We start from the raw sequence: 60,948 nt of genomic DNA on the forward strand, positions 1-60,948 counted from the left end.
GGGACGATAGCAAGTTAGGTCCCCCGAGGAACAAAACAGAGCAGCTTGAACCTTCCAAGTCAGGAGTCAGGTGCTTGCCTCCACAGTACCATGAATAAAGCTTTGCTAAGCAAATTTAAAGTAAATATGGGCTCCCTAGTCTTTCTATAATAATAAAAAAGACAGTAACAGAAGTTGGTAAGGATGTGGAGAAATTGGAACCTTCATACATTGCTGCTGGGAACGTAAAATGGTGGAACTGCTTTGGAAAACCATTTGGCAGCTCCTTAGCTCTGAACAGAGATACCATATGACCCAGTATATGGTATATATCCAAGAGAGTTGAAAATAATTGTTTATATAAATGTTTATATAAAAACTTACACATGAACGTTCATAGTAGCATTATTCATAACAGTCAAAAAGTGGAAACAAGTATCCATCAACTGATAAATAAACAAATTAAATGTGGCACTTCCATGCAATGGAATTTTATTCAGCATTAAAAAAAAAAAACCCACCGAAGTACTGACCCTTGTCACTGTGGTGACCCTTGAAAACATTATCCTCAGCGGAAGAAAGCAGATGCAAAAGACCACATATTGTATGGTTCCATTTATAGGAAAAGTCCAACACAGGCAAATCCAGAATGTAGAAAGTAGATTAGTCATTAGCAGGGCTGGGGAAGGAAGGGTGGAGAGTGACTACCTTTGGGTGGAGAGGGACCAAGGGTGACTACTAAGGAGTACAGTTTTCTTTTGGAGGTAATGAACATCTTGGGATTAAAGCCATGGTACAACTTTAAGAATGTACAACTTTAAGAATATACGAAAACCACTGAGTTGTACACTTTGAAAGAGTGAATTTTATTATATGTGAATTGTATCTCAATAAAAAGAAAGAATATCTGTGATAGGAGCGGTTACCCTATTTGGTAGATGTATTTTCTCATCATCTTAAATATAAATAATGCAGCAAATACAAATAAGAGATCTATTTAATAAAGCAAGTCCAATTTAGCCCAATTTAGCAACACCTTGAGGTGGATAGTTTAAAGTTAACTAAATGGACTTGAAAGTGATAAAGGTGAATTGCTTTTGAAGATTTTCAAGTACCAACCTTTTTTTACATTCTATATGGCTTCTAATCACTGTCCACATTAGGAAGAGTATGGGCTGAACTGTATCTCCCCCAAATTCTTCTGTTGGAGTCCTAATCCCTGTACCTGAGAATGTGACTGCATTTGAAGATAGGGTCTTTAATGAAGAGATAATGAAGGTAAAATGATGTCATATGAGAGGGCCCTAATCCAATATGACCAATGTCCTTACAAGAAGAGACTAGGGAACAGACAAGCAGAGAAGACCATATGAAGATACACAGAGAAGAAAATCATCTGTAAGTCAAAGAGAGAGAGGCCTCAGAAGAAATCAACCTTGTCAACATTTTGATCTTGGACTTCCAGCCTCCAGAAATGTGAAAAAATAAATATCTGCTGTTTAAGCCACCCATTCTGTGGTACTTTACGGCAGCCATAGTTAGCAAATATAGGAAGTATTAATGTATTAAATTCAGTATCTGACTCCCTTTAAATTATAATTATCATATGCTGAAGCATATAATAGTGTACTAGCAAAGAGTGAACCAACCACTACCAGGGTTTTTAATCCTATTTCCCTAAATCCTTAATGTAACATTGAACTCTACGGAGGCTTTTTTCTCCACAGAGGTAAAACTGAAATTCTTTCTAAAGCAATGGAATATTTTTTTAAAGCAGCTTGCAAATTCCAGTGATGCACAGAAGGTAAACATTGGAAGATTACTGCCCAGAATTCTACAAACATGATGTCCGCAGGCTATTCTGCCTGGCGCCTTTGAGGAAATGAATTTTGTGAAACTTCAGTCATTGGGCTAATTCATGGGAGGATCATTTACCTCATGACAGATGTTTAAGGCCAAGAGGTACAAAAGCAATAGCCTAATAACAAATCAAACTCAGAATTCTTGTCCCCCATGCAACTCCAGAGAATAAACTCCTTGAGGGTAAGGGCAGTGGGTGAGTAAAGTAATAAACAACTCTATGCTTCTTTTGAAAATCCCACCATTCCCAACACTTAACACAGGACCAGACCAAAAATAAATAAATAAATAAAATCTCAGCACATATTTTCACATTCACTTATTGATGACAAACATCAAAATAGCTGCCATTGTCCACACCAAGGAATCTGAATATTCTTAAACATATTTACTGGCCACTTATAACAAAGGCATTTAAAATATCTCAATGTTGTTTTTAACCTCTGTCAATCTGATAGGTTGAAAATGTTTAAATGTATGCACCTTGTAGCAGTATAATTCACAATAGCCAAAAAAATGTAAACAAACCAAATGACCATCAATGATGAATGGATAAACAAATTGTGATATATACATACAATGGAATATTATTCAGTCATAAAAAGAAGTAAAGTATGATACATGCTACAACTTAGAAGAACCTCAAAAATACTATGCTAAGTGAAAAAAGCCAGACACAAAAATCACATGTTGTGTGATTTATTTATTTGGCAAAATAAATATTTGACAGAATTGGCAAATCCAGAGACAGAAAGTAGATAGGGCAAGGGAGAAACCTGGAGTGACTATTTAATGGGTATTTTTCTTGGAGTAATGAAAATATTTGAAACTAGAGAGAACTGATAGTTGCACAGCATTGTGAATGCACTAAATCTCATTGAACTGTACACTTTAAAATGGTAACTGTATGTTATGTAAACTTCAACTCAAATTAAAAAAAAAACTATATCCCAGGTGCCTGGGTGGCTCAGTCAGTTGAACGTCCAACTTCGGCTCAGGTCATGATCTCACGGTTCGGTTCAGGAGTTCAAGCCCCACATTGGGCTCTGTGCTGACAGCTCAGAGCCTGGAGCCTGCCTTGGATGCTGTGTCTCCCTCTCTCTCTGACCCTTCCCTGCTCACACTCTATCTCTGTCTCTCAAAAATAAATAAACATTAAAAAAAATCCTTAAAAAAATTATACCCCCACCAGTGCAGGAGGATACCTGCTCCCCCACACCTTCATCAACAACAAGGTATAATCTCCCACAGCCTTTAATTTGGAGCACATAAACAAAACCTTGGAGTTGTACATCCCCTTTGATGCAATTTCTAGTTATTGGAATTTATTCTAAGGCAATGGCTCCCAATTGAAGGCAACTTTTTCTCCCAGGGAACATTTGGCAATGTCTAGAGACATTTTTGGTTGTCACAACTGGAGAACTGCTACTGGCATCTAGTAGAAAGAGACCAGAAATGCTGCTAAACATCCTACCTTGCACAGGACAGCTCCCCTCAAGAGACTGTCCAGGCCAAAGTGGCAATAGTGCCAGGGTTAAAAACCCTGTTCTAAGAAAATAATCAGACAAGCACACAGTGATACATGGGTACAAGTGTTCACTTTAGCATGTTCACTATTATCTTCATATAATAGTGAAAATGTATAAATAACTTAAATGTCTAGCAAGAGTAGCTAAATAGGCGCGCCTGAGTGGCTCAGTGCGTTAAGTGTATGACTCTTGATTTCAGCTCAGGTCGTGATCTCATGGTTCATGGGATTGAGCCCCACATTGGGCTCTGTGCTGACAGTGCAGAGCCTGCTGAGGATTCTTTCTCTCCCTCTCTCTCTTCCCCTCTCCTGTTCATTTGCGCACACTCATGCTCTCTCTCTCAAAATAAATAAATAAACCTTTATAAATAATAAATAATAAGAATAATTGCTTGGGTACCTGGATGGCTCAGTCAGTTAAGCCTCAGACTCCTGATTTCTGCTGAGGTCATGATCTCATGGTTCATGGGATTGAGCCCCACATCTGGTTCTGAGCTGACAGCACAAAGCCTGCTTGGGATTTTCTCTCCCTCTCTCTCTGCCCCTCCCATCCTGGCACACTTTCTCTGTCTCTCTCAAATAAAAAAAAAAACAAAACATTTTTTTAAATAAATAAATATAATTGTTGACCAGTCAAAATGACACTACACATTTGACCACTCATTTCACATGTCAGTTGTGGGCAAAGTTGACTTGCTTTCTGTCTCAGCTGTATTCACAAATCTGTAGCTCCTAGAGCTCCTAGAGTCAGGCACATACCATGTGCTCAATGAATCTTGGATAGATGAATATATCTATGAACATCCATTAAATTTCAAAATTTCAAGAGGAAGTTTAGTACGATGAAACTACTTCCATTTCTAACAATTTTTCATAATGTTGCTTACAATATAATTTTGAAGACTGCTAACTGGACATGTTAGATGCTTTTATTGAACTGCTTTAGTTGTTCTGAAGGTCTAAATCCACTTAGCTCTTTGACATAAAGGACTTACCCAAATATATCCAAACCTACTTGTGAAATTCAAATGATAATGTTCAAGCACAGCCACAGGTGTTGGTGGGCCACTCCTGACCCAGTTATCGAGGATCTGTCTGCATTCAGGTATAATAAACAACAGGCTCTTTGATATCTATCCAGTAATTCTCCAGCGGCTGACATTGACTGGCTAAAGCCCCCACGTGTGTGTCAGTAGGGGGAAGAAACAACCCAGTGTGTCAATGATTAATGGAAAAACAATCCACTACGTTGCTATTTCCAAGCTACTGGAAAGCTACTTCTCTCTTAAAGGGTCTTAATAACAACAAACATCATTTTCTTTGACTCTCAGATTGGGAACAACAGAAGAGCAAACCCAGGAACAATTTTTCATTTGATACAACAGTTTCTTGTATATTGTTTTAGTTTCTCTATGTCACTTCTGTTCTCCATGACTCCTGCTTTGGAGCAGTTAAATAAGGAATGTCTACCAGAGTGCAGTCCTGTCTAGCCATACATAACATCGGCCTGGCAGGACTTGGATGAGAGGAAGACTGTGAAGGGAGAGGCTCCTCTCCCACCTGGCTGCCTCACCCATCTCAGAGGCACTGTGGGTGGGAGATCCTGTGCCAGACAGAGGGACCTGCAGCCTCTCAGCTCCGGGCATGCCAGACTTGGGGTCCCAGGGCCAGGTCTTCTAGGTTTTTACAAAAAAAAAAAAATGGAAATTCTGATTTTTATGTAAACTCCCATTCTTTTTTTCTCTTAGTTGCTAATTAGATTTTTTAAACACTGTGTAGGCAAAAAACAAACAAAAAAAACCATCTGTAGGCCACCAGTTTTCAGTCTCAGCGTTTTACCTTAAGTTTGATGTTGACTTCAGATCTTTCTACTCCTAACAAGTCACCTGAATAAATTGCTATCCTAGGACCTTTTGGGCTTGAATTCATTTTCATTTTTATCTCCTGAGTTTCTCAACACACTCCAGGGCAGGAAGTGGGCCAGGGGTTTCTTAAGACCAAGTCATCGTCTTCTCTGGATCACTTCTGGTTTTGAAAGTCACATTAATTACACTCCTGAAAACAATTTTCCCCTCTAGTCAACTGGATAATAGAATTCCAGGCCCTATTCCTAGAAGAGGTGCTTAAGAAACCATTAGTAGATTATCATGATGTGGATTCCCTTACCTCACGTTACCCCAGATTCCAACAAAGATGGGGCAGCCAGTGTAGATCTAAAACAGCTTGGCAGAGCAGGAAATAAATGACTTCTCCTCTGAGCTTGGCACAGAGGAATGATGTGTTGGTCTAATAGCCACTGCAGATGCTGGCTATTGCCCAGACTGTTGTCCCTCCCCCAAATGCCTGAGGCCCCTGCTGTCCCTTGAATTCCTCCCCACCCCAAAGTTTCTTATACCAAGCACACGGAGAATGCTTCAGACTCCCTCTCCATTCAGGAGAGGCTTCCAGGGCACTAAGTAACAAAATGAACCTCCCTTTAAGCTGGAGGAATTTGATATGATCGTTATACACGGTACACAGGAGCCAGTTCCATTCCCTGGAACAAGGTGGAATAAAGACCCATGACATCTGTCTTAAGCCATTTCTACTTTCTAACTTGAAGCATCCAACAATGAAGCAGAATGCTTTACAAGTGGTGAGTTCCCCATCACCAAAGGTATTCAAACATTAACTGTCTGCGCAGAAGTCTTTTTGACAGCACAGCCAAGTGAGAGGCTGGACCTATGGCCACTTAACCATTACTTTCAACAACAAAGCCTTACACTTGTACCATGTTTGTTGGAAATAAGTCTGTGTGCACATGCCATCTTTCTTTTAATCCTTACAAAAATTCTGAGAAGTTTTATAGCCTTTTTTACAGAGGAGTCTGAGCCTCCTACCGTGTATCTTTCCAGGAGATTCCTTTATGTTCATTGCTTAAGGCAAAGCTGTCTGAAAGGACAGAAATAGAGTCATCCTGGAGACCCAAGAGCAGAAACCTGGATTCAGCATGACCCTTGGAATGAGCAAAATCCCATTTTCATTCTTCAGTCATCCTGCTCAAGAACCAAATTCTTGGGAGTTTGACTGAGTATCTGTAGCAATTCACAGATATATCTCTGGGAAGACCCTCCCAAGATCACAGGAAAGGAGCCAATGATATCCTGATTTTACAGAGGAAGATTAAGTGGTTGGGCCCACAACTTGGCAAGACCAGGAATAACATGGTCCCCAAGCTGTCCTAACTCAGAAAAGGAGAATTGCTACCTTACTGGCCTGGACCCTCAGGACAGTCCCACAGGCTCATGTAGAGCTGAACCTCCACAGTGGAAGTACTATGACTTCTTTCTGCATAAAACAGGATGAGCCTTTATACACAGTAAAACACTTATTATTTTGCATCTTCCTTTTACCTTGTTGCAATTTCATTTTTTGTTTCCAATGCCAATCTAGGACCACTTTTGGTCCTACAAGTCAGACACTTTAATTTATGCCCACCATCCACAATTTCATCCAAAGTAACAAATTAACAACCTTGAAATGATATGAAATGTAACTATAGCTTTATCTTTAAAATAATAATAATAATAATAATAATAATAATAATGTTAGAACTATGGAAAAAAAATATATATCCAAGTTGTGTGTGATAGCCTGAGCTTACATCACTGGTCCACATCTGGGCCAGGAGAGAACAAGAAACCAGCAATGACCATCCCTCCAAAACTGCATCCAAGGAGAGAAGGAGCAACAGTTTGTCTTAGCAAAATCAGATGTTTCTCCAGTGACCTTAACCATCCATCCACAGATAGCCACATTGATTCTGGGGGAGGATATTTCATGGGAATACATGTATGACTCCTCATTTAAGAAAGCATATTATGATATGGAACCCAGACTGTGTTCCCTTCCCACCTTCTTCTCAAATCCCCACCTGCAGTGGGGAGACCAGATGCAGAGCAGACACTTAGAGATGAGTTTGGGGTCATGCTCAAAGTTCAGTGCAATGCTCAAGTAACTCATTAGTGATTGCCAAGTGAACAAGGAAACAACAAACCTTGAACTCAAAAATCCTCTTGGAGAATTTGAAAATATATCCCTTGAAAATGAGAGATTTCAAAAAGTCTTCAGAGTTGGGAACCCTGCTGACACACCCGCCCAGCACAGCTGTGGCCCAGGGTAATAAGGGGTGATCATCACCTAGGATCTAGGCTGCTTAATGGGGCTTGAGAGAGTGGCTTCCCAGTCAACGAGAGTGGGAGGCTTAATGAGTTAATGTTTTCAGAAGCTTTCCTGGTGCTCTAATGGGAGCAGCTTCACCACCTCCAAACAGCCTTTTATCTCCCAAAATAGTCTCTCTCTTCCTACCCCCTCCATCAGCTGGTCCTTCCAACCTCACCAAGACCACTGTCTCCAAGAGAAGAGGACCAGAGGCAGAGAGCTCACAGAACATGATGTATGAGCCTCCCAAGATCTCTGATCTTTTCTTCTTTTGCCTAATGTACCTTGGCTAATCTTGCCAAAAAGAATCATCAGTGGCACATGTGGCCCTGCTCTGATGCTATGCCATCTGAGGAGGCAGAGAAACCCTTCTGCTGGAAAATGAATGCAAATAAATTCTAATCATCACGAAGAGCTCAATTAGAGCCAAGTTCAGCACACTTCAGAGGTGTTGCTATTTTCTCCCTGGCTAACCCCACACAGCCTTTTCAAAGGGGTCTCTGACCTTGGGAGAAGCTTGGCAACAAGAGCTCCTCCAGGCAACTTTGTAACCAGACCGGCAAACTTCCACCCATCTTTGATGTCTCCTACAAGCCAGAAAAGGGGAAAGGCTCCCTGCTACTAAAGGTGTTTGAGTTTAGAACCACGTTTCTTCTCTTACATGCCCACAGCAACTCCATCGGGGTTAGGGAAGAACAGGGCTTGGTGAAGATGTGAGCATGGCACTGGTCTGAGGGGACCTGGGACCTAACAGCCCAGGAACATGTGACCACCTACAGAATGTCAGCTGCTCTGCCAAGCTGCTAGGAACTGACTACTGTTTAAGTGACCCCAAGTAATGAGGGGTTGGAGCCTGGGAACTGGGGAAGTGAGGCAGGACAGGAAAACAGCCCAAATGCCAGGCAACATTTTGGGGGTTCAGATATGGACACCCACTACTCATCAACTGTGTGATCTTGGGGAAATTTAACAATCCTGCAGGTAGCTGCTATTGCTATCTCCAGTTTGTAAAGGAAACAATCCTCACATTGAGAGGAAAGGGCTTAGCACAGTACCAGGTACAAAGTGCAGAGTAAATGTTGACTAGCAATACCATGGTTTCTACTACTCTCAGTGACAGATATGCTAGAAAATGTGTGTAAAAGAGCTGGTGACCAGAAATTTTAGGAAAAACTGCATACATCTTCCTCTGGGAGTCTGACAAGGGACTTTTTCTGTAGGACTTCTCAGAGTCTTTTACATGTTAAAGGCCTGACTTTGAGAAACACTGAGTTAAATAAATTAACTTACATATTTGTTGCTACAAAGAATGCCTGTAAACATCAAGATACAAAAATATCATGAAGATCAAATTGAGAAATGCTGAACTTGCACATCTCAGCTCATCGTCCTCTCCCTTCAGTAAAATCCTACCATACATACTTCCCCAGGCACATGGAGACCTCACATAGCAAGCAGTGTACAGGAAGTGGGCAGACAGTGGGCAGAAGGGTCTGTCCAGTTCACTGTTCAGATATTGGCTTCCTGTGTAGTTCATTTCCCTTCTTCTAGATGAAATCATTCCAGGCTGGAGGCCATTATTCATTTATCTTGCATTTTGCTTTTAGACTTAATAAGTTTTTAGTTTTGTTTTTAAATATTTAACCACATCTCCTCTTTTTTAATAAAAAACAAAAACTTGGAAATTGGACTGAGATGATTGGGTGGTTCATTCCGTGAATTCCGTTTCTATAAACTTTAAAAAAAAAAAAATTAGGTCAGTCAGTTCACTCTCCCAATATCTGCAGCTTCAGTGGAGAGCCTGCCTTTTTATTACAAAATCTAAATTAGGAAGTGCTTCTCTCCAGGAAGGAATTTTTCAAGATATGGGAGCAGGGCAGAGTCACCCTAGTGCAAGGAAAGTCCTAACTAGCAAAGTGAGCTACAGCCCCCCCACCCCCCCCCCAGAATGTCACTTGCACTGTTTCTTGTGCAAGAAGAGGCCTTTGAGCTTGCCAGCTGGACTCAATCACTTCTAATTCATCATTCCAGTCCTGTCTTTCTAAACTTCCATGCTGGCCCAAAGTCCTGCTCCACCTCACTCACCAAGGATTTGGGGGTTTTCCAGTGGTTTCAAAAAAGACCCTTGAAACTTGGGACCATACCCTAAAGATGAAAAGTGGCAAAGCAGCATTTCCAGCCCCAATCCCTTGGCCTTTTAAACTGTCGCTCCTAGCAGAAAATCAGATTTATGCCCACATATGACTTTCCTGAGGATAATCTAGTGACAGTGGTATGGTAAAGGAGTACCCGGGCGCTTGGGTGGCTCAGTCAGTTAAGTGCCAGAGTCCTGATCTCAGCTCAGGTAAGGATCACACAGTTGTGAAATTCAGTCCCACATTCTGGCTCCACACTGAGCATAGAGCCTGCTTGAGATTCTTCCTCCCCCTCCCTCTCTCTCTCTGCCCCTCCCTTGCTCTCTCTCTCTCTCAAATAAATTAACATTAAAAAAAAAAAGAAGAAGAACAAGGAGCCAGTGACAGTGGTGTGGTAAAGAAGGAGTCTCTGGGCGCCTGGGTGGCTCAGTTGGTTAAGTGTCCAACTTTGGCTCAGGTCATGATCTCATAGTCCATGAGTTTGAGCCTCACATCAAGCTCTGTGCTGACAGCTCAGAGCCTGGAGCCTGCTTCAGATTCTGTCTGTCTCTCTCTCTCTCTCTCAAAAATAAATAAAACATTTAAAAAATTAAAAAAAAAAAAGAGTCCCAATTGGCTTGTCCACTTTGTCCCAAGGTGGATAATATAGGGTCATTGTTTTATTTCCCTTATAGACCCCAGGATGCCTTCTTATAGTCAGGTCTGACCTAAGTGCAAGCCAATAAAAGGGTTAATAGTTCAGGCTTGAGAGTCTGTTTGAGAGTCTGGGCTTAATTTCCAGTTGTGTGACCCAAGGCAGGTGGCCTAACCTCACTGAGGCTCACTGGCCCAGGTTCTCAGACAAAGAAGCTAACAACTGCCTCACAAGCCAACATGACAGTTCTTAGCTCAGTTCCTGAAACATAATTATTTAGCCAACATTCATTGAGGACTGAGTATCATCATCATTAGTAACTAAGGGGCATTTAACTGCCCAAAAGAAGATGAGGAGAAATAAAAGGTTTAGAATCAATCAAGAGAGAAACTAACATAAAAAGCATGTTGCTTTCAGGCTGGAGAGCCCCCTCAGAGACATTGCCTACCTTTATTCCGGCAAATGTGTGAAAAGAGGCAGGACAGGCAGGATTATTCCCATATTCCCCCACCACAGGCAGGAAAACCTGCTAGGGAAATGTGAAAGGATTTGCCCAAGCCACATGGTCAGACAGCAGAAAATCCAGGACTGGGGGTCCAGATCTTCCACCCAAATAGACTAAGTTATTTCCCACTAAAAACACTGAGCTCCATTCTTCAGAACCTTCTGAGAGGGCCAACTTTGTGACCAAGCAGCTCTGAAGGCAAGTTGACTAATGAAGAAAGACGTTGGGAAAGGCCAAAGGAATCTTGCACAAGTGGCCTTCAACCTAGCCCCATGTCCTGGCCCCCAAAACTCTGCTGCTCATCAGTGTTAGAAGATTGGGGCACCTGGGTGGCTTGGTCGGTTAAGCGTCCGACTTCAGCTCAGGTCATGATCTCACGGTCCGTGAGTTCGAGCCCTGCATCGGGCTCTGTGCTGACAGCTCAGAGCCTGGAGCCTGTTTCAGATTCTGTGTCTCCCTCTCTCTCTGCCCCTCCCCTGTTCATGCTCTGTCTCTTTCTGTCTCAAAAATAAATAAACGTTAAAAAAAATTTTTTTTAAAGAAAATGAAATAAGATTTGCCCCCAAAACTTCCTGGTACCCTTTCCATCCGCTACCCAGAGGATAGGAGACTGGAGCCAGTTCAGAAGCCCATTTTGTAAGAAAACTGATGATTTTTGAGAATGGGTTAAAAGGTAATTAAAAAAAAAAACTTCAAAAGACAAAACAAAAATCAATGGTAGTAACTTAATATATAACAAGGCCCGTGTGAGTTTTGAGATTAAAAATAAAACATTTCTTAGAAATTTACTTGATATCTGAGGTTCTCCAGTGCAATTGCTATGGATTGCACCCTCATTACAGCTACACTCTCCAGCATATCAGAATCTCCTGGAATGTTTTTAAAAATTACCTATGCCTAAACAAACTCTAGACCAATTAATTCAGAATCTCAGGAGGAGTGTGGGGGCCTAAGTATAGGGTCATTTTTTTTGTTTTTTTAAGTACATGAAGTGATTCTAATGTTCAGCCAAGTGCTGAGAAACATCACCTAATGCTCTAGCTTGGTATCATTTTATTAAGCTGGCATGGAAATGGAACATAAAGGGGCTGAAACAATGCCCCTACATGTGTGGTCTCTAAAAATAGCTAGAGCAATGATGAGAGATTCAAACTCACATGCATTCATAACCAACATAAGTGACAAACCTGAAAAAATTCTGCCTTCATGTTCTAAGGAAATTATCCCTAGACTCTCTAGAAGCAAAAGTGCTGGATAGACATGAGATATTCAGACATTTCCACCATCTCCAAAATAGGATCTTCTGAGAGGCTCCTATATTCCCTGCCATTTCCATGCCCTTAAATCTTCAAAAATTGGATATGGAAGAAGATCCAATCTCTTTCCTTAAGCTAGTAGGTGCCCTAACACATGCTACAGAAAAATACATGTAGACCAACATTTTTATTTTGGGGAAATGACTTAGCTTTACTACTGTCAATGTTTGCTTTAATATTCTCAGATCTTTCCTTATGAATTATGCAGTTAATTTCATAGTGTGGGCATATGTCTAACATTACTAGTTCCTATCAGTCTCCCCTTCAGAAAAGCTTTTCTGTATTGTGTTCTACAGGGCAGATTTCCACACTTCCCCTATGGCAGAATAACACCATCAGCAAATTAGTCATTACATTCCACAGAGTCAAGCAGAACCCTCCCCTGTCAACTGCTGAATAGTCAATTACAGTCTGGACATACACATTTTACACTGATTAAAAAAAGAATTACAGCCGTTGATTCTGCTTTTGAAATTAGGAGACAACACCTATTTAATATGGAATTACACAGACTTGGCTAAACAAAATGATTATTTAAAAGAGGAGAATATTGGATTTAGAGGAAAACTCTGTGACCAAAACAATGTGACTTCCCAAAAACAAAGAGTATGAAATCCCTTAGCCTTTCTAAACCCATATGATTGAAAGACACCAGGGAACCATAAACTCTAACCTAATATCAATACTATGTTGAAAAGCCAAAATGTTAACTTCCTCCAGCACTGGAGATTTGTCTCACTAGCAAATTTTAGATCTAAACACGAAGTCAAAAATAATTCTCCAATGACTGTGAGCATTTTACCAATGACAACAGATTTAAATGCATTTTAGATGCAATGACAGGGAATTAAATAGATTTCTAGTGCTATTAAGCTTAATATTACTTTAGAAAGTGTTACACTGTCTGCTCATCTTCCTTGGCAGCTCATTTGGTACCTTGTAAGCACTGAAGAAAAGTTAAGTGCTGGAGCACTTTATTAACGTACCAAAAGCCACACCACTGTTAGCATGCCTAACACATTCAGAAAGTTTTTTAAGAGATCTAAAATAAAACAGCATGTGAGTTCCTAAAAGCCTTGATGAAAAATATCACCAGCTATCACTAGAGAGCTGCATCTAGCTCAAGGGCCAACTATAAATTAGGGATACTTGATTTTGCAAGAACATTCACAAGAAATTGCAATGTATTATGCTTCCCATGAAAATAATGCAAAGATTCTAATCTTTTTTCGTTTTTAATTGCTTGCTAAATTGGTCCAATTTCATTCAAAATGGATTTTAAAGAGCTACACACCAAGATTATTTCCAATATTTCAGTAAGAAAGCTGTCAGCCCACCTGGCCTGAAAGTAGTAAAAGCTAAACTCCCAAAGTATGTACACATGGTGAGCTCACACAGCCTCTTTAGTAAGGTAGGATATTATTTGCCAACCAGCCTTGACCTTACCCACACAAATAAGCCTAAATGCAGAATAAGTAAAGTTTGGCAATAAGTAAACCAAATTAGGCAATAAGTAAGTCTGGCAATAAGTAAACCAAATTAGGGTTGGCTGAGATTCTGGAATTTGTATGTTTTCAGTTGAAAGAGTTAATGCCCTGTGATATCACCCACCCATATTTCCCTTTAGTTAAATATTCCAAAAATATTTTTATGGTCAAATACCAACCATTCTAGTAAAGATTTCAACAGAAATGAGCTAAAGAAACTTGGAAATTTGAGCTGGTTACCAATTGGTTGCTAACAGAGTCCCTTACTTCCTTTAGAAATGGTTCCAACCGGTAAGATCCAAAAAGACTTCCAGTTTTAGTGAAGCTTGAATAACATGTATCAGATTTACCCTCCTGCCTTAACTGGGCAAAATAAATGAAACAATGGTTTTCTAGACATCAGACAACAGTCAAATCAGGACTGTGATACTTGAGAATGAAAACAAAAAAGGGGAGCTCTATAATTATATCAGCTTTCTGCCTAGAGGCAGTTTTCAGGCCTCAGTACATGGAGGAGAAACAGACCCCAGGTGATTCAGGAAGGTAAAGAAACAGAAATCAAAGTTAGGAGACTAAGCAACCAGAATTTTCCAAGGCAGAATACCAGAAGAAGGAGAGGCACAGAGAGCTCCAGAAACCTGCAGTGGATCCCCTTGAATATTGGTTGAGTACCAACCTGTGTATGTGTGAGAACTACCCAAGGCTGGGGAAAAGCTGCCAGAAAAGAATAAGAGAAAAAAAATTAACTCTTAGCAGCTAGAATGAAAAGATCTCATAATACACAGGGCACCAGATAGAATTCTAAAAATGGGGAGAAGTGGGGATAATTTAGCTCTAGAATGAAAGTTGCTCTTGTCCTGCCCAAAGCTTAAAAGCAAACACTGAAAGAATCCAACTGATTCCAAATAACTGTATTCCAGAAAAACATCCAACACTACTTAAAGGAACAAAACAAATTACTGCAATAACATAAAATTCATAATGTCTAGCATCTAATCAGAAATAATGAGACAGAGAAGAAGCTGGAAACTATGATCCATAACCAAGAGAGAAACCAATCAATAGAAACAGAGATTATAGCAGGATTCATGCACAGAATCATGACACCAAGACTTTTTAATTTCTAGGAAGCAACTTTATTCGTGCTGGCACTGCTCAGTTGGGTTCGTACGCAAAGAACTGAGCACTGAATGTCCCATGGCATAGATTTTTACACATTTTCTATTTCTTTGTCTCCCACGTATGGTAACACACACAAACATGTACTCTGATTAAGTAGTTTCAGTTTACAAGGTCATGAGGGATGTTGTCACAAAGGTGCATAGCCAGGTTCCCTTGAAGTTTTCTCTCCGTTTTTTTTTTTTTTTTTCTCTCCTTAGGCAAGGGACCTTACCACAAGATGATAAAGCTAATAAATAAGGATCCTAAAATAGCTATTATAAATATGCTCTACATATTCAAGAAAGTAGAATATGATCATGATGAAAAGAGAAAGAAAAGATATTAAAAAGAGTCCTCCCAAAACACCCTCTTGGGATAAAAAATATAATATCTGAAATGAAAATTCACTGGATGGGATGAATAGCAGTTAAAACAGTGTAGAAGAAAAGATAAGTAAACTTAAAGACACAGCAATAAAAATTATCCAAAATGAAACACATTATTTTACCCATTGGACAAAACAAAACAGAGTAGCATGCATGTGTTAAGAGTCAAGAAAAGAACTGAGACAAAATAATATCTGGAAAAAAAATTCTCACACAATGAAGAAGTACAATGAACTCCATGCAGAATAAACATAAAGAAGTCCACACAAAATACAGGATAATGAATTGCTGACAACCAATGATAAAAACTTTAAAACAGCCAGGAGAAAAAGACACATAACAGCAGTCTACTTGTCAGAAACTATGTAAGCCAACTGACAGTGGAACAACATCCTTAGATACTGAAATAAACTGTCAGTTTAGAATTCTCCAAGCAGCAAAACTCATCTTTCAAAATTGAAGACAAAATAACGGGATTTTCAGACAAGTGCTAGAAGAATTCCGTCAGCAGATCTGTACCAAAAGAAATGATAAGGGAAGTTATTCAAGTACAATATGACACCAAATAGAATTTTGGATCAACACAAAATAATGAAAAACACTAGAAATGGTATATATGTTAATAAATATAAGACATATTTTAAAAATCTTGTTGAATAATAGTTTAAGGCAAAAATAACAGCAAAATATTGAGGGGCTTATAACACACATATGAGTACAATATTTGATAGCAATAGCACAAAGGATAGAAGGGGGAAATTGACCTTACATATAAGGTGATAAAATATTATTTGAAGGTAGTACATGTATATTGTAAACAAACTCAAGCAAACTCAAGCCACAGGCCAAATCCAGCCTGCTACCTATTTTTGTACAGTTCAGAATGAAGAATGGTTTTTACAGTACCATTACAGTACCATTTCACAGAGTGGAGAGTGGAAAGGAGATATAAGACCATATATGTCAGGGCTCCTCAGTGGCTCAATCGGTTAAGCATCAGACTCTTGGTTTCGGCTCAGGTCATGATCTCCCAGTTTGTGGGTTCAAGCCCCACATTGGGCTCCATGCTGACAGCACAGAGCCTGCTTGGAATTCTCTCTCTCCCTCTCTCTCTGCCCCTCTCCTACTCACTGTCTCTCTCTCAAAATAAATAAATAAACTTAAAAAAAAAAAAAAAAAGACCATATATGTCATACAAAGCCTAAAGTATTCACTATCTGATTCTTTAGAGAATAAGTTGCTAATAAGCCTGGTCCTTAAGTAGGATTTCTCAACCTTGGTACATTTGACATTTTAGGCCAAAATGTCATTCCATGATGTGAGGATAGTCTTGTGCGTTATGAGATATTTGGTAGCATCCCTGGCTTCTACCTAACAAATGCTATTAGCACCCCACTCCCAGCTGTGAAAACCAAAAATGTCCCTGGACTCTGGCAAATGTCCTTTTGGCAAACTTGCTTGTGGTTGATAACTATTGCCCTAGAGCACAACTTAAAAAAAAAAAAAAAAAAAAAAAAAAAGTATAGCTAATAAGCCAATAGTAAGGGTAGAATGGATCCATTAAAAAACTCTTTTTTAAACCCTTAATCCAAAAGAAGGCAACAAAAACAAAGATTGGTCAGATAAGACATAAAAAACACAAACCATGAAAGAAAATATTAATAAACTGACGTCATCAAAATTTAAATTTCTGCTACTCAAATTATACTCTTAAGAAAATGGAAACTCAAGCCACAGATAGAAAGAAAATATTTGCAAAATGTAATATTTGATAAAAACTTGTATCCAGAATAAAAAACAAACAAAACTTACAACTCAATAATACAAACAACCTGATTGGGGACAGCAGGGGGAGATGGGGGAGAATAGGCAAAAGATTTCAATACACACTTCACTGAAGATAAAGAAATGGCACATATGCACATTAAAAAGATGCTAAACATCATTAATCATAAGGGAAATGCAAACTGAAAGCACAATGAGCTATCACAGCATACCCATTAGAAAACTTAAAATTTAAAGGATATATCAAATATCAAGTATTGGGCAAGGATGTAAAGCAACTAGAACTCTCATATACTGATGGTAGGGAAGCAAAATGGGATAGCCACTTCGGAAAACAATTTGGGATTTTCCAACAAAGTAATATGTGCACTAGCAATCCCACTCATAGGTATTTGTCCCCACAAAAATGAAAACATATGTTCAAAGACTTTTACCCAAATAGTCTTAGCAACTTTATCCATAATAACCAAACACTGCAAACAACCCATGTGGCCCATCAACTGGTGAATGAATAGACAATACTCAATATCCACACAATGGAAAACTACTCAACAATAAAAAGAAACAAACTACTGACACATGAAACAATGCAGATGTATTATAAGCACATTATGCTAAACTGAAGAAGATGAGCACAAAAGATTACCTACTGAGTCATTCTTTTTATATGTAACTTTAGAAAAGGCAAAACTATAGTGACAGAAAGCAGACAGATAATCTCCAGTGTCCAAGGGTTGGGGGAGAGGATTGACTGCAAAGGAAAATGAGGGGAATTTTAGAGATGATAGAAACATTCAATACTGTGATTGTGGTGGTGGTTATACAACTAAGGACATTTGTCAAGACCCAGAGAATTGTATACCTAAAACTGATAATGTTTCATATCAAAAAAGCTGATAAAAGCTGATTTAAAAAAAAAAAAGTTCAATACCCAAGAAGGTTTTGAAAAATAAGAACAGAGTGGTAGTGAGACTACATTTTCCCTAAGTCATCTCACTAGGAAAACGCCTTGATATATGGAGGGTAGTGTCAGAGAAAAGAGTTTTTCCAGTCACATTTGATTGAGTGCTAGTGATTTGGATCCTGGTAACAGAATATACATTTAGCTGGAGATTATTAGCCAGTAGTATTTAAGCAGAGTGTCAGAAGTAGACAAACAGGGGAACTTGGTATGCTTCCAAGTAAGTGGGAAAAGAATGAACCATTCAGTAGATGGTATAGATAGAACTCACTAACCATTTAGAGAAAAAGAGTTCAATGTCATACCACACACATAACCAAATGGATTAGAAATATAAATTTAAACAAGATGAATTAACAAGATTAATTAAACAAGGTTATAAAACTACTAAAATACAAAATATTTTTTTTTAATCTGGTAAGATCTATGTAAACAGGACACAAGACCCAGAAGAGCAGATCTGACTGCAATTAAAACTTAAAAATTCAGTAAAACAAAATACCATAAATAAAGCTCAGATGGCTCAAGAGATTTATATATATATATACTTATATATAACCATAAGTATGCTTATATGTAATATGTATACTATATATATGTATGTGTGTATATACATATACTTGCAATATAAAGGATTAAAACATACAGTATCTGGGGCACCTGGGGGGCTCAGTTGGTTAAGCATCTGCCTTCGGCTCAGGTCATGATCTCACAGTTCGTGAGTTAGAGCCCCGCATTGGGCTGTGTGCTGAGAGCTTGGAGCCTGAAGCCTGCTTCAGATTCTGTGTCTCTCTCCCTCTCTGCTCCTTCCTCCCTCCCTCCCTCCCTCCCTCCCTCTCTCTCTCTCTAAAATAAATAAATACTAAAAAAAAAATGCAGTATCTAAAACTCCTATTAATCAATAACAAAGTCAAACCACCCAACAGAACAATAGGCAAAGGATATGAACAGGCAATTTTCAGAAAAATAGATACATGAAAACATAGTTAATGATAAAATGTCAAACCAATAATAGTAATCAAATAAACACAAGTCCAAATATTTTTTTCACTCATGAATAAGCATTTTTTTTAACTGACAATATTTGCTATTATCAGAATATGGCAAAGTGTCACTCCCATACACTGTGGGCAGGAGTATATACCAGTGCTCAATTTCTTGGAGAAGTCTGGCAATAGCGATCAAAATTTAAATCTATAACCTTCAACTGGAAGTCTTCTTTATCCAATAACTTAACCACAGAAAATCTTAGAGAAGTCCCAAGTGTTACACTGAGCATTCTTTTATATGTGTCTATTTGTAATAATGACTGAAAGCCTGACTCCCCATCAATACAGGGAAATAGGTTAAGTTATACCTCATCCATCTCTAGCCAGACGTCTATGTTTTTGCCTAAAAAGCAGTCATTTCATCTGCTTCTAGTAACAGAACCCCTTTTCCTCTAGAAACTTCTCTTTCACCACCTGGAGAATGAGTTGATCACAAAGCTCCATCCCTCTTCATTAGGGTAGAAATGTGACTCAGTGAGAATAGAAGACACCATTTATAGTGACTGGTCAAAGGACAAGCAAATGCTGGCAGAACCAACCAGATGCTAAAAAGTCTCTCTGCCTTCTGGGACCATAAAAACTGGGGATACTGAAGGCCATCTTTGCCACCACATGGAAAAAGCCAACCTGAAGATGAAGCCAAGACCAGAAAAGGCAAAATTAAAAGGATAGAACAACCCAACTATGCCCCAAATCAGCTCTCGTTTTCAGACCTCCTGGCTCCAGGACCCAACCCTCTAAGCCTGTCTGAATTAGGTTTTTAATCACTTTAAATGAAAGAATTCTGACAATGGAGTATAACACAATCAATAAAAAGACTAAGATAGATCTGCATATACAGACATAGATTTCTATAATATGTTAAGAGAAAACAGCAAAAGTAATTTTCAGAACATTATATACTAGGTCTTTTGTATTGTTTTCAAAGGATATATACTTTTAACAGTGAGAACTGGGAAAAGAGAGTGTTCTCTTTAACACATATAAGACTGTAGAAATTTTGTACATATCATTTTTTTTAACGTTTATTTATTTTTGAGACAGAGAGAGACAGAGCATGAACAGGGGAGGGGTAGAGAGAGAGGGAGACACAGAATCTGAGAGCTGTCAGCACAGAGTCCGATGCGGGGCTCGAACTCACGGACCATGAGATCATGACCTGAGCCGAAGTCGGATGCTTAACCGACCGAGCCACCCAGGCGCCCCTGTACATATGATTTTTTAAATCACAGAATAAAATGTTATAAAATTAAATGCTATATATAAATTTACATCAAGGTCGAATCATCAATTTCCATAGAAGTCTATGGAATTTTTTGCCTAGAAAGTAATAGAACTAAAAAACAGCAAATTGAATTACAAAGCAACGTAAGTGGGATTACTCCTTAGGTGCTCATCAAAGTTTTATAGGTAAGTCTCTTCAACCTCCCTCTGAAGAGCTAAATCTGGAAAGTGGGTATTTCTTCAACCTCCTACAACCAGAAGTTGCAGAAGTTCTAAAAAAGTGGGGTAGACACACTTGAGAACAAATTACCTATGGCTGAATAAATGAAAATACATTCATGTATATATTTGTGGCATAATTACAGAATAAGAAACCAAAGGAGATACTTCTAGGGAATCTCCAAGAAAATACTCAAATCAAGGTACAGAACTTTGCTACCTGCCATGAATTCAAGGTTACACTAAGAGTAGACCAAAAAGGACATATAATTCATTCAACACTGAAGATAGTCCCTTTTCCATGTCAGTGTTTTCACCTCAAATGTTAAATCCACATCCTTCCAGAGCTCGCTCTCTTGACTCCCTGTACTAAGTCATCTAAGGTGTTCAACTCTTCACGACTGAGGCAAAATGTGGTCTACATAACTTAAATAAGAATGCATTAGGCCTACTCACTAATAACTTATCATGTGAATTAAAATGAATGTAAGTTTAGATTTAAACTGAGATAGAAATGAAATCTAAAAACCATCATGCTATAAAAAGGAACGAAGAAGGTATTAACTTTACTTACCCTGCTACTTGTCATTCTCTTGGCACTCTACCAAGTTACAAGAGAATATATGAAATCTAAACTCCAAGATAAAGAAATTTTATTGGAAAACCAATTTGATTTTTTTAAACATTGAATAAATGGTTTTTAAATCAGTATTTGGGTCAAGTTTATGCAGAATTAATTAGCATTACCACTGCAATAGGATTTAAAATGAGGAAAAGAAAAATGCCTTTCAATGGTCATTCCATTGTGTGCATTCCAAAAGGACCACAGATGCTACACAGCACTATGGCCCATAATGCATCTGGAAAAACAGAACAAGATTCAACTTATTATTTCATAATTTTAATTTTAATCAGTAAGCATATTAATGTCACATATACTTTTTAAAAATATAAATATCTTTAAAAGCTGTGTCTTACAATATGATATTCAAGAACACAGATCTGATACAGGTTGTAAAAGAAACCACTATGTGTAAGATATTTGAAATCTGATCAGAATACTGTTATGGTCAAAGAAAAACACCTTCTTTTTAATCATTCATATTCAGCAACAGTGAAAATGTTCTACATACGCATTGGCTCTGAATAACACATCTCATATCTGTTTCAAACCTGCCATGCTATCTATTACTGTTTTGATGATTACATTGTTCAACACAAAAATGCATCCCACTCAAATTCTCAATAGTAAGTCTGATTATGCAGATAACTTCCTAATAATAAAAACTTATTTTAAGACAAGTATTATGCAAATATATCATGGAATTCAGACTTGCTGTAATTGGGAGAAAAATACAAGTGTAAAGAACACTGCACATTTGACATTTGATACCTACTGCATTTCTGTGCACTCATCTTGCATTCCCTTTCTTCTTTGAAGTGCTAGGTTAAAAGTGTATTTACACTAGAAAGTTACTGATAGGCTTAATAATATGAGAGAACTATGTGTTTGAGAAAGCAAGACTTTCTGGATAAGAAATCTTCAAATATTTTCTATTTTATGTTTTTATGACCTTCCTTATAAAAGGGAATGTTTCATGTGCAACACCTGCAGATAGAAATAGATGTACATTTCACTCAAACCCAATCAAATATATCAAATATAAAATACAGACATGAAGCAAACTATGATAGCAGCAGTGATTCTCAGGGCAGCATGTGCAAAATCCAATATTTTGCTATCTATTTATATCACGGTGGTCAGAAAAGAAATGTGCCAAAACTCCCTTTCCCATTCCACTTGAACTGGTTCCCCACAATTGAAACAAACATCTCCTGTGACATTAAGTTGTCATCAGCTTGCGTGATCCCCAGTTCACTCAACCTTTTCTTCTTCATCTGACCCTTCTGTGTGGAGGCAGCAACTAGTTCATTTACAATTTCATAGTTGCCTTCCACTTGCTCAGAAAGACTAGATCTTGCATAAAGCTCCATTTTGCCAGTTGTACATTGAATCAGCTCTTCTAGATCCACCCTTTCCGCTGTGTCTGCCTCCTCACTTGTCGGAATTTTAAGTGCTCTATTTTCTGAAGAAACAAACAAATTATAACAAATACAGTAAAATGTAAAAATAATGCAACAAAAAATATATATCTTTCTATATTCTAAAAAAAAATTGTTTTAATGTTTACTTATTATTGAGAGAGAGAGACAGAGAGACAGAGAGAGAGACAGAGAGAGAGACAGAGCATGAGCAGGGAAGGGGCAGAGAGAGGAGACGCAGGATCCAAAGCAGACTCCCGGCTCCGAGCTGTCAGCACAGAGCCTGACGCAGGACTCGAACTCACAAACCACGAGATCATGACCTGAGCCGAAGTCGGATGCTTAACCGACTGAGCCACCCAGGTGCCCCTATATTTCTATATTCTAATTAAAGCTTTTAAGTTTTTACTGCCAAGGATTCCTGCTGTCATCTGACTGGATTCCATGAACCCTTTGCCATAAGTATTTCAATAAGCAGTTGTCTTAGTCTTTGTACCAAGACTTTCTGACCCTCATACAGGATTACCAATTTTGAATTATTTTCTATTTTTATCCTAGAATCTCATTCACTCAACGGACCCTTTCTGGATATTGACTACCTACTATAAGCACAGTGTTAGGAGATAGACACAAAGATTAGTAAGAGTGCCACTATTCCCAAAGGAACACTCCTTCTAGCAGCTAATGCCAGCATTAGAAGTGAGTGCTTACTGAGAGGCAGAATTCTAGATGGCCCCTATGATGCCCACCCCCCTGGTGTTACTTTCGGGATTGTTAAGTGGCAAAAGGATTTTGCACATGTAATTAAGGTTACTAATCAGCTGACTCTAAGGAAATAATTCAGGTGTCCCTAATCTAATCACTTGGACCTTTTAAAAGTTGGGGTTCTGTTCTGGCTAGATGAAGAAGAGGAAAGTATGAAGAAATTCAAAACATGAGAGATTTGAAGCATGAACAAAATTTGCCTTAAGGAAGTTTCTCTTGAGGACAGTTGCTGAGATAGAGGAGGTTATGGGGGCAAGGACTGGACAGTGGCCTCTAGAAGCTGAAGCAATCCTCAGGCAATTGCAAAAAAAAAAAAAAAAAAAAAAAAAAAAAAATGGAGACCTCAGTCCTACAACCTAAAGGAAATGGATTTTGCCAACAATATGAATGAGCTCAGAAGCAGATTTCCCCCTCAGAGCTCTCAGATCAAAGCCCACTCCCCTTAACTTCACCCTTCTGAGACCCTAAGCACATAATGCAGCCAAGCCCACCTGGACTTCTGACCTACATAACTGTGAGAAGAAAAAGAACTCACAGATAACTAGACTGTATCCTGATGGATGACGAGGACTACTTTCCTCATCCATGCCAATGCATAATCCCTAAGATTTCACAGTAATCTGGGTCATGGCTTAAAAGTCACAAATTTCCTACTGAGCTCAGTTTTCCTGCCAAGAAAGATAGTTAACAGGGAGGCATTTACTTCTGCCAATAAAAAATAGAGACAAACTCCACAATCCCCTCCAGTAAATGCAGCCTTCAATCTGGCACATGCATTTCTCTGCCTCCATCCTTAACAAACGTCAGCAGGAGCTACCATTTCTATCATATGCTCAGCTTTATTCTATAAATGCACAGAAAGCCAAGCATGATAAGAGAACTGCAGGACCACAGAAACCACACACCAGGGTTTTGAATGAATAGGTGAACTAGTTGACCTTGAAAGTTTCTTTCACCCTGAGAGTCTACAATGTTACAGCCTTCCCAAGTTTCTCTATCTCAGAGTCCAAGCATATGCCAGTTATCTTTGTTAAGGAGAGGAAGACTCAGATCCTTAATAAGAGCTTTATGCTGAAATAAAGTAAACTAGGATCACATTTTTATTTTTAAAAATCACTAAATAAAACATACCTTCAGTTTCATCTTGGACATTTTCTTGCAGGTCAGAGAAGATTGTAGGTTTCACCAAGACAACACCATAACCTTCATTATTATGTATGACATTATTCACCATGGATATTTTGGGAATGTCATAATGCTCATCTAAGAAGTCCTGTGACATTGAAAACACATGTTTTAAGGAACTGTCACATTCAACACTGCCTGCTTTAAAAATCTTCTCACTGTTTTCAGGCTATTCTAAAAATAAAGTAGAAAGCTATGCTTATTAATATGTTGTAGCACAGTCTGAGCTCTGAATGACACAGCATTCCTCTGTCATTTCTGCAGATCTATAGATAGCAAAGTATTCTCACAAAAGACCCTCAGTCACCAACTACTGATATCAAGATGATTATTAAGATGTATGTACTGTTTGTGCTTTTCAAAACCAAACAATAGAACTCAACTTGGGAATTTAACAAAACACAATTATTTCTTAGATGAAACCATTCTAACCTTTGGAAAGAGGGTGTTTTAGCAGGTACACTCACCTTGATGAGTATCCCTTCCTTGCAGTGATGGATCCCATTGTCACTCAAGGTGCACTTACTCCCGGGATATATTTCTATACCAGCACCCTACAAGTTACATTTCAAGGTATCACAATCAGTATTTTAAGGCAGGACTACAAGAGAAGATTTATTACAATCATTTCTTAAACCTTAACACAGTGTAAATATAAAGTGTTTTACAGAAAGTTTTATTAGATATTTCTAATCAACATTTCTATTTGCTCCATTTCCAGCAAGTTGTCTATCATTTATCACTTTCAAAAACCACATGCAGAGACACACACAAAACACTGGCTAAGATGATCAACACTTGATTATTGTTCCACTCCCTTTCATTCTGGATAAGTCAGTTTTCTGATTCTGCCAAATAAAAAAAAAAAAACAAAATATTTAACAATTTTGCATTTATTCAAAATGATCATCCTGAGATACTAAATTAGTTGGAGAATCGTATTTGAGTCTAGTAAAATATTGCAATTTAAGTATAGAAAGAAGACCTGATATTTTTAAAAACACACTAGTTTTAAAACATCCCAACATAACCTAAAAATCACTTCTATGAGCTAAACAATTAATAGCCTCCACTACTACACACATGTTAAAATTAGCAACCAATTCAAGTGACTCAATAAAACAAAGTAACCAGAAAGATCCATGCATGGCACAATTCTTTCACAGTGTCCCTTGAGACCACATGGTACCAATTAAGTAACAGTAACAGGAATAATTTACTTCCTAAAACTATACTAAGCACTTTGGGAAGTAAAAATAATTTACTCAAACCTCTATAGTTATTTAAGAAATCACTTTGGGAATAATTTAATATACAATATCATACATGAAGAAGAGCTGCTATTAACCATTTATAAGACACCTACCACATATATGTTGAGTTTTTTTCTAAGAGTAGTAGTGAACCATGAGAAAATATTTATTATTAATTGCCCTTTTGGGGATACAAGAACACATATGGCTAGATGGCTAATCTAACTCTCTACTAGGTAAAAAAAAAAAATCTTCCAATTGGGCTTTCTTCCCCAGACATGAAGCTGAAGAATCTGGCAATCCATAAACACAAGACACAGACCAGTAAAGCCTTCCAAAAAGCCTGAACTCTCTAGCCAAAGGACCAGGCAGTTTAGAAAGACAGAAGACTTTCAGATAATTATAGCTCTATGCCAGTCAAACGCCACAGACAAAAATAGTGGCCCATCCCCATGTTGGCAAATGCTAAGAGGAGAGAACAGACTTTCACCTTCTCGAGGCTGTAACCAGGCACCCCAACTCTCCCAATGGGGTGGTGTCAGAGAAAGCCAAGCAGGAAGCCAGGATTTGCATCCCCACCAGCCAATAACAAGGCCCTAGCAGCATCACTGGAGACTACACACTCCCACCCAACAGTCACAAGATGCCACTCCCTCTCACCACTAGAGCAGTATCAGAGCAGGCCTGGTAGAAAGTCTGGACTTTCACCATTGCTCAGTGGTAACAAGGCCACTGTCATGGGCCACAGTGTCAGTGGGCACCATGCTGGAAACCAGAATTTCCATCCCCTCCCAGCAGTAACAAAGAGCTATCCCACTGAAACAGGTATCAGTGGAGGCTAAAATAGGGAACCTGGGCTTCTACCTCCTTCCACCAGCAGTACCCTTCATCCCATCCCCTCCTGTAAGGGTGTCACTTAAACTAAAACAGAAGATCCAGACTCTCATAATGTAGTACAAAATGTCCAGGTTTTGATGGAAAATCACCTGTCATACCAAGAACCAGGAAGATGTCAAACTGAATAAGATGGTCAATAGATGCCAAAACCAAGATGTCAGAAATGTTAGAATTAGCTGACAATGATTTTAAAGCATCCACGATAAATAGGCTTTAAGAAGCAATTATGAACATACTTAAATGAAAAATTAAAGGCGCACATAGAAAGTCTCAGTGAAAAAAACAGAAGATATGAAAGACCAAATGGAAATTTCAGAACTCAAAAATAACTGAAATAAAAAGCTCTGTGGATGGACTCAACAGCAAAAAGGAAAACAAGGAGGAAAGAATCAGTGAACTAGTAAGATAGAACAGAAGAAATTACCCAACCTAAACAACACAGAGAAAATTCACTGAAAAAGAAAAGTGAACAGAGCCTCAGGGACCAATAGGACTATAACAAACTACCAATATCAAGAATGAAATGAGATACCAGCACTGACCCTGCAGACATCAAAAGGTTAAAGACTAAGGGAATACCACAAATAACTATACCTGTAAATTTGACAACTTAGCAGAAGAAATGGTCACCTGCCCCCCCAGGCTGGTGTGAGGCCTAACGGGCTAGGTGGGAGGTGGTACATATAACACCTGGTGCTCCAGGAGTCACTGATGCCACTGCCACCAAACAGGAAAGCCCTTCACCACTGACCTGGCACCCATCCACAGGAGCTCTGTAACCTATCAGCATATCTGTTAACTCACTCAGTATGAAATAAGTCATTTGAACAGCCCTATAACTGTTATGGAAATTGAATTCATAATTTTAAAATTTCCAAAAAAGAAATCTGCAGGCCCAGATGGTTTCACTGGAAAAATCTACCAAACATTTAAAGAATTAATACAAATTAGTGAAGGGAATACTTCCAAATTCATTTTATGACGCTAATATTATCCTGATAACAAAACTTGACAAAGATGGTGCAAATAAAGAAAACTTCAGACCAATATCTCTCATGAATACAGATGTAAAAATTCCTCACAAAACATTGGCAAATATATTACAGCAATATATTAAAAAATATACACTATGACTAAATTGTGTTATTCCAGGGGTGCAAAACTGGTTCAAAATTTGAAAATCAATTAATGTAACCCACCATTTTTTTTCTTCCAAAAAAGAAAAATCATGTAATCATATGAAATGATGAAGGAAAAACATCTAACAAACATCAACACACAGTGATTACAAAAATTATCACAAAACAGAAATAGAGAACTTACTCAACTTGATAAAGATTATCTACAAAAAGCCTATAATTAACCTTATAGTTAATGGTATAATACTGAATACATTCTCCCTGATATCAAGAAGAACAAGTAAGGATGTCCACCCTCACCACTCTTATTCAGCATAGTGCTGGAAGTTCTAGTCAGTGCCATAAAGCAAAAAAAAAAAAAAAAAAAAAAAAAAAAAAAAGAAACAAAACCATACAGATCAGAAGGGAAGAAATAAAACTGTCCCTATTTGCAAATGATATGTAGAAAATCCCAAGAAATCTACAAAAACATTCCTAGAACTAATAAGAAAAGTCAGCAAGGTCACAGGATATGTGACAAACAATAGTCAATTGTATACTAGCAATGAACACATGGACATTGAAATTAAAAATATGAGATGACTTATAATCACCTAAAAATGAAATATTTACATACAAATCTAAGAAAACACATACAAGACTTGTATTCTAAAAATTATGGAATGCTGATGAAAGAAATCAAAGATGAAAATAAATGGGAGAGACAGAGTGTTCACAAGATTGGAAGACTCAACATAAAAAAGATGTCCATCCTTCCCAAATTGATATACAGTTTTATTAGAATTCCTATCAAAATCTCACCAAGATTTTTTGTAGACAGAGACCATATTTTTCTAAAACTTATATTGACAGGCAAAGGAACCAGAATAGTTGAAACCATTTTGGAAAAGACAAAGTGGGAGGAATCACTGTATCAGATTTCAAGACTCAACATACAGTAGCAGATATTGGTGGAGGGACAGGTACACAGATCAGTGGAATGGAATGGAGAACCTAGAAATGGACCTACACAAATTTTCCAGATGATTTTTGACAAAGGTAGAAAACCAATTTATCAAAGGAAGAACCGCCTTTTCAAGAAATGGTGTGGTTACAACTGGACATCTATGGGCAAAAAAATAAATTAACCTTAATGTAAAACTCATATTTACACCAAAATTTACTCAAAAAATGGATCATGACCTTAAATGTAAAATGTAAACTATGAAATTTTTAGGAAAAAAAATAGAAGAAAATCTTTCATATCTAAGGCTGGGCAAAGAGTTCTTACACTTAACACCAAAATCACTACCCCATAAAAGGGAAATCAGTAAATTGGACTTCACTGACACTTAAAGCTTTTCTTTGTAGAAGCCCAAGTGAAGAAAATGAAAAGACAAGCTACAGTTTAGCATACAAATCTGCAAACCAAATACCCACCAGAGGACTAGTATCTAGAATATAAAAAGAACTCTCCAAAATCTACAGTAAAAAAGAAAAAATAATCCGATTAGAAAATGGGCAGAAGTCATGAACAGACATTTCACTGAAGAGAAGGATGGCACGTAAGAATATGAAAAAATGTTCAATATCATTAACCACTAGGTAAATGAAAAGTAAAACCACATACCTATCAGAATGGCTAAAATTTTAAAAACCAAATGCTGGTAAGGATATGGAGAAACTATACCACTCAAACACTGCTGATGGGAATGTAAAATGGTGTAACTACTCTGGAAAACAGTTTGGCCGTGTCTTTAAAAAAAAAAAGTAAACATGTAGCTACCATGTGCACTCCTGGGCATTTACGCCAGAGAAATGAAAAGTGCTCACACAGTAACCTGTACACAAATGTTTGCAGCAGCTTTATTTACAATAGCCAAAACCTGGAAAAAAAAACAGATATCCTTCAACGGGTAAACAGTTAAACAAACTGGAATATGCTAGAATACTATTCAGCAGTAAAAAAAGAACAAACACTTTGCACCTGGAACAACTTGGATGAATCTCCAGAGAACTGTGCTGAGTGAAAAAAGCCAATCCCAGAAGGTTACATTCTGTATGATTATGTTTATGTAACATTCTTGAAATGACGAAATAATAGAAATGGAGAAGAGACTAAAGTTTGCCAGTGATTAAGGAAGAGGTTTGAAGGACCATGCAGGATGCAGGATCCTTGGAGTGATGGAAATACTCGACTGAATCATGTTATCCTGTTGTGCTACAGTTTTCCAAGATGTTACAATTATGGGGAAACTAGTACAGAGTATACATACAGGACCATTCTGTATAATTTCTTACAACAGTACGATAGCTCAGCAATAATCTCAAAATAAAAAGTCTCATTTAAAAAAAGCAACTCAGGGCGCCTGGGTGGCTCAGTCAATTGGGTGTCCGACTTCGGCTCAGGTCACGATCTCGTGGCATATGAGTTCGAGCCCCACATCGGGCTCTGTGCTGGCAGCTCAAAACCTGGAGCCTGCTTCAGAGATTCTGTGTCTCCCTCTCCTTCAGCCCCTCCCCAACTCATGCTCTGTCTCTGTCTCAAAAATAAATAAACATTAAAAAATTTTTTTTTAAAAAGAGCAACTGAGCTTCAATTGCTACAAAACTGTTTGTAAAATTAATAAATGTGAAGGGTCTAAATCTCAAAGCTATCCTAGAGAAACTGTCAGATTTCTTATTTTTCTTCCTTACACAATTGACTCTGGCTGATTTAGTGTATATAAGTGTCTGAACTTCTTTGAGGAAAGAGAACGGGAGTGTACATCTTTACATCTTGGTCCCACATTTTACTTATTTAGAACTTAAACCTAAACTTCTTTCCCAAAAGATAAGAGATTATCCTACCTTGGCACCATATAAATCTGAGTTCTTCATTAAAAATTCTGCTGATGTTCGCACCGTGACTCCTGTAGTTTCACACTGCAGCACACAGTTTTCCAATGTGGTCTTACCACGATGAATGACTAGAATGAAAACATGCAATCAAATGCTTTAAGTAATGTGTGTTTTCCAATATTAGAAATGGTCTAGAGCTGACATTAGGTGGTCTAAATATTTCACTAGCCACCATGTAAACTTTGTTATTGGAATTACAAATTCATAATTTACAAAACAATGACTAAAATCTAAAAGCAGCATTTTAAAAAAGAATGATCTCAGAAACGTAAAACCAAGTTAAAAAGCACTTTTCATTACCAAAAAAGTATCAGAAAGTAACTTTCATGAGTATCCTGGAAGGGAGAAGAAAAGGAGACCAATTCTAGAAAGGGAATACAGATCCTAGGAAACAAATACCAGCACAATGGGAAAATAGCTGCATTGAGTTTAGGGCTAATCGAAAACAAAGAACACAGACCACAATATTGGAATGTTTGAAAGAAAAAAATGATCACAAAGAAACCAATATTAAACTAACAAATTTTCAGAATAGACAACTATTTTTTACTTTAGAGTAAGCTTCCTAAGTCATCATGTTATGTGTACATAAATAATTAGTCAGTCTTCCATATACTCAAAAGTAAGTTTATTAAATTGCATTTTCCAGGGAAAGTAAAGTTTTCCTTCCTGGAACAAAATAATACATGAAATATTCAGATACTTACTCAAGATTCCTTCTACAGCATCATGCTGAATAAATTTTATGCTTGAGATCTTAATATCTGCACCTGTACAATCCACAAAAGTGTCTCCTTTGCCCCTCTTTTCTATCACAATATCATCTGGTAGACCATATCCTAAGGAAGAGAGCAAGAGTGTTCAAGATGCTTGAGGGGAAATGTCTAAACACAAAATCGCTACAGTAGATTTCTCTATTTCAAATGACCACAAATAATATTTGAGACCAGTCAACCAAGTTGCATTTAAGTAAAATCTAATTATCTCCTCACATATCTTGTTTAATTTAAACCAGGGTATACAATTTTTAATTATAACAACTCCTCAGTTTGCTCCCATTATCAGGAAGACTACCCTATCAACCATCTCAGACCAGGTCAGCACTAAATTTGCTTACAAAACTGCTATATAAAAGTAAATAATCCTAAATACTCACAGCTGGTTCAAAAAGTTTTAAAAATGCATTTAACCCTTAAAAGTTTTTTTCCCCACTCTAAAATCCTATTATTCTAATACAAATTAGGTTTGAAAAGTCTTAGGCATTTCTCAAGATTTTTAAATTTTAGTATTCTCTTAAACAGGTTGACTTAGAACCTGACAGATGGACTTAAAACAATTTCACTTATTGAAAAAACAGGTCTACTCATGAACCAATAAAAAACAATGGAGCTCTACAAATTCCAAACTAATAATGCAGGCCAGACCTCTGAATGGGCTTACAAAACCTGGAGTGTCAGAAAACTAGAGAAGTTGTCTGACTTTCATCATAAAATGGAATCACATAGAAAAAGCTGTAAGAACTAAGTCTCAATGTCTAAGATGAGCCTTTGTTTGAGTAAATGAAAGCAGTCACTACATTAAACAGGCAAAACCAATAAAGTTTTCTGTACTCAAAGGACACAGACAAGCCTTTGGGGGCACTGAAGAAGAATACAAGAGGATTCCATACTTGGGGGTAATGCCAGTGGTGGACTCTGGATGATTGGATTGTAAGTAATTTCTCTTTCTGATTTCTTTTGTGTCTGCCTGCAGTTGGAACATTTTCTACGATAACCATTATGTTTATCATCAAAAAAATTAAAAACTAAAAAAATTTGCCATATTGAGGAAAAAAATTAAGCTTATTACATTAACAAGCTACATATTCTTAGCAATTTAAAACATAAAACCATCATTTAAGCAAATGTACTAAACAAGAAAGAAAAACCCTACTATAGGTACTGTTAACACCCTGCACATAGTAGGTACTCAATTATATATCTCTTGTGATAAGTGTTAGCTATAGATCAGTCAGATAAGGTATCAGATAAGCCTTAATCTTCTTACGCATGAACAGGTACTCCATATATTCACACTAGATATACCACCTCATTCCCCAAATTCTCAGAAATGCCCCCTGTTAGTAAATCTATAGTCATTTTTACACTTAATCCTCAGATATCTATATGGTTATTTATGACACTTTGGCAATTTCATTATTAATTTCCTCACCAACCTAGGAAGAACTGCTATCCACCATACAATCTATAATATCAATGCTATTTTCACTATGCTAAAAAATAAAGTGTTTTTATTGCAGCGATTTATCCTGCAGATGTGTTATTTATATACACACATCTATTATATATCAAATATTTGGAGAAGAGAAAAAACAAAAATTACCTACATAAAACAAAAAAGGGGGTAAAGTGATGTACTAGTGAACAGCAGGAAATTAAACTCCCAGCCTTGCTTCCATTAAGAAGTTTTGACAAGATAAAGATAAAGAGCATAGCTTAAGCAGTTTGTGAACAGCTGCACAAGTCCCAAAATGATATATGATTTTTTGCATTACAAGCTTTATTGCTAACTTGAAGCTTTTTTAGTAAATAGTTGAACAGGTGCATCTAAATTTAATATGTTATGGAAATACACAGGACCATGAAGAACAACTGTAAAGTAACCTAAATTTAGGAATCACTCTAAATGTACAATAAGATTATGACAGCCTAAAAAGCTATTTTTAATAGAATCTTTCAACATTAATGTTCTCATAAGTATACTTTGGTCAAGATACGAAGTAGAATTTGACATTCAGCAAGTTTAAAGAATGAATAAGATAAAGATTTTTGGTCCACTTTCAAGTTGGACCTGCACCTATGCAGAAATACGTTAAATTTAAAACAAAAACCATGCATCAACACATCCATAACATATAAGAAATTAAGAGTAGGCAGGAAATAAAAAATACTAAACCTTAAAAAATATTCCTAGGGAAAATTTTTATTCTAGAAATGAAATTTCCTTTCCATAAACCACCTACATTCTGGAAAATATGCTTCTTCGTAATGGTCTTTTTTTCTCTATGTTCTTGTTTTCCCAACACATACAATGCCACAAAAAAATCATACCTCAAGTTGCTCAAACACTGAGTCAATGTCCCACACACTTTAAATATATATATATATATATATATATATATATATATAATATAAATATATATATATATATATATATATTTTTTTTTTGAGAGACAGAGAGAGAGGACACATGTGGCAGGCAGGCACACGTGGGAAAAGGGCAGAGGGAGAGAGAGAATCTTAAGCAGCCAGCACAGAGCCAAGGCAGGACTCAATCTCACAACTGTGAAATCATGACTTGAGCCAAAATCAGGAGTTAGTAGCTTAACCAACTGAACCACCCAGGCTCTCCTAAACACTCAAAATATTTTAAGGAAATTCATTTGAAATCAAATAGAATTAATCATATTCTTGGAGTTTCAACAAGATCAGTGATTTACTGTTTTCTTAAGCATTATCATGCCAGAGAGTTTGGTCTCATGATATTCCGGACTCACCTTCCAACTCAATGGAGTCAGCAATGGCGAATGTGCCATGTACCATGTAATGGCCAGGACAAACAATCACAGTGTCACCTTCATAGCAGGCATTTATAGCAGACAATGGATCACTATGGAACTAGAAAACAACAACATATTGCAAATATACACCCCCAAAAGCAACCTACATATCACTCCAGGTACTCTCATGTTTCACTTTCAAAGTGCCAAAACCACATACTTAAAAAAAATATATCCTCAGCTACTGCACTGAACCCAACACGTGCTTGGTAAGTGACTAATGCTTATGAAAGGCAGGGCTCTCACTACTACCCATTTCACAAAAAATCAACTCTGGGAAGCTCCTATAAACGCTTTGTAGAATTCAGGAAAACCTGGCATGAATTAGAAGAGAAAAAGCCACCTGCAGCAAAAAACTCCTTTTACCTGAATTTCTGTTTCTTCCTTACAAGGCTCCTGACAAAGCCTGTCCCTGAGCAGAGACCGCAGCAGACCAGTCATCATGGTGGAGGAGACCACATGTGTGACCTTCTGACCATTTGGACGAATGCCCTTTGCTTGGATATTCGAATTCTTCTGATAACCAAACACGTATCTTAGAGAAACCAACAGACCTATCAGTTCTCAGTAAGATAGCTGGTTAGAAAAGATGCCAACTAGCTAAGAATAACAAAGACACACATACCTCAACAATGGATTCTCAATGAGTTTTAGCTTTTGTTTCAACTGTTCCATCTCTGAATATAATTTTAACCCTTCAACCATGGAGATGTTTTCCTGCTCGGAATCGGAGTTACAATTTGACAAACTGCTTCTCAGATTTAAAAATTTCCTGTAACTGTCCTCACATTGGGACAACAGATTGCGGTAATCAACAATAAGTCCTGAAGGAACTCGATCTTCAAGGATGTCATAATGCCTGCAAGTTTAAAAGCAAATTGAAATCCACTGCCTTTCTGATATATTTTCCTATCATTAAAACAGCCCATTTAGTCCTTAAAGACCAGGAAGAAAAGCATTTTATAATACATAACTCAGTACATGTTAAGTCTTTCTGAATAGCACTCTATTATAAGTGGAAGCTATTGAAAGTTTTAAGGATCACTTTATTAAAGTCACTAGCTTTTCTTGCTTTGGGGAGTTGCTGGGTTTTATTCTTAGATCCAAGCATTTGTTATTTACAAACACTGAAAGTCCATGTTTCACAATTTGTAATCATTATTTAATAAAAATTATTTTCTCATATATTAGATTCAAAATCTTAAGTGAATGTCAGAGGGCAATCTGGGAGTGTGGATGGGAAAGGAAGTATCTCAAGTAGTTTCATAACAATGTCGAAGATGACCATATTTATAAGATTGAAAAATAAAAATGATTCAAGTCATCTAGTCCTTCCTCACATTTAAAGCCCTACAGCAAAAAATTATGCTGAATATTCCCTTAGGAAGATTATAACAGTATTTCAAAAACATAAGCCTTTGAGATTCTCAGAAAAAAATATAAAGCTGCCATTACTAAACTAGAGAGTGATTGAAACAAAATAACCTTGTACTGGACAACCTTACTGGTACTTAAAATTTATTATTAGTTTGTATATCTTCACAAATATATAGACAGAACAAAAAGTATTTCTAGATGCAATAAAATAATTTATGAATGTACAGTCAAGTTAATGGACATGAAATTAATGGATTTGAAAATAAACTGCAATATTACTGTCATTACCTAGTGTTTTAAAATAATTGCTTTATTTCTCACTTAAAAGTATATTGACTAGCTATGCCTGAGGCTAGAGTTTTTCAACCTTGGCTGCATATTAGAATCACGGGGGAGCTTTTAAAAATACAAATGCTCAGGTCCCCATTCGGACCAATTAAATTGGTCTCCAGAAGTAGAGAGGTTTTGTTTTTTTTTAAAAGTTCCTTGGGGATTCTAATGTGCAGTCAAGGTTGAAAACTATTGCCTTAGATGATGTTTTTCTAACTTAGTCATGCTCTAAATTATATAGGGGGGAAAAACAGAACCACATCCTAAACAAATTTACATGAAATTACAGTTAACATTCAAACAGTACTTAAAATGAATAAAAAATAATTTTTTCCACTTTTCAAGTAAATGAATTAGGTGAAGCTTGAAAAGCAAGGATTTTGTCTGCTTTGATTAATCCATACTCATTTAAAGATATTCTAGAAATCCACTTTGCAAACAAAAAATTGGGAACCAAACCACTGACTGCTTGATCAGGTCTATTAAGTTATGAATATTAAGACTCAAATTTTAAAATAAATTTCTTAGCATTTCCAATATCCATGCCAATCAGCTTATGTCTTCTCATTAAAGTGATACTTTGTGGTCTGGAAGCAATGAACCAACATCTGTGTCTCAGACCCATAAGCTTTGAAGTACAGCGTTTTGAATTAAAAAGGAAAAATATTTACCTCACAGTGCAAAATCAAGACAGTATGGTTTGATTCCCTTTAAATCCTGCATGTTCATAACGCTACTCCTCTCTTTGCCCAGGGACCTTTTTAAAGAGTCTGCCTATATTTGATAACATTCCAGTTTCCCCATCAAGTACCATAGTTTTCTTCTCCATAACTTAAAACAATTCCTCCCTTACACTTTCTTATCTGCCAGGGATGTAAAAGGTAAATATGTAAATCATCTCTTGTTGTTTGAACATGTAAAGCTGTCAAATCAGAATACAGTCTTTTCCAAGTAAAGATCAAATTTGCTAGATACACATTATTCACCTACCATTACATTTCACTTCAATCAAAACCAATCATTGCTCTCTAAGAGCAAGCATAACAAAACTAGAAAATATGCAAGCTTATTGAAATTCTGGCATTTTATTGAATACGTTATGGGAAAATAGGAAATGCATGATGGAAAAACTGGAAAGGCTAAATAGAAATCACACATAATTCTAAACCAGGAGGAACCATTAACCATACTTTTCACATGTTTTTTACTTATTATTTACTATGTAAATCAAGAGAAATTTACCAAATCTATTTGGGTTCCACGAAAATGTAAAGGGTTACTGCCTTACCTTATGTAGCAAAATCATCTTTCACACAGGGAAAAAAAATCACCTTCTATAATTTATTTTTTTAGTGCAAGTTCTAATTTTATTCTTACTGCAGCACTGCCTATTAAATTACCACTCATGAATACAAGAAAATTACCTGGTCTTAGAGTACCACCTAGTGGAAATCTGAATACTATGTGGGTTGCATAGTTAAGTTACATTTTTTGTAATGTGTTTTTCCCTATAAAAATATGACAATTCTTCTTCTTAGAAGAAGATTGTGTTTCAGTAATTAGTAAATTTTTATGCACCACCAATATTAATTGTTTAGTATTTTTATCTATTTGTCAAATAAGATTTAAGGACAAGAACTTGACAAAACATCCTGAGATAATTCTGTTAGTTTAGCCCAGTGTCTTTTACTATAGGAACTTAGAATAAAGCCAAATATTTTTAAAAGTACTCTTTTAAAAAATTAAAGCAAAAGAAATATTTTATAATTCAACTAACTTCTTATTTCTCAAATAATTGTCTTTGAATTTAACACAGGGTTTCTTTTAAACACATTAGCTCAAACTGAGTTTTATTCAGACTTACAAAACAGTGAGATGTTTAATTTCAGTGTCCCTGAACTCAGCTTTTAGACTCAAGTATATAAACACTAAAAATAGGTTTCTCTGCATTTGTACAGGCTTCATTTAATAACTCGTCAATGGGTTATCCTATTTGTATAGCGGCCTGCTTCTGTGTGTGGGCCCTTGGAGTAACATACGCCAGACAGGTAAAATAAACCATGGACAGCTCTTTTTCCAACATGGACAAGGTCACTACAAATACTTACAACCTCAATCGAGGTTCAACACATCTGACAAAATAATCATACTCATCCTCCTCTTCTTCATCCCAGCTCCTCCAAATGTTTTGATAGAAAAATCTGAAAAGGAAACTCATATCATTCAAATTAATCACTGGCTCAGTGTTAGGGTTTTGGAGAGTGCAAGCTAAAGAGTAAATCACAACAACTCTATCAGTGATGATAGAGAATGCTGCATAAATGCTAGACTTGATAGTTTTGAGTCATACAAGAACTTTTTTAGATTGACTAAAGAAGTTTTCTACAACACTGTTTCCATTACCACCTCTTTTTAATCAGAAGAACTATTTATTGACCATCTGTAATTGGGTAGATGGTAGTGTCATTTGTTAAGATAGGAAAGACTGGGAGAGAAAAAGGTTTGGGGTTGAAAACAGTTTGAACTGAGATGCCTATGTGACCTCCAAGTGGATGATGTCAAGAGCGAATATGAATATATATGCCCAAAGCCCAAGGGAAATATCAGAGCTAAAGACATAAATCTAGGAGTTGTCAGCATACTGATGACATTAAAGCAACAGATGAGATCATCTAGGGACATAATATAAAACAGCAGTTCTCAAACCTGATTCTGCATGTTAGAGTTCCCCAGGAAGCTTTTAAAAATTGATTCCCAAACCTATCCCAGACCTATAAATCAGAACCTTTGTAAAAGGCAGGAGGGGGACAGGGGTTGGGTGCAAGATCCATATTTTTTTAACCCCCCCCCCCAAGCGATTGAACAAATTTTTATTATGGAAAATTTCAAACATCCACAAGAGCAAGTAGTATCATGAACACCGTTTATGCATTAACCAGCTTCAACAATTATCAATGCATAGGCTATTTTATTTCATCTCTACCCTACCCACTTACTTCTCTGCTCCCCACCCCCACCATCTCAACACTGGATTTACTTTAAAGCAAATGTCAAACACAACATTCACAAATTTTAGCATATAGCTCTAAAATAAATCTTTACACCAAGAAAGTGTTATAATTTCTTAATATCCAAATATCCAGTCAGTATTGAATTTTCCCTATCTGTCTCTTCTGCTATTGTTGCTGTTATTGTTTTATCATTGGCTTGTTCAAATCAGGATCCAAACAAGGGTCAGCTATTGCATTTAATTAAATCACAGTTATTCTATAGATTATCCCTCCCTCCTTTTCTCTTTGCAATTTATTTAAGTTTCCCACACTCTGAATTTTATTGATTGCATCCCCATGGGGTCATTTAACATGTTCTTCCGCTTCTTTTACTTCTGGTAAACAGAAAGTAAGATCTAAAGACTTGATCAGCTTTCGGAAAGATGTTTTGGCAAGGATACTTAAAGGCGGACACAATGTACTTCCATCAGGAAGCATAAGATACCTGGTCATCTCTTCTGATGATGAGGTTAAGAATAACCAGTGGATTCAGGTGTTGTCAACCGGATCCATCTACTAGAGAGTTCCCCATCAGTTTTTCACCAATGGTTGTAGCAGCCAACCACGATTATTGCCTAGAACCTTTATTTTATTACAATTTGCAAAATAGTGATATTCTGATCCTATCATTCTTTCTTCATGTATTAGTTGGACTACTCCTATAAAACACAATCCCCAGGGGCACCCGGAAGATCAGTCAGTTGAACGTCTGACTTTGGCTCAGGTCATGATCTTGCAGTTCATGAGTTCGAGCCCCACATTGGGCTTGCTGCTGTCAGCCTGTCAGTGCAGAGCCCACTTCAGATCCTCTGTACCCCCTCTCTGCCCCTCCTCTGCTTGCGCTCTCCCCAAAATAAGTATTTAAAAAAACAAAAACAAAAGCAATTCCCAGGTAATTCTAATGTGCTTCCAAGGCTGATTAAAGAGAGAGAAGGGTAGATAGTCTAGGACTGATCCCTGGGTAACTCCAACATTTTAAAGTTTTGAGCAAGAGAGGAAGAGCCAAGATGACTAAGAAGCTGGAAGAGTGTGTGTTACGAAGATGGGAGTGATCAGATAACTAGAATGTGACCAAGAGGGAAAGCAAGATGAGATCAGAAAAGAAATGACTGGGAAGGAGAACATGGAGGACTTTGGTGACCTTAAGCACAATTTCAGTGGTGCTGTGGGGCAGAAGCATTACTGGAATGCCAGGAGGTGCAGACTGTGACTACACAGAATTCTGTCAAGTTCTGCTGTGAGGGCACCTGGGTGGCACCTGGGTTAAGCGATCGACTTTGACTCAGGTTATAATCTCACGGTTCATGAGTCGAGACCCACATCAGGCTCTGTGCTGACCACTCACAGCCTGGAGCCTGCTTCAGATTCTGTGTCTCCCTCTGTCTCTGCCCCTCCCTCACTAGTGCTCTATCTCTCAAAAATAAATAAGCATTAAAAAAATTAAAAAAAAAAAGTTCTGCTATGAAAAGGAAGGAGCAGTGAAAATAAAGCCATCTCTTAATTCTTGTAGATTGGACTGCCGGTCTCTTCACCCTCTAGTCATCTCAAAAAAAAAAAAAAAAAAGGAACCTGAGCATGCGTTTACTCAGTTAAAAAACTCTGCTGGCTGCTGCCCTCACAACGAAGTTCAAATTCCTGAGCTTGGCGGTATTACTTGGATTCACAATCTGGCTACAGAGCACCTCTCTTGTCAGACCTCCTGCATGCAAACTCCCATTTCACAAGGTCTTTCAAACTTCCATGTGAAATGCTGGTCAGGCTGTCCACCTTCTCCACCTGGTGAACTTATATTTACATTTCAAGACTTAGCTCAAGTATTATCCTCACCAGTACCATACTGGGCATTCACACACATCACTCACATCTGCACCTCCTCCAGTGTTTATTCTCTCAAGACCAAAACCTTAACTTCTGGCTTATCCACTCATATCTCCTCATCCCCCACATCCACTCGGCCACCAAGTCCCGGCCATCCTACCTTCTCAGTAAGCTTCCATGTGTCCTCTCCACACCCCACTCTAGCCCACTCTCTTGCCCGATCTTCTTATTCCATCTCCTTCCATTTGTTTTTCACACAGCAGCCAGAACAAATCTTTTAAAACACAAAGCTGATCCTATTCACCCTTGAATAAAAACCTTTTTCAGTGCTTCTGCAGTGCTTTTACAGATAAAATGATTAATTGGCCGATGAAGTCCCACATCTTCTGACTCCTGACAACCTCTAAGCTAGTTTCATAAGTCTTCCCCATTACTGTCTGTGTTCCAGCTGTAATGGCCTTCCAGTTCCTTAAATTCACTCAGCTCCTGAACCTGTTCCCTCCCCACCCTTGCCACAACCCCTTTCACGTAGCCAACCCTTCAGACCCAAGTTCAAATGTCATTTCCTCAGGAAACAACCATGTAACAGCCACCTGACCTAGTCTTAGAACACTCTAATTCTTCATTGCACTCACTGCAGTTTCAATCACATTTATACCTTCATGTGATTAAGATTCATCTCTCACCTTTAGAATGAAGCCTGCTGGTGATGGTGATTGTGTCTGTTTCATGCACCAATCAAATCAGGACCCAGCACTTGAATACTCATTGAATAAAAAACAAACAAGAACCCTCATAACTTTTCTGGGCATTGACCAGAATCTAAGTCCGCAAAATGAAGAATAAATTTAGCCAGGCTCACCTTCAAATACCATTACTAATTCCAGATACTTGTCTTCTACCAACTTCAATACCCATAAAGATTCATTCCCTGATTCCTAATTTCCTAAACTCATCAATTATCCCTTTACCTTCAAAGGCTTCAGTTGACAGATTTTTTTTCAAGTGAGAGAAACTGGTTCTGAACAGAAGCCAGTTCTTTAGATTTATATTGCTTGGCCAAATACTGAATATCTAGGGTTAAAAGTTCTTGTGTACAATTAGAAATTTTCCGTAAGATCTTGGAAGCTGGGCCCGAAACACTCTGCTTCTTTGTGGAACATCGAAATTAAGCTCAGCAAAACCAGGTTAACTCACTAATGGTATAAAAAGTGAAAACTACAAGACACTATGCTACTATTATCCAGTCTCCCAGCTCCTAGAGGAATAGAAGTCCATTTTTAAATAAACAAAGGTCAGCCTTCCTTAGTGAATATACTTATAATAAAGAAGATTCAAAAGAACTATCTGTATCAGGAACTATCTGACAAAAGATTTATCTGATGATGGTTAACAGAAAGGAGGTGAATGAGGGGATGGGTGAAATAGGTGATGGAGATTAAGGAGAGCACTTTTGATAGGCATTGGGTGATAAATGGAACTGCTGAATCACTATAAGTATCCCCTAAGTATCCTGGAAGCGGCCTGAGAAAATATCTTTGGTCAGATACATTCTTGGGAAAAAAAGTGTGTCTTATCGGTGTAGAAGACATAGTGTACCACCTCCTTCACTTTCTTTCCTTTCTTCAATTCAAGTACTTTAATCATAAGCCTTAGCCTCCAGAACTTTTAAGAGTTTCTAAACATATACAAACTGAAAGGGCGGGCCTACGGCGGCCGACTCCATCTTGTTCTGTGTCCTTCACCTTGACCACACCTCCTCCCCTTGCGTAACCCCCCCCCCCCTCACCTGCCTAACAGGACTCGGACCCTTCCCCAGCCAATCGGCTGAGGCCATAGCCATCACCTCACCAACTGCCCCTAGGCCCCAATAAAACCTTTGTCCTTTTGAAACTCGCACTCTCTCCCTGGTATCTCACCGCTGGGTCGGTGCAGGTAGGGGATTGAGCTCGAGCTAGCTCGAATAAAGGCTCTTCTGCTTTTACATCGGACTTGGCTCCCTGGCGGTATTTGGGGATCACGAATTCTGGGCATAACATCTGGGGGCTCGGCCCGGGATCCCCAAGACCCCTGAGGGACCCCCGACCCGGAGAGCCTGACTGGCCACGGTTAGTGTCTGTCTGTTTGGTCTGTCTTTTCTGTGTGAGCTCATTTCTGGAATTCTGGTAGTGCCTGACGCGGTCTAAGTGGACGCACTGGAGGACCACGGGCCGGGAGTTTCAGAAGACGTTCCGATCCTCCCTTCTGGAGGGACGTGGAATCCCCTCATCTGTTTTGGAGGGACGTGGAATCCCCTCAAAGGTCTGAGACGAGGCGGGTCGCTCCCGCTGGTCGGCGTGAGGCCGTCGTCTTTGGAGGGACGTGGAATCCCCTCATCGGTTTTGGAGGGACGTGGAATCCCCTCAAAGGTCTAAGCTAGCTTTCAGTTTTGCTTCCATGGAGTTGGAAGACTTTCTAGGGGCCCTCTGTTTTTGTGTTTCTCTGTTTTGTTCTGTGGACTTACTGGACAGACATTATGGGACAGACTCAGACTATTCCTCTAAGTATTATGATTGATCACTTTAAGGATGTGAGGGGAAGAGCTAACAACCTCAGTGTGGAAGTCCAAAAGGGTCGGTTGCAGTTTTTTTGTTCTAGCGAGTGGCCAACTTTCAATGTCGGATGGCCACCAGAGGGGACCTTCGACCTCCCTACCATCCACTGAGTCAGGAGTATCATCTCTCGGCCTAAGACGGGCCATCTTGATCAGCTCCCTTACATTATCACTTGGCAGGACCTTGTAGAAGACCCACCCTCTTGGCTTAAGCCCTTCCTAGCCCCGCTCCCTCTGGAGCCAAAACCCATTCTTGCTTTGCAGGGGACAAAGAAGAAGAAAAGTCTTACCCAGCCTTCAGCACCCCTCTACCCTGTCCTACAGGGGGGTACTGAAGAAGAATTAATTTTTTCCTCCCCGTATAACCCCTCTAGGATGCCGGAAGAACACCAACCTCCCCCTCCAGGGGAGGCAGACGCTGTTCCGAGAGCAGGAGGCGGAAACGCTCCAGTGGGAAGCCCGCCCTTTACCAGACAAAGGGCTCAGAGGGAGCAATCCGCCTCTGCCGCCGACTCCACTATTCTGCCCCTGCGAGCCACCGGACCCCCAGACGCGGAGGAGAATCAGCCCCATCACTATTGGCCTTTCGCCACTAGTGACCTCTACAATTGGAAAGCTCAGAATCCTAAGTTTTCCGAGAAACCGGCAGGGCTTATTGATTTATTAGACTCTGTTCTTTTTACCCATCAGCCCACGTGGGACGATTGCCAGCAGCTTTTGCAGGTCCTGTTCACGACTGAAGAAAGAGAAAGAATCCTCAATGGGGCCCAAAAACTAGTTCTGGGCGCAGACGGGAATCCCACCACCAACCAGGCTCAGATAGATGCCTCCTTCCCCTTAACTCGGCCCCAGTGGGATTTCAACACGGCAGAAGGTAAGGAGAGGCTCCGGGTCTACCGCCAGACTCTAATGGGGGGGTCTCCGAATGGCTGCTAGAAAGCCAACCAATTTGGCCAAGGTAGGAAATGTACAACAGGGAAAAGATGAATCTCCAGCTGCCTTTTTAGAACGGATCATGGAGGCATTCCGTACCTATACCCCCATGGATCCAGAGGCTCCGGAAAGCAAGGCAGCTGTTATCATGGCCTTTGTAAACCAATCGGCCATAGACATTAGGAGAAAATTACAGAAAATAGACTAGAAGGAAAAAGTCTGCAGGACTTACTGGTGGTAGCCGAAAAGGTATATAATAACCGGGAGCCTCCTGAGGACAAGCAGGCTCGCGCCACGGCAGCTGCCAGCAGTAAGCAGACTCGAGACCTGGCCAGAATACTACTAGCTACCACTGCTGACTTCCCCGAGGAACGAGACCGCCATCTCCGGCAGCTGGCAGACGACGCAAGAAAAGGTAAAGGAACCACCAAGGGGGGGAAGTAGAGGCTGCAGAAGGATCAGTGCGCATACTGCAAGGAGATAGGGCACTGGGCCCAAGATTGTCCAAAAGGGGCCGGCGGGAAGGGAAGCAAGACTGATCGAGTAAAAGTCCTAGAGCTAGATGAACTAAGTGATTAGGGGAGTCGGGGTTCGGACCCTCTCCCCGAACCCAGGGTAACTCTTAAAGTGGAGGGCACCCCTATTGACTTCCTTGTCGACACCGGAGCACAACATTCGGTCCTCCGCACCCCACAAGGAAAACTAGCTAGCAAGAAGTTCTGGGTACAAGGGGCAACTGGTATGAGCCAGTATTCATGGACTACCCGAAGAACAGTAGATTTGGGAACGGGCCGGGTATCCCACTCCTTTATGGTAATACCAGAATTCCCCTACCCGCTGTTAGGACAGGACTTACTGACCAAGATTGGAGTTCAGATAACTTTCAAACAAGGGGGGCCTCAGGTCACCGATGGCAAGGGCCACCCCATCCAGGTCCTGACCATGAAACTGGAGGATGAATACCGCCTCCACCAGGAGGCGCTCTCGAGAGAGGATAATATAGACAGACGGCTACAAGAATTCCCCTCGGTTTGGGCAGAGACGGGGGTGGGGGGGATGGGACTAGCCGCTCACAGGACCCCAGTCCTGGTAGAGCTCAAGCCAGGAGAGAGTCCGGTAAGGATCAAACAATACCCCATGTCTCAGGAGGCCCAGAAGGGGATCCAGCCACATATCCGGAGACTATGAAGCCTAGGGGTACTAGTTCCTTGCCAGTCTGCCTGGAACACCCCCTTACTGCTGGTCAAAAAGCCTCACACAAATGACTACCAACCGGTACAAGACCTCCGGGAAGTAAATAAGAGGGTCGCGAACATACACCCAACTGTTCCCAACCCATATACTCTCTTGAGCTCCTTGGCGCCCTCCAGGGTCTGGTATACTGTACTAGATTTAAAGGACGCCTTCAGGGGCGCCTGCGTGGCGCAGTCGGTTAAGCGTCCGACTTCAGCTCACGTCACGATCTCGCGGTCTGTGAGTTTGAGCCCCGCGTCCGGCTCTGGGCTGATGGCTCAGAGCCTGGAGCCTGCTTCCGATTCTGTGTCTCCCTCTCTCTCTGCCCCTCCCCCGTTCATGCTCTGTCTCTCTCTGTCTCAAAAATAAATAAACGTTAAAAAATTTAAAAAAAAAAAAAATAATAAAGGACGCCTTCAGTCTGCCGCTGGCACCCCAGAGCCAACCCTTGTTTGCCTTTGAGTGGCATGATCCGGAGGAGGGCTACAGTGGGCAACTCACCTGGACACGGCTACCTCAGGGATTCAAAAATTCACCCACCATCTTCGACGAGGCACTACACGAGGACCTGGGTGAGTACAGAAGGGAGCACCCTGGCCTCACCCTTCTACAGTACGTAGATGACATCCTGATTGCTGCCGACACGGCCAAAGACTGTGAGCGAGGGACCCAGGACATGCTGACTACCCTGGGAGCCTTAGGGTACCGGGCATCCGCGAAGAAGGCTCAGATATGCAGGGAGAGGGTAAGTTACCTGGGATATATCCTGGAGGGCGGACAGCGGCGGTTATCAGATGCCAGAAAAGAAACTGTCCTAAAGATCCCTACTCCCACCTCCCGAAGAGAAGTGAAGGAATTCCTAGATCAGCCGGCTACTGCCGCCTCTGGGTTCCAGGTTTTGCTGAGATCGCCAGGCCCCTATATGAAGCTACCAAAGAGGGGAAAACATTTAAATGGGCTGAAAAAGAAGAAACTGCCTTTAATCAGTTAAAAAAGGCCCTCCTAAGTGCCCCAGCCCTGGGCCTACCAGACATTACGAAGCCCTTCCACCTCTTTGCAGACGAACATAAAGGAATAGCAAAGGGGTTCTAACTCACGCCTTAGGCCCCTGGAACCGCCCAGTGGCTTATGTGTCTAAGAAACTAGACCCAGTGGCTGCTGGCTGGCCGCCATGCCTAAGAATTATTGCAGCGACAGCACTCCTAGTCAAGGATGCAGACAAACTGACCCTAGGACAGGAGATCTGGATCATGACCCCACACGCCATTGAAGGGGTCCTGAAACAGCCTCCGGATAGATGGATGAGCAATACACGTATGACTCATTACCAGAGCCTCCTACTCAACCCTCCATGAGTGCAGTTCCACCCCAGTGCAGCCCTCAATCCTGCAACCCTGCTGCCCGACCCTGACCTAGGTGCTCCATTACATGACTGTGCGGGAATCCTGGAACAAGTACATGGATTCCGGATGGACCTGACCGACCGGCCCCTCCCCGATGCCGAGGCCACGTGGTTCACTGATGGCAGCAGCTTTGTGCGGGACGGACACAGGTATGCAGGTGCAGCAGTGGTCACCAAAACGGACACCGTATGGGTGGAGGCTCTACCCTCCGGAACATCAGCCCAGCGAGCAGAGCTCATAGCCCTCACCAAAGTGCTGATGCTGGGAGCTAGAAAACGGCTTAACAACTACCGGATTTGGGAGACCCAGTTTTACTAGACCAGCCCAAATACTCCCAGGAGGAGTTACAGCAGATCAAGAAACTCCCCATAGCCCAGGAGATAAAGGGATGGTGGTATACACCTAACAAGGAGCTCATGCTGCCAGACCGGCTCGGAGCACATGCATCGGTCTACTCACATGGGGGCCCGAAAATTAAAAGACTTAATCCGACATGACAGAATCAAGATTCACGAACAGGACACCAAAATAGAGCAAGTTGTATCTGCCTGCAAGACCTGCCAACTCACCCACGTGAGAGCCACATCAAATAAAAAAGGAACCAGGCTCAGAGGCACCAGACCGGGAGCCCAATGGGAAGTCGACTTCACTGAAGTCAAACCAGGAAAGTTTGGTTTTAAATATCTTTTAGTATTTACAGACACCTTCTCTGGCTGGGTGGAGGCATACCCAACCAAGCATGAAACGGCTCAGACGGTGGCTAAGAAGCTACTAGAAGACATCTTACCCAGGTATGGTTTTCCTGCCATGGTAGGATCAGACAATGGACCAGCTTTTATCTCGCAGGTAACACAGGCAGTAGCCAAGGCGGTGGGGGCAAACTGGAAATTACATTGTGCTTATAGGCCCCAGAGCTCAGGACAGGTAGAAAGAATGAATAGAACCCTAAAAGAGACCCTTACCAAATTAACCATGGAGACTGGCGGGGACTGGGTGACTCTCCTACCGCATGCCCTTTACCGGGTTAGAAACACTCCTTACACTCTGGGTTTTACTCCCTACGAGATCATGTTTGGCAGGCCACCCCCTGTTATTCCCAGCCTTTGAGCCGAACTTATTGCTGAGTTTAAAGATCAAGAACTTTTTCTTTCCTTGAGAGGGCTCCAGAGGGTGCACGAGGACATTTGGCCACGCCTCCGTGCCATCTACGAGGCTGGCCCAACCCCGACACCTCATCAGTACAGGCCAGGAGACGGTCTACGTCAAGAGGCACCACCGAGAGACCCTCGAGCCGCGCTGGAAGGGACCCTACATCGTGGTGTTGACAACCCCCACCGCTCTCAAAGTAGACGGCATCGCGACCTGAGTCCATCACACCCACGTTCGGCCAGCGGACCCCTCCTCGATCCGGAAGGACTTCATCACGCGATGGGCCATCAGTTGGGACCAACACAACCCGCTCAAGCTCAAGCTACAGCGCATTCAACCCACCTAATATTGATAACTGTTAACTCTGCTTGTCATTGCTCATGCTGCCGGGAGTCCCCACGCCCCCCCAAACATTACCTGGCAGATCATAGACACCAGCTTGGGAACAATACTTAATCAGACCTCCCAGAGCCACCCCAGGGACACTTGGTTCCCAGAACTTTGCATAAACCTCCAAACTCTGTTCCCCTTGTCACCATAAATGCAGCCGGTCCCATGATTGTAGCGGTCCCTCAGCTACATGACAAGGGGGGAATAAAAGGGCGGGCCTATGCCGGCCAACTCCATCTTGTTCTGTGTCCTTCACCTTGACCACACCTCCTCCCCTTGAGTAACTCCCCCCCCCCCCTCACCTGTCTAACAGGACTCGGACCCTTCCCCAGCCAATCGGCTGAGGCCATAGCCATCACCTCACCAACTGCCCCTAGGCCCCAATACAACCTTTGTCCTTTTGAAACTCGCTCTCTCTCCCTGGTATCTCACCGCTGCATCGGTGCAGGTAGGGGATTGAGCTCGAGCTAGCTCGACTAAAGGCTCTTTTGCTTTTACATCGGACTTGGCTCCCTGGCGGTATTTGGGGATCACGAATTCTGGGCATAACACAAACCAAATGAAGAATCCCGTATCTTTTGTTAACATTTGAGGACACTGAATGAAGGCCATACAGGAATTCTTTGGGTTTTTTTTTTCAACTTTTCTATAAGTCTGAAATTATCTCAAAATGAAAACTTAAAACCCTTTTTAAATTTTTTTTAATTTAAAAAAGATTTCCCTATCTTTGAACATTTTAAAATACTGCAATGACCAACTTTATAATTTGAGTTTTAAATCTAGGTATATAATGCAGACCAGAATTACTGCATTTCATCCAGTCTCAGGCCACAAGGTTATTTTTATCAACTCTCTTCCTACCTGACATGTTCAACTGCAAGAGCTGTCTGGTCAAATACTCCAGAATCATCAAACACCACCCACAGCTCTTGCAGGGGCAACCGATGTTCCTTCAGATCGAGGAGCTCATTCATACACTCCAAGGTAAAAGTGCTCACTTGAGATTCACAGAGGTACGGGTTGGCAAGCCTCACTACTGCCTTCAAGGCTGCAAAGTCCACATCTGTGACCTGAAATTTAAAATGTTACTTACATGGAAATAAAAATTAAGACAAATATAAAACACTACTTACAGCCTGATTTTTTAAAGCATGAAATGGGAACACAGAGCCTTCTTCCATAATATAAAAAATAAACAAGAAGGGCCTTGTTCTTACCCATATGGAGCTTACATTGTAATTGAGAATTGAGAAGACAAACAAGACTGTGATAAGCATTTGACAAAGCATAACTAGCAGGGGTGATGGTCTGGTTTTGCTGGGATGGTAGGGAAAAGTACAGGATGAAAGGGAAGCAGCCATCTGAAGATCAGGCAGGTGAAAAAGCCCTGTGGCAGACTGGCTGCTGGAGCAGGAGAAAGGCAGTGTTTCTTGCTGGAACCAAAGGGAAGAAATGGGCAAGGGAAGGGGCAGCAGTAGGTGAAGTGTGAGAGAGGGGCAAGGAGATCAGGACAGAAAGGGCATTGGAAGGTACTTGGGTTTTGTGTTCTCTAGACAAAGAGAAACCACAAAGCCAACACCAAGGCTTTAGTAAATGCAATGCATTAGAGGTTTTAAGCAGAGGAATGGCACATTTCTCTTTTAAAACAATGACTCTGATAAATTTTAGAGAATAAGTCAGGGTGGAGGTGGGAGATTGAACATGGACAGAAGACATGGATTGTAACGACACTATCATAATCAAATTAATAGGCCTTTACTGCAACCAAAGATATTAGCATAACCCAAAATTCAAAAGTCCCCAGGAACAGCTGCCACCTACTGCCTCATACATAATCACTGCAGAAAGTGATGTCATTTTAAAAAGGAGCTGCAGCAACAACTTGTATTCTTACTCCCTGGTTTAACATTTTAGTTTAACAGGGTTTTTTGTGGTCTAGTTAACAAACACTGAGAAAAATTCACAGCTATAATTAGAGTGCAAATTTAGTGTAAAAGGCCCAGTCAGCTGAAAAATAAGATTGTTTTTACTTTTGACAATGGGACACATTATCAAGAGATTAACCACATATCTACAAATTTGTTAGGCAAAAAAATAGGCCAGTTTTTAAATGCCTGGTGGGTTTGAGCTACTTAATGGGCTACAACTAAGAAGGTAAAAAATTAATTGAAACTCGGTTGACTTCATAATGAGGCCTCTTTATTTCTTAAATGGTCTCAAATACCTCCTCCACTTCATAGATTTATAAACCATTTCCCCTTGTCAAAGGACACTGAAACTTACACCACCTCAATTCCCTGGTAACTCCTCCTTGGCTGCCTTTAAAATTTGCAGAACATTCCATACACCATGACAACTAGATGTGAAAAACATGCTATTTTCAATCAGCTCATAAACTTTAATTAAAAATAAGCACTTTGGCTGTAACAGTCTGAGGGAAAGTGCTTTTAGCAAGAGACAAATGCCTTAACAACAGAATTAAATTTACCTCAACCAGCACCTCAAACACATTAGTGTGCCAGACTGCCCGCCATCCAGATGGTTCAAGGACCTTCTCCAAGAACTCAGCTGTGAATTCTCTTACTTCAGAGGCCTTGCAGTCAGCTACAAACAAATTAAACACAATAAGAATTGAGACTGCATAAAGCAGAGAAAAGTTAACAAATCTACTTAAATCCACTTTCTCAGAATCAACTGGCAAGTCTGAGGGACTCAAATAAACAACCTACGTGTAAACTGAAAAGATAAAAGCAGTAAAAAAGAAAAAAAAAAACAACCCTACTTACCTAAAATGTAATCTTGATAAGCTCTGAATCGCTCATAGAACAAAAGTTGACTTGTCTGGAATATTTCTGGGAAATGAGTCTTTCCGTCAGGCACAAAACTTTGTAAACTAGTACCCCGCTTATCATGATTGCTACAATCACTGCATGAATCTTCATCTTGGAACAGAGCTACAAGAACAATGAAAATAAGCAGGCTTAGAAACTCCAAACAAAATATAAACAAGGATTTGGGAGCAATGCTTTATTTACCTTTATCACTGTCAGAAGAAACCAGTTTTCCAAACTTGAAAATATCACAAAAACCAAGTTCTACTTTGAAACAGTAAGAACTTAAAATGTTTCATAGGTTAGGTCTTTGTTGTTCTGTGAAGTTTTTCACAGAGGCAGAGGAAAAGGGTTGTTTTTGATTCACTGTAAGTTACCAAAGATCTCCTTTAAAGAATAAAGCTGTGATTCTTACTGTAGCTAGCAACTTATAATAATGGTCAAATATCTTACAGTATTTTTTTCCCCAAAACAATTCCATAAAGTTTCATTAAAGTTAGGAGCTGCTTTCCTATAGTCCTTCTCAAAATAAGTTGAAGCCTTTCTTTATTTTCTTCAATATCAGTCTGTCAATGGCCCCTCAATAAACAAGGATGAGAGATTCTTAATAATGCATAAGGTTTACTTCGCTAAAGCTACTAGGTTCCTCCTCACTAATTTCAGTAACTATGTCTAAGGAAAAGATTAGAAAATGCTAATCACATTAGGTTTGGGCTGTATGTAATTATGTTTTATAAGGCATGATTTGGCCAGTGGCATATCTAATTCTGTGTAATGCGATGTTTTTAATAGACAAAATGGCTACTAAATAAACAATGCAAAGGGTAGCATTTGAGCTGGCAAAATAATTTCCATAGGTTATCTGAGACTGTTATTAACAGCAGTCTTCCCACCCCACCCCCCAGCTCCATGTATTTTCTCCTTGCTTTGACTTCTTTGCTTCTGTTCAGGCCACCAGAGCTACTTGACCTCACAAATGACCCACAGTGTACTCAGAGGTCTACTGCTCACAAATGCCAATGCACATGAAACTAAAAGGGCATCAATACCTCACTAGCTGTGGGGCAATCTCTCTGTGCGTCAATTTCCTCTCCTATAAAGGAAAGGTGAAAATAGCATGCTTATTTCAATTAAATTAAGATAATTAAATTGTTAATCACAACAGTAATATATAAATAGTATATATAAATGTTAAAGAAATAATACCTTTGCCTCACACCCATTAGGATGGCAATTATCAAAAAACAACAAGAAAAACTATCAGGGAAACAAGTGTTAGTGAGGATATGGAGAAAGAGAAACTCTTGTAAACTGTTGTAGGCATGTAAAATGGTACGGCTGCTATGGAGAACAGTATGGTGGTCCCCCAAAGCCCTAAAAATAGAATTACCTTATGACCCAGCAATTTGACTTCTGAGTATATATCCAAAAGAACTGAAAGCAGGACCTCCAAAAGATATTTGTATACCCATGTTCATAGCAGCATTATTCACAATAGCTAAAAGGTGGGAGCAATCCAAGTGTCCATCAATGGATGAATGGAAGGAAATGAATGAAAAAGGAAGGAAATGCTGACATCTGCTACACCATGGATGAACTGTGAGGACATGATGCTAAATGAAATAAGCCAGTAACAGGAAGAGAAATACTGTATGATTTCACTGATAATGAGGTACTTAGTCAAAATCATAAAGACAGAAAGTATAATGATCATAGCCAGGGGATGAGGGAGAGGATGGGAAATTATTGTTCAATAGGAATAGAGTTTCAGTTTAGAAGATAACAGAGTTATGGGAATGGACGGTGGTGATGGCTGCATAACGGTCTGAATATATTTAATAACACTGAACTGTACAATTAAAAATTAAGACAGTAAATTTTGTTTTATGTGTATTTTAACACAATACAAAAAAGCAAAGGATACCTTACTTCAGCACAATTCTTTACCGCCACTGTGAAAGCATTACTTTTCACACATTATTTCACTTAATCTTCAACATTCTGTTAAGACCATTGGCTCTGTTTTCCAGAAAAGAAAACTGAGGCCAAGTGACTTTTACCAGGTCACAAGAGGGATAACTAGTGGAATTAAGTCATACATGTTTTCTCACTTTGCCAAGTCTCTTTCCACTACACAATCCAACTGCAAATGTTAAAGGAAAATTCTGAACAGCTTAAAAATATCAGGACAAATAATAATAACGGAAATCTCCACAAAGAGGTAGACAGGACTGAGAATTACACTTCGGTTCTATTTTTAGACTGTCCCACATTGGCTCCCCTAACTTTGGGCGTGTCACCTACTCTCGGTGCGCAGGGCTACCTAGGCCAAGGGTTCAAGTTTCTTCTCTTTCAGTTAAGGGAGAATGGTTCATGATCTACCTTGAGCTGGAGATGAAAAATTGGAGACGTCTCTCCACAGGTGAACACGCACAAAGCACCCGGAAGCCCACCCAGATATCCAGGTTGGAAATTCCTGGCCAGGTTCAACTCCCTCCAGTCTCGCGGAAGCTGAAGCCAGATGGGGCGGGGAGAAGGGGAGATGCCCAGGGTATCTCCCGACTTTGGCCTCCTGAGAGGCGGTCGGAGCCTCGCACTGTCACCACCGCCACCCTTGAGAGCTGGGTCCGGAAGCCCAAATAAAACCCAGGCGCCCTTTGAAAGTCCCGACGCCCCCAGGACCCCGCGGAAAGGGTCCGCCGCTAGAAGGCGGCTCCTCGGGCCCGGCATAACGGGTGCTCACCTTTCTCCAGAGGCGCTGTCGACTCCTCGACCCCCCAGCCCGTGCGCTCCGGCTGGGGAACCATCGCCTGCGACCCCAGCCCGCCAGCCGCCAGCAACCCGTCAGCCATTTCAAATTTCCGCGGGCTGCCGCCTAGCCCAGTAACAGAATGACGCAGGCGTTTCTGATTGGATAGTGGGCCGAGGCTCTTGGGCCAATTAGAGGTAGGCTTACGTAGCCCCGTTTCCGAACAAGCTCCGCCCCCTCCAGCTTCCACTAACCCCGGAAACAGCGCCTTTGCGCCACCTACTGGGCGAGCGGACTGCTGTTCTTGTCCAAACTCTTGGTCTTTTGTTTACTGGGACAAAATTTAACTGGAACATAATTCGGGAAGATTTCTGAAACACTAACAAGCAATGCCTGGAAATGGGTATTAGAAAATGCACTGAATTGGGGATCAAAAAGCAGTATGTAGACTTGTTTTTGCCATTACTAGTGGTATTACCTTGAGCAAGTCACTTCACCTCTCAGGGCATCCTCAGTTGTAATAGTGTATCAGTCTAGGTGGCTGCGAACCTTTCACCACGACAAATCAGCCTCATTATCTCTCAACCCCTCCCCTCACCTCTCTCATTTACTATGTACACACAACACGCTCATGCACACACGCAATATTTTCAAAGAATGTCAAATTAAGTTTAGTAAGTAAAAGTATGCTTTACCCATATTTATTAATCAAAGGCAACTGTAATCTCCAATAATAACAGCTAACATTCATTAAGTATTGTGTGCAAGACACCCTCCTGCATGCTTTACCTTCACTCTTTTCTTTTTCCAGTTTTATTGAGAAATAATTGACCTACATCACTCTGTAAGTTTAAGGCACACAGAGTAACAACTTGATTTACATATATTGTGAAATGATTACCCCAGTAGGTCCAGCTAACATCCATCTTCAAATATAGATACAATAAAAATAAAAGCAGAAAAGAATAAAGGCAAAACATTTTTTCTCCTTGTGATGAGAAGATTTAGTCTCTTTTCTGTGGATGATACAGCAGTGTTAGCCATAGTCATCATGTTATACATTCATACCTGCATTATTTTTTATACAATCTTCAAAAAAATCCTATGAGACAGGAAATAATTTTCTTCTCATTTTACATTTGAGGAAACAGAGTCACCAAGAAGTAAAATAACTTGCCTAATTTAACCCAGCCCAGCCAACATTACAAACCAGCCAAACTCTAGAAGTCACTCCATTATGCTTCAGCCGGTGGTGACTAGTCAGAGCTGAGATCGGCCAGTTATAGCAGAGGTTACCAGAACACCAGCTGGGCTAAGTCCCACAGAAAGCCAACAGCCTGATTGTGACAGGCTACGCAGTCTTGTCATAGGGAAAATGTATCCACTTACTGCCTTGAAGGAAGACCTTGGGCTAAAGCCTCTCAGATCCCTTATGACTGAAATGAAATGGGGGTGGGGGGAGGCAAATGTGGAAACCTGCACTTAATTCCACTAGCTTTTCCAGAAAATGCAATTTCTTTAACTCTTGTGTACAGCATCTGACCTTACACTTATTTGTTCACGGAGAAGATATTTATTGAGTTCCACGAGGTGAAAACACACAAAACAATAAAATCAAGACAAGTACCAGGCCTTGAAGATTAAGCTAGCTTTCTCATTATTGTCCTTTTAACCCTCCCACCCACAAACCCCGAAAGTGGCAGGATTTCTCTCACCTTTCCCCCTCAGCCCTGGAGACAACATAGCTCTCATCTTGTTCAATTACCAAATACTTCATCAACCATCAAGATATTACCCAAACCAGTGCTTCTGGAAAAGCCTTGAAAGGAACAGGAGGCTGCAGAATCAAAGACAAAATACCTATGCTGCTTTAAACTCCATTAAGGACAAATTATTTATTAAACTGGTTGCATTTCCAAACCTACATTAATATTTATACATTACCTGTTTGATTATATCAAAAGTTTTTAGTTTTCCCCTAAAAGGAGACCTATAAGGAGCACACCTTTCTTGAGAATTTGCCTTCCCTGCCCCTTCCCCGTATCCTAAGGGAAGGATTTTTTTCATTCTTCCTTTCCACCTGTAGCCCATCTTGACCTTCCACCTACCCTAAATTGGGATGGCACCCATTATTCCCACTCTTTTTTATATCTTTGCTCTCTTTCTCTCCACTAGGTCCTTATACTATGGTCTACGCAACGGCTCAAAACTAACTCCCCTCCCCCAAAAACTTCCTAAAGCCCAGTTGCAATCCTAAAATACAGCCCACATGCTTTCTTTCTCTATAGTGCCTTTCTCTCCTGCTTTCTTGAATGCCAATAGCTCCCTCCAACCTCACAAGCAGCACTGATGCCCACCACCCCACTTCTCTTCCCTTGGCCTCTGGGACCTTACTCTCCTAGTCTTCCTTCCTGCCCTTGTTCCTCTTCCCTCCCCTCAGATTTCCTAAACCTTAGGGTTTTCCCAAGGACATGTCCTGACTCCACCTTTCTCAGGAGGTAACTTAAGTGAGTGAAGAGGGCCAAGTGTGGACTGTGGCAATCACTGTGAGCACACAGGAAAGTTGATTTGCTAATTCACTCAACAAATAATTAACATATAGAGTATAAACTCTTTGCAAACAAGACAAGTAAGCAACCAGGTAAACAAGACAAGGCCCCTGTCTGCATGGAGTTCACCGCCTAGTGAAGATGCACAACAAACAAGAAAAATACAACTAACAAGCAAGAGTCTATTATGAAAAATACTAAAAAATAAAATAAAATTTAGTAATGTGATAGAGAATGATGAGTAAAGAAGACAAATTCGGGTTTTTATGTGAAAATGCTTGATTTTCAAGTAACAACTATTTTTTTTTTAAATGTAAACACTATGGAACCCAGAAAAGCTTATTTCCTAGGCCAAATCTGGTCCACAGCTCACTAGATTGCAGCCTGTGCTCTAAGCCCCAACAGCTCAAAGTGTAGCCCAGGGACCAGGAGCTTGTTAGAAATGCAGAGTCTCTCTCCCTTCCCCAGATGTGCTGGATGGAAATCTGCATTTCAAAAGGATCCCCGGTCCCCAAACAACAGCATTTGTATTTGACACAAAGGCCTTCAAACCTAACTTCTCTCCCAAATTTAGTTCAGTTTTCATCTTCCTGCTGGAACACTTGACCAGGAATTCCTGTCCATGATTCACATTCACTGTGCCGTGAAGCCAAACCCAAGTGCAGCTTACTTGCCAGCTTATATGACACTCATCTCATCCCACCTTCCCTGCCACAGCCTCATATGACCACTACCATCTCCCAATCAGGTTGTCAAGATGGCATCTGGGAAGTCACTCCATCTGAGAAGACTTTACCCACCCTCTCATTTGCTTCCAAAATTAATTGCTCCCCTCTTGCTGCTACTACAAGGGTCTCAAGGGTAAATGCCTGAATGACCAGCCAAGTGACATAAGAAGTGGGCACTGGTATAAGTCCCATGGGAAGTGGTGGGTATAGATCTAATGTTGCCATGTTGGTTTTCCAAGAGAAGCCAGAAATCCAGATTTTTATAAGAAATCTCCCATACTAAAAGGTTGGTAACTAATTTTTAAAAACTTAAACATTGTGCCAGCCAAATAAACATATCTGTAGACCATCAGTTTGCAACTTCTGAGATTAATCATGACATTGCTATGGGTTCTTTGAAGACAAGTACCTCATCATATTTATGTTTGTATTGCTGGCACTACTACTAAACTTCACTTATTAAAGGGACAAACTAAATGAATACCACTCCCTTTATATATAATGTGTTAAGAGAGAGACAGACAGACGGACAACACGCCCCAAACGGAGTCACTTGGGCTAAATCCACATCACCAAATTGAGACTTAATACCTAATTTAACTGCAGTTTCAACCTCCCCCAGGACTGTAATCTTAAACCATTAAATCTGGAACTTCCTGGTTAGCACTAGTGAGGTAATCCACCTGATAGACCCCTTCTGCCTCCAAAGAAAGATGAGGTAACCACTTTTTCCTTGTCTCTGTCCCCTTTTGCCTATAAAATCTCCCATTTTGTTCAGCTCTTTGGAGCTCCTCTCTGCTAGATAGGATGTTGCTCAATTCATGAATTGCTGAATAATGCCCATAAGACTTTAAATTTTTTTCAGTTGAATTTTGTTTTTTAACAAATGCAATATTACGATGCCATTAGCCAAAGGCTCGGTTTTAGAATCAAGTGGCCAGGGGTCTGGACCATTCCTGCTGCTGCTGCCCAGAGGCCTCCTAGAACCACAGATTCATCATTAACCTATTTCCTGAGGCAAGGTCACTGAAGGCTACCTGTACTGGGGGAACTTCTTCTCCCAAACCAGTCCACTAGCTTCCCCAAGGATAGAAACACCTCTGTGGCAGTGACTCATTGTATAGTTGAGGGGTTTGACCCTCTGGGAGTCAGGGACCCACTCTAGTCGCACTATCCCACTATAGAATGTAACTACACATCCACATGCATGAGTTTCTGGAAGCAGAGATAAATCAGGATAGAGAGGACCAATTCTGACCATCACAGAAAGGTAGGGAGAGCCCCCAGACCCTGGGAGGGATCCTTCTGGGGGAAGCTTGTCCCTCCATCTGCTGTTGTAGGGAGCTCCTTGTGGGCCCAGGGTAGGCAGGTATTCCACAATGTCCACTCTGCTGCAGGGAGAGACATGCTAGGTCCTGCTATTCTGATTTGAAAGTCTAGGGCCCCATTGACAAAAACAGAAACAAACCAAAGCCAGGGGCGAATTTTGGGTTGTATTTTCCACTAGAGGGCAGCTTAAACTTTCAAAAGAAAATGACTCTTCAGCTCTTGGTTAAACACTTGAGTTCTTTCAGCAAGTTTCCTCTTGAGCCTCTGGGTCCTGTGTGAGTCTCTGGAGATGAGAAGGGAACAAAGAAACCTAGCTCTTTCCTCATGGAACTCACAGTCTGATGGGAGAGACACATATTAAACAAGACAACATCCAGTGAATGTAGAGTCGGAACCTAAAACAATTACGATCAAGGAGAGAGAAGCCCAGAGCAGGAAAATCTTTGCATTGGGAGGCATAAGAAGACCTCACTGAGGGGAGGATATTGGGCTGAAACCTTCAGGATAAGGCAAAGGCAGTCATGGTAGGAGGTGGCAGTATATTCAGAAAGACAGGGGAACCTAGGAAGGAGAATCAGGTGATGCAAGAAGAGGGCAGTCCCAGCTCTAGAGGCTCTGAGGCAGGAGAGAGTTTGGTGCGTTGCACAGACAGAAAATAGTCCTTGAGCCTTCAGCACAGAGTGTGAGGGAGGAAGTGGCTGGCAAGGAGACTGCTGGGGTAACAAAGCCTCAAAGACTAGCCCTCATAAATAGTTCAGATTTTATTCAACATGTAATAGGATGACATTGATGAGCTTCAAGGAAAAGAGGTGATTTGATTGGTGCTCTAGCAAGAGCATTCTGGCTGCTGTAATGAGAATGCATATAGAGGGACTTTGGCATTTGAGTACATCTGCTACCTGCCTACATAGATTGGGTAAAACTAACAGGAACATCACACATTTGCATAGTGTTCTCTAGTTTACAAGAGTGATTTCATTTGATCCTAGTCCTCTGCCCAATTTCTTTCCCCCTCTCCAACTTTACTATGAGATACTTACCTAGAGGAAGTTTGGTGAGTTCTCATGAGTTGCCCAAAGTCAGAGGGATCCATAAATGGGGTAGTCTGGACTCTACCAAGGTCTGCTGGACTTCCAATTCAGGGCTTTTTTAATCTTGACTTAAGCCATATAGCTCAAATACATATTACTTGATATATATATAGATATATATAAATACATTTATACATATGTATTTTTATTTTATTATTTATTTATTTACATTTGTCTAACATATTAAGTAAAAGTGATGCCTATATCCTGATCTTCAAAACTCTGCAGAGAACAGGTCAGGCATTTAGTTCTCCAAATGTTTGGACATATGTAGTCTAGAGAACTAGTGCAGGACAGCCCGTGATGAACTGGGTGATATTTGACCCACCAAGCTGTGACATACACAGTAGTACTCCATCATCAAATGGAAACAGTATATACCTGAGCAGGCCCTGAATGCATAAGTAAGTTACATGAAGAAGTGACACAAATACCCACTCCTACAACACTGCCTTGTCTCTCCCAGCCTGAACCATGGCCTCATTGGGGAGTTCCCTATAATCAGTTCACACAGGAAGAAAAGACTTGGTTTTCAGATGGTTCTGCACAAAATATAAGCACCACATGAAAGTGAGCAGCTGCAGCAGGACAGCCCATCTCTGGGACATCCCTTAGGACGGTGGTGAAGAGAAGCCCTCCCACCTGTTTACTTTGTGATTATATACAGCTTCATGGTCTGTGGCCAATGGCTTAACTGGATAGTCAAATCTTGGAAGGAACATAATTGGAAAAATTTTAACAAAGAAATTTGGAGAAGAAATATGTGGATAGACCCCTCTGAATAGGCATAAAAATGTGAAGATATTTGTGTCCCAAGTGAATGTTCACAAAGGGGGACCTCAGCAGAGGATGATTTTAATAATCAAGCAGATAGGGTGACGTGTGGTGTGGATACCAGTTCTCTTCTTTCCCCAGCCACCTCATCATTGCCCAATGGGTTCATGAACAAAGTAGCCATGGTAGCAAAAATAGAAGTTATGCATGGACTTCCACTCACCAAAGCTGACCTGGCTTCAGTCACCACTGAGTTCCCAATCTACCAACAGCAAAAACCTACACTTGAGTCCCAGATATGGCACCATCCCCAGGGTGATAAGCCAGTTACTTGGTGGCAGGTTGATTACCTTAGACCACTTACATGAAAGAGGTAGTATCTTGTTCTTACTGGAAGAGGTACTTAGTCTG

The 60,948-nt window shown here is 40.0% G+C and overlaps 1 protein-coding gene across 1 annotated transcript; it reads right to left on the minus strand.

The window, feature by feature from the left end:
* Window positions 1-21,617: 21,617 nt before the first annotated feature.
* SHCBP1 (SHC binding and spindle associated 1) lies at window positions 21,618-54,176 on the minus strand. Its single transcript, XM_078438542.2, has 13 exons — window positions 54,061-54,176; window positions 51,273-51,440; window positions 50,975-51,090; window positions 49,348-49,556; window positions 38,026-38,118; window positions 34,836-35,069; window positions 34,577-34,745; window positions 34,148-34,268; window positions 31,299-31,430; window positions 30,541-30,659; window positions 24,890-24,976; window positions 24,369-24,510; window positions 21,618-22,516 (listed from the first exon to the last, which is right to left on the minus strand). Exons 1-13 carry the CDS (start codon window positions 54,167-54,169, stop codon window positions 22,191-22,193), a joined length of 2,025 nt encoding a protein of 674 aa, XP_078294668.2. The 5' UTR covers window positions 54,170-54,176; the 3' UTR covers window positions 21,618-22,190.
* Window positions 54,177-60,948: the final 6,772 nt, after the last annotated feature.

The sequence above is a fragment of the Panthera onca genome, chromosome E2, assembly GCF_046562875.1.
Source record: "Panthera onca isolate mPanOnc1 chromosome E2, mPanOnc1 haplotype 2, whole genome shotgun sequence".
Taxonomy (NCBI): domain Eukaryota; kingdom Metazoa; phylum Chordata; class Mammalia; order Carnivora; family Felidae; genus Panthera; species Panthera onca.

What these genes read in the sequence shown, in the direction of transcription:
- SHCBP1 (XM_078438542.2), bottom strand. Translation starts at nt 54,169, where the DNA reads ATGGCTGACGGGTTGCTGGCGGCTGGCGGGCTGGGGTCGCAGGCGATG. An exon ending in TTATCAAGATTACATTTTAG is followed by an intron (nt 51,091 to 51,272) that starts GTAAGTAGGGTT and finishes ATTTGTTTGTAG; the next exon opens with CTGACTGCAAGGCCTCTGAA. An exon ending in AGGAAGAAACAGAAATTCAG is followed by an intron (nt 34,269 to 34,576) that starts GTAAAAGGAGTT and finishes GTTGTTTTCTAG; the next exon opens with TTCCATAGTGATCCATTGTC.